Source organism: Triticum urartu, chromosome 1, assembly GCF_003073215.2.
Source record: "Triticum urartu cultivar G1812 chromosome 1, Tu2.1, whole genome shotgun sequence".
NCBI lineage: Eukaryota > Viridiplantae > Streptophyta > Magnoliopsida > Poales > Poaceae > Triticum > Triticum urartu.
The window spans coordinates 366,229,049-366,298,654 of record NC_053022.1 but is presented as its reverse complement, the minus strand read 5'-3'; the positions used below and the strand labels follow the sequence as shown (position 1 = coordinate 366,298,654).

General features: G+C 48.2%; 5 protein-coding genes, 1 long non-coding RNA gene and 1 other non-coding gene across 9 annotated transcripts; 3 read left to right on the top strand and 4 right to left on the bottom strand.

The window, feature by feature from the left end:
- Positions 1-29,121: 29,121 nt before the first annotated feature.
- Positions 29,122-31,372, bottom strand: LOC125512697 (arsenate reductase 2.1). Its single transcript, XM_048677798.1, has 3 exons — positions 31,140-31,372; positions 30,921-31,059; positions 29,122-29,505 (listed from the first exon to the last, which is right to left on the bottom strand). The coding sequence occupies exons 1-3, from the start codon at positions 31,220-31,222 to the stop codon at positions 29,335-29,337; spliced, it is 393 nt and encodes a 130-aa protein (XP_048533755.1). The 5' UTR covers positions 31,223-31,372; the 3' UTR covers positions 29,122-29,334.
- Positions 31,373-31,550: 178 nt separating this feature from the next.
- On the bottom strand, positions 31,551-31,710 carry LOC125533414. Its single transcript, XR_007294290.1, has one exon. It is a non-coding gene; the product is annotated as a U1 spliceosomal RNA (small nuclear RNA).
- Positions 31,711-31,752: 42 nt separating this feature from the next.
- LOC125512684 (E3 ubiquitin-protein ligase RFWD3-like) lies at positions 31,753-42,837 on the top strand. 2 transcript variants are annotated; one of them, XM_048677778.1, is made up of 13 exons: positions 31,757-32,225; positions 33,084-33,162; positions 33,272-33,361; positions 33,435-33,479; positions 39,555-39,590; positions 39,893-39,946; positions 40,026-40,127; positions 40,434-40,544; positions 40,985-41,115; positions 41,209-41,248; positions 41,643-41,705; positions 41,792-41,973; positions 42,064-42,837. In XM_048677778.1, the coding sequence occupies exons 1-13, from the start codon at positions 31,945-31,947 to the stop codon at positions 42,560-42,562; spliced, it is 1,713 nt and encodes a 570-aa protein (XP_048533735.1). In that variant the 5' UTR covers positions 31,757-31,944; the 3' UTR covers positions 42,563-42,837. The 2 variants fall into 2 exon arrangements, with proteins under 2 accessions (XP_048533741.1, XP_048533735.1); XM_048677784.1 differs by lacking the exon at positions 33,435-33,479 and having other exon boundaries at positions 31,753-32,225.
- A 1,551-nt stretch (positions 42,838-44,388) lies between these two features.
- Positions 44,389-45,146, bottom strand: LOC125512666. The gene has a single exon (XM_048677764.1). It carries the CDS (start codon positions 45,041-45,043, stop codon positions 44,549-44,551), a length of 495 nt encoding a protein of 164 aa, XP_048533721.1. The 5' UTR covers positions 45,044-45,146; the 3' UTR covers positions 44,389-44,548.
- An 80-nt stretch (positions 45,147-45,226) lies between these two features.
- On the top strand, positions 45,227-48,333 carry LOC125512651 (zinc finger protein GIS2). Of its 2 annotated transcripts, XM_048677752.1 has the most exons (4): positions 45,227-45,414; positions 45,970-46,197; positions 46,386-46,481; positions 47,406-48,333. In XM_048677752.1, exons 2-4 carry the CDS (start codon positions 46,088-46,090, stop codon positions 48,055-48,057), a joined length of 858 nt encoding a protein of 285 aa, XP_048533709.1. In that variant the 5' UTR covers positions 45,227-45,414; positions 45,970-46,087; the 3' UTR covers positions 48,058-48,333. The 2 variants fall into 2 exon arrangements, with proteins under 2 accessions (XP_048533709.1, XP_048533714.1); XM_048677757.1 differs by lacking the exon at positions 45,970-46,197 and having other exon boundaries at positions 45,238-45,414.
- Positions 48,334-48,592: 259 nt separating this feature from the next.
- LOC125512642 (very-long-chain aldehyde decarbonylase GL1-10) lies at positions 48,593-51,072 on the bottom strand. The gene is made up of 5 exons (XM_048677741.1): positions 50,620-51,072; positions 49,946-50,268; positions 49,200-49,347; positions 49,081-49,113; positions 48,593-48,920 (listed from the first exon to the last, which is right to left on the bottom strand). The coding sequence occupies exons 1-5, from the start codon at positions 50,947-50,949 to the stop codon at positions 48,849-48,851; spliced, it is 906 nt and encodes a 301-aa protein (XP_048533698.1). The 5' UTR covers positions 50,950-51,072; the 3' UTR covers positions 48,593-48,848.
- A 131-nt stretch (positions 51,073-51,203) lies between these two features.
- LOC125512677 lies at positions 51,204-52,965 on the top strand. Its single transcript, XR_007285486.1, has 2 exons — positions 51,204-52,375; positions 52,504-52,965. It is a non-coding gene; the product is annotated as an uncharacterized LOC125512677 (long non-coding RNA).
- The last annotated feature ends 16,641 nt before the right edge of the window (positions 52,966-69,606 follow it).

Below are 69,606 nucleotides of genomic sequence, written 5' to 3'. Positions count from 1 at the left end.
TTCGGCCGCCTTGTGGAGCTCGACCAGCTGCTTCAGCTGGTCGCTCAAGGGCACAGGGTGTCCGGCCTCAGCGTACTGAGACCAGAACACCTTCTCCGTCGAGTTGCCTTCCTCGGCTCGGTAGAATGCGGCGGCATCAGATACGCTGCGGGGAAGATCTGCAAATGCCCCTGGAGAGCTCCGGATTTGGGTAAGTAACAAGTAGTTTACTTTTATATGTCTGCTTTGCATAGAGAATGCCTTACTCGCCGCTATCTTTTTCACCGCATCCAATTCCTGGAGGGCCTTCTGGGCTTCGGCCTTGGCAGATTTGGCAGTTTTAAGGGCCGCAGCAAGCTCGGACGCTCGCGTCTTCGAGTCGATCTCCAAACTCTCATGTTTTTTCATGAGAGCCTGAAGCTCTTGCTGCACCTCGCCGACCTGCGCCTCATATTTCTCCCGCTCGGTACGCTCCGTGGCCGCTTTCTTCTCGGCCTCGGACAACGCCTGCTTGAGGGTCGCCACCTCAGTTGTGGCCCCTACAATAAGCAGTATACTCCTGTCATTTTTTGCAATTGCGTCTTCTTATAGGCATTTTTTCTATAAGGTATCTCTTACCTTCTTTCTCCTCGAGCTGCCGTTTGGCAAGGCCGAGCTCTTGCTCGGTCCGCTCAAGGCCCTGCTTTAGGGCACCCACCTCCGCAGTCAGTGCGGCAGTGGCCAGCAGCGAAGCCTGCATACGTATATTGACTCCTTTTTAGTTAGACTCCTGTGATATTTAATAGATCCTCTATTCGGCTTTTCTTTCCGAACGCCAAACAGAGCATCAGGGGCTACTGTCTATGCGGTAATATTTTTACATATTTTTTACTTACCTCGAAGCCTGTTAGAAGGCTAGCACAAGCTTCAGTCAATCCGCTTTTGGCGGACCGAACCTTCTAGACCACCGTACTCATGATGGTACGGTGCTCCTCGTCGATGGAGGCGCCCTCAAGCACCTCCAGCAGATTGTCCGGCGCCTCCGGTTGGACGGAGGACGCCGGCTCAATAGGCTTGCTCCTCTTGGCAGGAGTTCGCCTGCCGCGGTCCAGAACCGATGATTCCAGCGCGGTGTCCGGCTTAAAGCCGGACTTGGAGCCCTGGGGGTCTTGTCCCCTTTACTCATGGAGTCCGGGAGGTCGCCTCGCGGCTCCTCCTGGACCGCCTCCTCTTGCCCCGGAGCTTGTCGCGACGCCACTTCGGCGTCATCCGCAACACAGGGGGAGGCAGCGCGCGGAACTGAATTCACGTCCGATGAATCCAGGGAGCCGCTCGACGACTCATCGAGCCCGTCCTTGGGCGGGCTGCATGATCACATTCGACATTAGGGAAAGCTGTGCAACAAAAGGAATATCATGAGTTACTCTGGTATCCGAACACTTACGATTTCGCCGGACGCTTGGCTCTGTCCGACCACTCCTCTTCGTCCTCGTTGGCGTCGAGGGCGTAGTCCGGCGGAGGGATTTTCCTCTTCTTGGACCCTTCGGCCTCCCCTAATGGGGGGGGACTTCCTCTTCTTTCCTCCCCCCACTGGAGGGGGAGAGGTTTCTTCTTCCTCCTTCTCGTCTTCACGGGAGGAGTGCGTCTCGGACTCGTCGGACGACGAGTCCGACACCACCATATGCCGGGAACTCTTTCGAGTCCCCGTGGCCTTCTTCTTCTTGGCCTTCTTCTCCGGCACCACATAAGGTGCCGAAACCAGCAGCTTCACTAGGAGAGCAGGGGTTGGGTCTTCAGGCAAGGGAGCCGGACAGTTAATCAGTCCGGACTTCGCCTGCCAAGCCTGTCAAAGGTGAGGGAGTTTAGATCCCGCATAGAGTCAAACTATGAAAAAACTTAACATCCTGTAAAAGATGAAAATATCTTACCTCGCCAGCAGGACGCTGCGAGCTGAATCCGCGGTCTTCAGAGGCGGATGTGGGAGCCTCGGCGCCTTTGGTTAGCCCCTTCCAGGCATCTTTGTACATCGTGTCGAAGAGCCTGCTCAGAGTTCGGTGCTGCGCTGGGTTGAACTCCCACAAATTGAAGTGCCGTTCTTGACATGGAAGGATCCGACGGATGAGCATGACCTGGACTACGTTGACAAGCTTGAGCTGCTTGTTCACCAGGGACTAGATGCATTTTTGCAGTCTAGTCACCTCTTCTTCGTTGCCCCACGACAAGCCCGTCTCCTTCCAGGACGTGAGCCGCGTAGGGGGTCCGGATCGGAATTCAGGGGCCGCGATCCACTTCGGATCGCGTGGCTCGGTGATGTAAAACCACCCTGATTGCCACCCCTTCAAGTTCTCCACAAAGGAGCCCTCGAGCCATAGGACGTTGGCTATTTTGCCCGCCATGGCACCTCCGCACTCCGCCTGGTTGCCGCGCACCACCTTTGGCTTGACATTGAAGGTCTTGAGCCAGAGGCCGAAATGGGGGCGGACGCAGAGGAAAGCCTCGCACATGACGATAAACGCCGAGATATTGAGGATGAAGTTCGGGGCCAGATCGTGGAAATCTAGGCCATAGTAGAACATGAGCCCGCGGACAAATGGATGGAGAGGAAAACCCAGTCCGCGGAGGAAGTGGGGAAGAAATACTACCCTCTCATGGGGCCTTGGGGTGGGGAGAAGCTGCCCCTCCTCAGGAAGCCGGTGCGCGATGTCTTTGGACAAGTATCCGGCCTTCCTTAGCCTTTTGACATGGCCCTCCGTGACGGAGGAGACCATCCACTTGCCTCCTGCTCCGGACATTTTTGGAGAAGGTTGAGGCAGGAAGTGCGGGCTTGAGCGCTAGAGCTCGGATGCGCAGAAGATGGATAGGCAAAGGAGGAAGAAGGCGTAGGTGAAAAGGTGGATCCTTATCCCCTTATATGGGCGGATGCGACCATGCGTCCCCACCAGTCTAGTAAAACTCGCTTGCCTCCCAAGCGCCGTGATAAATGGCGCGGTTGGGTTACCCACGTCCGTATTGATGGGAATCCCGTAAATGGGGGACACGATCTTTGCTTTGACAAGACGTGCCAAGAAAACCGCCTCGCAAAACACGCTGAGGTGGAAAAGTGAAAACGATTCGAATAAAGGCTTGGCCATAGTGTGATGTCATGCTGCGGAATACGTCAGCAGATTAGATTTGTGTTAATGTTATTCTCTCTGTGGCAATACGTGGAAACTTATTTTGCAGAGCCGGACACTACTCTTGGTGTTTACAAACTTTTATGAAGAATTTGGAGGAGGAACCCGCCTTGCAATGCCGAAGACAATGTGTGTGCTGGACTCGTCATCATTGAAGCCTGGTTCAGGGGCTACCGAGGGAGTCCTGGATTAGGGGGTGTTCGGGTAGCCGGACTATACCTTCAGCAGGACTCCAGGACTATGAAGATACAAGATTGAAGACTTCGTCCCGTGTCCGGATGGGACTTTCCTTGGCGTGGAAGGCAAGCTTGGCGATGCAGATATTCAAGATCTCCTACCATTGTAACCGACTCTGTGTAACCCTAACCCTCTTCGGTGTCTATATAAACCGGAGGGTTTTAGTCCGTAGGACAACTTCATCATACAACAGTCATACCATAGGCTAGCTTTTAGGGTTTAGCCTCCTTGATCTCGTGGTAGATCTACTCTTGTACTACCCATATCATCAATATTAATCAAGCAGGACGTAGGGTTTTACCTCCATCAAGAGGGCCCGGACCTGCGTAAAACATCGTGTACCTTGCCTCCTGTTACCATCCGGCCTAGACGCACAGTTCGGGACCCCCTACCCGAGATCCGCCGGTTTTGACACCGACAGTCTCCTCCGTCACGGAGGGACATATCAAAAAGCTGAGGAAGGCTGGATACCTGTCTAACGACATCGTGTACCGGCTCCCCGAAAAGGGGCAGCTCATCCCTACCCCTAGGCACCATGAGAGGGTGGTGTTCCTCCCCCATTTCCTCCGCGGACTGGGCTTCCCTCTCCACCCATTTGTCCGGGGGCTCATGTTCTACTACGGCCTGGATTTCCATGATCTGGCCCCGAACTTCATCCTCAACATCTTGGCGTTTATCGTCGTGTGCGAGGCCTTCCTCCGCATCTGCCCCCATTTCGGCCTATGGCTCAAGACTTTCAACGTCAAGCCGAAGGTGGTGCGCGGCAGCCAGGAGGAGTGCGGAGGCGCCATGGTGGGCAAGATGGCCAACGTCCTCTACCTCGAGGGCTCCTTTGTGGAGACCCTGAAGGGGTGGCAATCGGGGTGGTTTTACATCACCGAGCCGCGCGACGCCGAATGGGTCGCGCCCCCCGAGTTCCGGTCCGGACCCCCAACGCGGCTCACGTCCTGAAAAGAGACGGGCCTGTCGTGGGGTAAAAAAGGAGAGCTGACCAGACTCCAAACATGCGTCAAAACCCTGGTGAACAAGAAGCTCAAACTTGTCAACGTAGTCCAGGTTATGCTCATCCGCTTGATCCTCCCGTGCCAACAACGGGCTTTCAACCTATGGGAGTTCGACCCGGCGCGGCACTAGACTCTAAGCAGGCTCTTCGACACGATGTACGAAGATGCTTGGAAGGTGCTTTTCAAGGGCGCCGAGGCTCCCGCATCCGCTACTGAGGATCGCGGATTCAGCGCGCAGCGTCACGCTCTCGCGGTAAGCTGTTTTTTCCTTTTACAAGGTATCAGTTTTTCATAGTTTGACTCCATGCGGGATCTAAACTCCCTTACCTTTGACAGGATTGGCAGGTGACATCCGGACAGATTAACTGTCCGGCTCCTTTGCCCAAAGGCCCAGCGGACGCTCGCTTGGCGAAGCTGCTAGTTCCGGCACCCTATGTGGTGCCGGAGAAGAAGGTCAAGAAGAAGGCCACGGGGACTCGAAAGAGTGCCCGACGCCCGAAGGTGTCGGATTCATCATCCGACGAATCCAAGACGCACTCCTCCCGTGAAGACGAGGCGGAGGAAGAAGAGACCCCTCCCCCTCCAGCGGGGGAAGGGAATAAAACGAAGGCCACCCCAACTGGGGAGGCCGAAGGGTCCAAGAAGGGGAAAACCCTTCCTCCGGACTGCTCCACCGACGCCGACGGCGGCGGAGAGGAGTGGGCGCCTAGGGCCAAGACCCTGGCAAAATCGTAAGTATCCAGATACCAGAGTAATTCATAGTATTCGTTTATTGCACAACTTTCCCTTACGTCGAATGTGTTTATGCAGCCTACCCAAAGACCGGCTCGACGCGTCGTCGAGCGGCTCACTGGACTCGTCGGATGTGAACTCGCTTTCGACGGCTTCCTCCCCCTGCCCTATGGACGACACCGAAGTGTTGTCCCGACAGGTTCCAAGCCGGGAGGAGCTGGTCCTGGAGGCGCCGCAAGGCGACCTCCCGGACTCCAGGAGTAAAGGGGATGAAACCCCCGGGGCTCCAAGTCCGGCTCTAGGCCGGACACCGCTCCGGAACCCTCAGAGGTTCCAGAGTCTGGCGGGGGACCTCCTTCCAAGAGGAGCAAGTCCGCCGTGCCGGTGGCCCCCGTCCAACCGGAGGCGCCGGACAATATGTTGGAGGCGCTCCAAGGCGCCTCCATCGACGAGGAGCACCGCGCTATTATGAGTGCGGTGGTCCAGAAGGTTCAGTCCGCCAAGAGCGGACTGATTGAAGCTTGTACTAGCCTTTTGACAGGCTTTGAGGTAAGTAAAGAATGTGTAAATAATAGTACCGCATAGAAAGTAGCCCCTGATGCTCTGTTTCGCGTTCGGGAAGAAAAGCCGAATAGAGGATCAAATAGAATTCACAGGAGTCTAACAAAGATAAGTCAATATGCATATGCAGGCTTCCCTGCTTGCATCTGCCGCACTGACTGTAGAAGTGGACACGCTAAAGCAGAACCTCGAGCGGTCCGAGCAAGAGCTCGAGCGTGCCAAGAAGCAGCTCGAGGACAATGAAGGTTAGAAATACCCTGTTTTTAAATATATATATATAAAGGTGCAATTGCAAAGAATGACAGGATTATCGTGGCTATTTTAGGGGCCATGTCTGAAGTGGCGACCCTTAAGCAGGCGTTGGTCGAGGCCGAGAAGAGGGCGGCCTCAGAGCGCACCGAACGCGAGAAGTATGAGTCCGAGGTTGGCAAGGTGCAGCAAGAGCTCCAGGCTCTCATGGAAAAACATGAGAGTTTGGAGCTTGACTCAAAGACGCGAGCGTCCGAGCTCGCAGTGGCTATTGAAAACGCCAAGTCTGCCAAGGCCGAATCCCAGAAGACCCTCCAGGAGTTTGATGAGGTGAAGAAGATAGCGGCGGGTAAGGCATTCTTTATGCAAAGCAAACACATAAACGTGAGTTACTTGTAACTTACCCGAATCCGGAGCTCTCCAGGAGCGTTCGCAGATCTTCCCCGGAGTGTATCCGATGCCGCCGCATTCTACCGAGCCGAGGAGGTCAGCTCGACAGAGAAGGTGTTCTGGTCTCAGTATATTGAGGCCGGACACCCCCTGCCCCTGAGCGACCAGCTGAAGCAACTAGTCGAGCTCCACAAGGCGGCCTAAAAGGCCATGAAGGGCCTCATTGTTCGGCTGTGGCCTGGAGGGGCGCTGCCTGGGAGCTATTTCGGGCTGGTGCAGCAGTTGGTGGAGGCCTGTCCAAGGCTCGAAGTCATCAAGCACTTCGTCTGCATTGAAGGTGCCCGTAGGGCCCTTGCCCGTGCGAAGGTGCACTGGGGCAAGCTGGATGCTGAGAAGCTGGTGAAGGACGGGCCACTGCCGGGGAAAGAGCATCGCAAGCCCGAGAATTACTGTAAGGATGTTCTGAAGGGTGCCCGCCTTGTGGCGGATGAATGTTCTAGGGATGTAATTTTTGAGTGAAACTTGCTCGTTTTATCCTGTGCGCTGAAAACTTGTTTATATGCGCTAAGCAATGTTGTTGGAATTTAAAATATTACCTTATGTGCGGCTGTTTATCAATTCTGAGAGATGGCGAGTCGTGGGCTTTTGCCCCCGTGCCGCTAGTGCTGGGGTGTTCGGGGATAAATCTGAGCGCTCTTTTTCCCATGTTTGGGTCCTTCGAGGGAGGCGTTCAGCCCAATGAACAAGGCAATCGGACTATAATGCGTGAACACTCTCACTTAGCCATAGAATTCTATAATTTTAAATTTCGGCGAAGCCCCTGGTATTCGAAAGACCGAGTTCGGGGCGCTATCCACGCCTTGGCCGGACAGAGCCGGCTCCTCGCCCTAAGCGGCATAAGTCTTTAGGGACTCGAAAAACCTCTCAAACAGCGACCAGCTCTCGCTTCATCATGATAGTCAGTTTTAGCTTTCTCCACTGAGGTGCTCGACCCAGCTCAACTGGGGCACAATCGCAGTGGTTATCCTAGTGCTACCTTAGCCGATAGAGCGGAACATAAGGCACCAAAACATAGGAGCCGGGCAAACCCAACTATTGACCCAAGACATGATTCGGAGCTGATGCACATAATGCTATAAGTTCGGGGTGCCGCACTTGTGAAAGTGTTCGGACTTCTCACACCACATTGAGGGGTACTAAAGCCCCTGGCGTATTTTGGCTGTACCAACGTGTACGGGTGCAACATGTCGTTAAGAAACATATATAAAGAAAAAAGGTAATGCGAAAATAGACGAAAACTATGCATTGTTTATTAAAAAGGGCTGCGATCAAAGCAGAACGATACAAATAATGCGGTAAGTGGAAGGTTGGACTAGTTAACATGTCCGTTCCAGGGGCAAGCTACAGAATAGTATGCGGAACGGGTATACTGCTCGTGATAGAGACCACCTGGGAGTTCCGTAGTGCGGCGTGGCTTATCTGCTTCCCTGGTTCTTGCATCGTTTGTGCGGCAATTGAACTGCCGAACAGGCCTTCCGAAGGATGAAGTCCTGAAAGTAAGAGAAATTTAAAAGATCGGCAGCCCCTGGTACGGTTTAAGCCGTGTTTTGGGTGTGCCGTGATGGTGCCCCTCCCCCTGTGCCCATGGTATCTCTAGAGCGTAGTTATGTACGCGAAGTACTGGCGTCGCCTTTTTGCGAGGGTTGGGGTTGGGGCCGCATTGCTACGCCTGCTCGGATCGTGCCAGGCGGTCTTGCTGTAGGTTACTCCGGGCGCGCTTGACGGTGTCCGGTCGTTTAGTGGCCGGACTGGAGAACTGCCTGGAGAGGCTGCTTTGAACTTCTGCTGCAAGGGCCGCCGTGTTCTCCTCCGTTCGGAGGGAGCGTTCGGTGTTTCCATTGACCGTAATTACTCCTCGAGGGCCTGGCATCTTGAGCTTAAGGTATGCGTAATGCGGTACCGCATTGAACTTAGCGAATGCGGTTCGCCCGAGCAGTGCGTGATAGCCACTGCAAAACGGGACTATGTCGAAGATTAACTCCTCGCTTCGGAAATTATCCGGAGATCCGAAGACCACTTCAAGTGTGACTGAGCCTGTACAGTTGGCCTCTACACCTGGTATTACGCCCTTAAAGGTCATTTTGTTGGGCTTAATCCTCGAGGGATCTATGCCCATTTTCCGCACTGTATCCTGGTAAAGCAGGTTCAGGCTGCTGCCGCCGTCCATAAGGACTCTAGTGAGATGAAATCTGTCAATAATTGGGTCTAGAACCAATGCGGCGAATCCTCCATGACGGATGCTAGTGGGATGGTCCCTTCGATCAAAGGTGATCGGGCAGGAGGACCATGGGTTGAACTTTGGGGCGACTGGCTCTACCGCGTATACGTCCCTTAATGCGCGCTTCCGCTCCCTTTTGGGGATGTGGGTTGCGTATATCATGTTCACCGTCCGCACTTGTGGGGGAAAACCCTTTTGTCCACTGTTGTTCGGCAGCCGGGGCTCCTCGTCGTCATCGCTATGCAGCCCCTTGTCTTTGTTTTCGGCGTTTAACTTGCCTGCCTGCTTGAACACCCAACAATCCCTGTTGGTGTGATTGGACGGCTTTTCGAGGGTGCCATGTATCTGGCACAAGCGGTCGAGGATTCGGTCCAAACTGGACGGGCCCCTAGGATTCCTTTTGAATGGCTTTTTCCGCTGACCGGATTTAGAGCCTCTGAATCCAGCATTAACTGCCGTATCCTCAGCATTGTCGTCGTTAATGCGGCGCTTCTGCTTGTTGCGACGCGACCTGCCACTACTGTCCCTGGTGTCCGAATTACCAGGGTTCTTGGTCATATTGTTGCTACGAGCAAGCCAGCTGTCTTCTCCCGCGCAAAAGCGGGTCATGAGTGTCGTGAGTGCTGCCATAGATTTCGGCTTTTCCTGTCCAAGGTGCCGGGCCCGCCACTCATCACGGATATTGTGCTTGAAGGCTGCCAGGGCCTCGGCGTCCGGACAGTCGACTATTTGATTTTTCTTTGTTAGGAACCGTGTCCAGAATTGCCTGGCCGATTCCTCTGGCTGCTGAATTACGTGACTTAGGTCATCAGCGTCTGGGGGTCGCACATAAGTGCCCTGGAAATTGTCGAGGAATGCGGCTTCCAGGTCCTCCCAACAACTGATTGATCCTGTTGGCAAGCTGTTAAGCCAATGCCGAGCTGGTCCTTTAAGCTTGAGTGGGAGGTATTTGATGGCGTGGAAATCATCACCGCGGGCCATGTGGATGTGAAGGAGATAATCCTCAATCCATACCGCAGGATCTGTTGTGCCATCATATGATTCGATGTTTACGGGTTTGAAACCCTCGGGGATTTGATGATCCATTATTTCGTCTGTAAAGCAGAGTGGGTGTGTGGCGCCTCTGTACTGGGCTATATCATGACGTAGCTCCAATGAGCCTTGTCTACTGTGTTCAGCCCCGCCGAATTTGTGGCCGGCGTGACGGTTACCGTCTTGAGCCATGGGGTGCCCACGCGATCCGTAGATCGATCTTGTTTGCCTTGCCTTGTCCTCCAACATGTCTCGTAAGTCCGGCGCATATTCCCGTGCCTTGGTACGGGGTGTGGCTTGAGTGGAGGGCCGAGAGGCCTCTCTGTCGCGACCACGAGGTGGCCGGTCAGCCGCATCCAGTGCTTCCTCCTCTAGTCGGGGTAGCGACCTGCGCTTTCGGTAGCTCTTGGAGGGGCGTCCGAGTTTATGCTCTTCGGCGGCAAGGACTTCAGTCCATCTGTCGACTAGCAAATCTTGATCAGCTCTAAGCTGTTGCTGTTTTTTCTTGAGGCTTCTTGTCGTGGCCATAAGCCTGCGTTGAAAACGCTTTTGCTCGACGGGATCCTCTGGCACGACGAATTCGTTGTCGTCGAGGCTTGCCTCGTCTTCGGAGGGAGGCATATAATTATCGTCCTCGACCTCTCTGTCTGCCGCTCTCTCGTGAGGGCTGGTTTCTCCATCCTCCTGTGCTAAATCTTGCTGGAGGGGGTTCTCTTCGGCGCTTTTCGGAGTATTATTATCTCCCGTGCTGGAATCACCTTGTTTGTTTTGGCGGGATTTTGAGCGGCGCCGCTGACGCCGGCGCTTAGGCTGTTTCTTGGAGGGGTCATCCTCCGCTGTTCCATCGCCATCTCCCTCTTTTGGGGTGTCCACCATGTATATGTCATATGATGAGGTGGCTTTCCAGGGCCTAGTAGGCGCTGGTTCTTCATCATCTCCTTCATCGGCGTCCATACCGTCGATGTCTTCGGAGTCGAAGTCGAGCATGTCGGTTAAGTCATCGACAGTGGCTACAAAGTGTGTTGTGGGTGGGCTTTGAATTTCTTCATCGTCCGTACCCCAACCTTGCTGACCGGAGTTCGGCCAGGGCTCTCCTGATAAAGAGAGAGACTTCAATGACTTCAGGGTATCGCCGAAAGGCGAGTGCTAAAAGATGTCCGCGGCGGTGAACTCCATGATCGTCGCCCAATCGGATTCGATTAGCAGGGGCGCGGAGGGTTCGGAGTCCGGAGAGGAGCCCGGCTCCTTGGAGTCACGAGTCTCGCAGAGTACGGGGCTGGTGCTTGGCTCAATCGCCGTTGGGGTCGCAGCCCCCGAGGTGACGTCCAACCGCCCATCCTCGATCGGCGCAGTTGGCTCCGAATTAAGGGTCAGAGCCGATGCGGGTGCGGCCTCCAGGGCACTGTTCGGCGGCAGAGCTAGATCATGCTCGTCGTGACAATGCGGCGCACTCGGCAGTGGCTCGAATCCGTCGAAGATCAAGTCCCCGCGGATGTCAGCCGTGTAGTTTAAACTTCCAAATCTGACCTGACGGCCAGGGGCGTAGCTTTCGATCTGCTCCAGACGGCCAAGCGAATTGGCCCGCAGTGCGAAGCCGCCGAAGACGAAGATCTGTCCGGGGAGGAAGGCCTCACCCTGGACTGCATCGCTATCGATGATTGTAGGAGCCATCGAGCCTGACGGCGACGACGCAGAGGAACTCTCAATGAAAGCACCAATGTCGGTGTCAAAACCGGCGGATCTCGGGTAGGGGGTCCCGAACTGTGCGTCTAGGCCGGATGGTAACAGGAGACAAGGGACACGAAGTTTTACCCAGGTTCGGGCCCTCTCGATGGAGGTAAAACCCTACGTCCTGCTTGATTAATATTGATGATATGGGTAGTACAAGAGTAGATCTACCACGAGATCGAGGAGGCTAAACCCTAGAAGCTAGCCTATGGTATGATTGTTGATGTGTATGTTGTCCTACAGACTAAAACCCTCCGGTTTATATAGACACCGGATAGGGTTAGGGTTACATAGAGTCAGTTACAATGGTAGGAGATCTGTATATCCGTATCGCCAAGCTTGCCTTCCACGCCAAGGAAAGTCCCTCCCGGACACGGGACGAAGTCTTCAATCTTGTATCTTCATAGTCCAGGAGTCCGGCTGAAGGTATAGTCCGGCTATCCGAACACCCCCTAATCCAGGACTCCCTCAGGGGGTCTCTGGACAGCCGGACTATATCCTTTGGCCGGACTGTTGGACTATGAAGATACAAGATTGAAGACTTCGTCCCGCGTCCGGATTGGACTCTCCTTGGCGTGGAAAGCAAGCTTGGCAATTCGGATATGTAGATCTCCTCCCTTGTAACCGACTCTATGTAACCCTAGCCCCCTCCGGTGTCTATATAAACCGGAGGGTTTAGTCCGTAGGACAATATATATACAATCATACCATAGGCTAGCTTCTAGGGTTTAGCCTCTACGATCTCGTGGTAGATCAACTCTTGTAATACTCATATCATCAAGATCAATCAAGCAGGACGTAGGGTATTACCTCCCTCGAGAGGGCCCGAACCTGGGTAAACATCGTGTCCCCCACCTCCTGTTACCATCCGCCTTAGATGCACAGTTCGGGACCCCCTACCCGAGATCCGCCGGTTTTGACACCGACACCCGTTGTTTCGGGCCAGCTGTGGAGTGTGCTTGTTGGTGGTAGGGGAGTATAAACTTTACCATTATGTTTGGGAACCGCCTATAATGTATGTAGCATGGAAGATACTGAGATATCTTGGTTGTTATGTTGACAATGAAAGCATGCCGCTCAAAATATTATTTATCTCTGTTTTCAAAACTCGAGCTCTAGCACCTCTGCAAATTCCTGCTTCCCTCTGTGAAGGGCCTATCTATTTACTTTTATTGCTGAGTCATCATCCTCTTATAGAAAGCACCAGTTAGAGAGCACCACTTTCATTTGTATGCATTGTTATTACTTTATATTGAGTATGACTGTGACTGGATCTCTTTTACCATGAATTACAATGTCTAGTCAGTCCTTGATCTTCAGGGGTGCTCTGCATTTATGTTTTGCGGTCTTAGAAAGGGCTAGCGAGATACCATCTTGTTATATCATATCATGATTGTTTTGAAAAAGTGTTGTCATCCAAGATTTATTATTATAGCTCGCTAGTTGATTATGCCATTGATGTGAGTAAATGTGAGACCTAAATGTTATTGTGAATATGGTTAGTTCATAATCTATCCTGAAAACTTGAATGATGGCTTTACATATTTGCAACAACAAGATCAAACAGAGTTTGTAAAAGTTTTTCTTTATCACTTTCAGTTTGTCAACTGAATTGCTTGAGGACAAGGAATGGGTTAAGCTTGGGGGAGTTGATACGTCTCCTTCGTATCTACTTTTCCAAACTCTTTTGCCCTTGTTTTGAACTCTAACTTGCATGATTTGAATAGGAACTAACCCGGACTAACGCTGTTTTCAGCAGAATTGCCATGATGCTATTTTGTGCAGAAACAAAAGTTCTCGGAATGACCTGAAACTTCACGGAGATGATTTTTGGAATTAATAAAAAATATTGGCGAAAGAATCAACTGAAGGGGGCCCACACCCTGGCCACAAGGGTGGGGGCCGCGCCCACCCCCTGGGGCACGCCCTCTGTCCTTTGCCCCCTGGACATCCACCGACCTCAACTCCAACTCCATATATTCACGTTCGGGGAGAAAAAAATCAAAGAGAAGGATTCATTGCGTTTTATGATACGGAGCCGCCGCCAAGCCGTGTTCTTCCTCGTGAGGGTAGATCTGGAGTCCGTTCGGGGCTCCGGAGAGGGGAAATCATCACCATCATCATCAACCATCCTCCATCACCAATTTCATGATGCTCACCGCCGTGCGTGAGTAATCCCATTGTAGGCTTGCTGGACCGTGATGGGTTGGATGAGATTTACCATGTAATCGAGTTAGTTTTGTCAGGGTTTGATCCCTAGTATCCACTATGTTCTAAGATTGATGTTGCTATGACTTTGCTATGCTTAATGCTTGTCACTAGGGCCCGAGTGCCATGATTTCAGATCTGAACCTATTATGTTTTCATGAATGTATTTGTGTTCTTGATCCTATCTTGAAAGTTATAGTCACCTACTACGTGTCATGATCCGGCAACCCCGGAGTGCCAATAGCCGGGACACTTCCCGATGATGACCGTAGTTTGAGGAGTTCATGTATTCACTAAGTTCTAATGCTTTGGTCCGATACTCTATTAAAAGGAGGACTTAATATCCCTTAGTTTCCAATAGGACCCCGCTGCCACGGGAGGGTAGGACAAAAGATGTCATGCAAGTTCTTTTCCATAAGCATGTATGACTATATACGGAATACATGCCTACATTATATTGATGAATTGGAGCTAGTTCTGTGTCACCCTATGTTATAATTGTTGCATGATGAATGTTATCCGACATAATTATCCATCATTGATCCATTGCCTACGAGCTCGTTTCATATTGATCTTTGCTCAATTACTTTTCCGTTGCCACTGTTACGATTGCTACAAAACTGCTACTGTTACTTTTGCCACTGTTATCGTTATTGCCATACTACTTGGCTACTAAATACTTTGCTTCATATATTAAGTCTTTCAGGTGTGGTTGAATTGACAACTCAGCTGCTAATACTTGAGAATATTCTTTGGCTCCCCTTGTGTCGAATCAATAAATTTGGGTTGAATACTCTACCCTCGAAAACTGTTGCGATCCCCTATACTTGTGGGTTATCAATGCCCTTAGTTTCTATTTAGTTTGATGGAAATATTTAACATGTCGATTATTGACATGTCTAATTTTTCTTTCTTCCCATAAAAGAAATGCGATCTCAGCTCGGCAAGTGCGACAAGCCTTCTGGCGTTGTTCTTCGATGGCTCCCCTCTTCTTACAACCTCATGGCCCCCTGTGGTGTGGGGATCGCTGAATCTCAAGTGTGCGAACCTTTGTAGCTATAGGTTTATGACACTACTTGATTAGGTTTTGGTCGTTCTGTGTCTTAGCTTCCAGCGATAACTATGCTTGAAAAAAGAAGCTCTAAATCCTTCTTAAGCGAGGCATTCTACTTTAGGTTCAATGTTGAATTTGGGAACTAGTTTGTTTAATTAGTGATGGTGTAGTGGCTACGCATCCTTGTTGTGGACATGTGTCCTCGGGCTCCATGTTGTGACGGTGTTTGCTCTGGCGACAACACGAAGCACATGAGGTTGTCCACAAGCAGGTGGCGACGATGATCCGTGTCGGCAGTAACTAGAAGATAGTGGATTCATGGTTGAAGCCTGGCAAGCCAACTTGCCTCCTCCGATGCCTCGCATGGGAATACCAGATCCGGAGTTTGATGGCGTGTCTGGGGTATTGTCATGTCCTGATTCTTTCAATGGCAATCTGAAAGCACACTTGCTCCCTTGGTGGTTTTGGTAATTCATGTCAACATACATATTGTTGGACTAACACCTTTACCTAGTATATTTCAGATAAGTTCAACAATGGCATGGCAAGGACATGAGGATGTGGACCCATTCAAAATACTAAGGACATGAAATTGGCAAAGCTCCAAGACTCTTCATTTTTGGTTAAGTGATCCAAGATCACACTGAGTCTTATAGGAAAGTCAATACTATTAAAAGGGGATGAGGTACTGATGATGAGTTTATTGCTCAAGTGCTTAGTGATAATGCTCCAAAACCCTCAACCACATTCTCCACATCACACCTGTCCAAACCCTAAAGTGTCATCTCGGTCCCACCGAAAATCTCTATCCCGGACTCACCAAGTTGATCACATACACTCCCAAAGCCAAATCCTAACATTTCGATTCTAACGATATGGATCTCGATCACATCGAGAGGGCATGACCAAGTTTCTATAGTGAAGTTGCTTCATTTCGGAATTACCGAGCTGAAACGATTGGAACTACCAAAATGAGGTCTAGCCCTAGTCATTGCACTTTCGTCGCTTCGAGATGTTCTGCTTCGGTCTCATCGATACCTCCAACGTTTAAATCTTTTGCACATGTCAGTCTCACCGAGATTTTTCTCCTGTGTCACCGAGTTGGGTCAAAATATTGTAACAGTTGGATTTTGGGTGAATCCTATATATACCCCTCCACCCCCACCCCCACTTACTCTATAAGAGAGCTATCAACACGAAACTTCACTTCCACTATTCATTTTTTGAGAGAGCACCACCTACTCATTTGTTGAGATCAAGAGATTCCAGCGACAGAAAGGTTTAGTACGGTAACACAGACTGTATATATGGGGATTCAAGAGGTGTAGTCATTAAGCACCCAATGCTTTTGTCTGATTATTGCAATCTTAATTATCGAGGCAACCATGCGAGACGGATAGGGCCTTCGGTTGAACAACTAACTCTTGATGCATGACGTGTGCTGGTCAAGACATAATTTGGGCACATCCCTCACTTTGGTTCATAACAAGCACATCTCGATGGGTGACTTCCAGCGCATAAATTAAGATCATATCTGGTATCTCCAGAAATATATGGCTCTAAGCATTAAGACCTCATACCCAAGCCTATTTTTATTATAACGGTTCTCCTTTAGTTGTGATTTGATCCGGTCAAAAGCTGGAATTGTTTCTTTAACATAAGCTTATATGAGACCCTACCTTAAAGGGCATCATCCTCCCGTGGGTTTGATAACTCAGGGGCACCTCCAGGGAAAAAAGTGAGAATCCTTTCTGCTCCATTTCGGGATCACCAAAGGAAGTAATTAGTACCTCCATGGATTGATACCCGAGTTTCTCACCGAGGGAAAACTTGTTGCGTGCTACAAAATCCCACACCATAGAGCCCAACAAGGCTAGGAGACATCTTCTTCTCAACCTGCCATCAACAAATTTTCTCACATGTTGCCGGGGAGGCATATTTGTGATAGGTTTTGTATCGCCTTTATTATTATTTTTGTTTTATCTCATGTCTAGTTGTACTTTTTAATCCTTGTTAGTGTTTTCTTTTTGCGAAGTTGTTAGAAACTGCAGAAATATTTATAATTTCAGCAAATAGCCACTTTTTGTCTAGTAGTTGTAATGGGTACCTTTGGTGAAAATGCAAAGTTGAAAGACTTCTCTACCACCAACAATAATGACATCACGAGTACACCTATCACACCACCCACTATTATTGTCGAATCTTATGTTATTAGCCTCGTTTGCTAACTTGGTTATGAAAGAACAATTTATAAAAAAATAGTAAACATGCTACTTCTCGTTTGCACAACTTTGTTAAATTGTTTCCTTTTTCACTAAGAGCTAGGGCTAATGAATGATTACAATCTTTACCTAGAGTTAACATTGAATCTTGGGACAAATGGAAATAACTTTTTGTTGGAAAGTATTATTCTCTGATACATCTCCAATGTATCTATAATTTTTGATCGTTCCATGCTATTATAGTATCAAACTTGGATGCTTTATATGTCATTATATGCAATCATATATCATTTTTTGGGACTAACCTATTAACTTAGTGCCCAGTGCCAGTTGCTATTTTTTGCATGTTTGTCACTTTTCAGAAAATCAATATCAAACGAAGTCCAAACGGAGAAAAAACTTTGGATTAATTTTTATGGATGTGATGACCCGAGACCGACGCTCAAGACGGCTTCCATGTTTTTCGTTGTCGTCATGTGTTTTATTTGCTTGCCCTATTTTATTTGTGCATTATGTCATCATTTGCGTTGCATCGGCACTCTGTTGCCGTCATTTTTCAAACTTGCATCTGCTCGTAGTTATCGCTTCTTCCTTGTCTCTGTTGACCTTCTCTCAGATCAACCGGACCACTCTCGTCTCTCTCCTCTCTGAGCCCATCAAACCCCCTTGCCTCCATGGCCTTTTGTCAACCCCTCGCACGCGTCCGAAAGTTGTCCCGAACCCGACCCGAGCAGTCGCGACCAATGGGTCCGTATCATCCCCAAACATCCCCAAAACATTTTCGTTTTATTTATTGGACTTCCTAACCTATTTATTCTCGACCGCCTGATTGCGATCGGACGGACCAAATTTAGCCCCTAACAAAAACCCACATGATATATAATCAGTGTAAACCTACCTAACCCTAGAACCTAGCCGTCCCATCCATCCATTCCCGCAGCCGCCGCCGCCACTCTCTCGCATCTCCTCATGATCTCCCGATCCAATCTCCCCGGCCACCTTCCTTGTTTTCCATCGACGCCCAATCCTCAACCTGCACTGCCCACCGCCCAAGCCGACTAGAGTCCAGCCCCAGCCTCCACCTCTCCAGTAGCGCCCGAACTCCCCTCATCCCCAAGCTCTGCTTGATTCCTCTCCTGCCTGAGCCCTAAAGGAGAGCTATTGTTGCCACGCACCTCCTCCCGTCCCTCGTCCCCAACGCCCGTGCTGCCTCCTGAACCTCGCCGGACCCCATCAGCTGGCGAACCGGCAACGAGCGCGCCGCCCCTCCGGGTCGACCTTCTGTCACGACCGTAGGTCGGACCGAGTCGCCGGTGGTGAGGTAGCTACAGAGAGAGGCAAGGGAGCGCGGCCATGGCGATGAGAGGAGAAAGGTAGCTTGGGAGAGGATAAGAGCAGAGAGGACGAGAGAGACAAGCGAGAGGCTGAGAATGATTTCAATTCAAACTTGATGATCTACAGCGTCCCTCGCTTGCTTATAAACCGCAAGCCCACACACACACCGACCCAAGTCCAAGGCCCATGACTTACAACATGACCCAATAACATGAACACACTTGACCCTTTCAAATCTTCCCGCTTACTTCAGGGCTCCTGCGCCACTTCTCGCGCCAGCCACCTCTTCGTGAACCTGATGCCATCACCTCCGCACTTACAGTACCCGCCCCTGAAGAACCAGCGTGTCCCCATGCTGGTGCATCTGGAAACCGTTGCTTCAGCACCTCCTAATCCTCCCAGGTGGCCGAGGCCGCAGGTATCCTGGTCCACTTAATCAGCACTTGCAAATGAGAGGTGTTGCCCTTCTTGACCAGACGGCGATCGATAATTTCTTCAGGAAAAACTCCAGGAGTAGAAAGATCTGTCGGTACAGGCAACGATGCAAACACTGGTGTATGATCAGGCACATGATTCTTCAGTTGTGACACATGGAAAACTGGATGGATCTGGCTGTCTCGGGGTAATTCCAAACGATAAGCTGTTGCTCCAATTCTCTCTAGTATTTTGTAAGGTCCAAAATACTTCAGTGCCAGCTTGCGACAAGGACGATTCACCACTGTGGACTGAGCGTATGGCTGTAACCTTAAGTACACCATTTTGCCAATGGTAAATTCCCTTTCAGAGTGTTTCTTGTCAGCATAATGTTTATATTTGCACTGAGCTCTGGCCAAGTGTTCTTTGAGTGCTGCTGTATGTTGAGTGTGAGCGGCCAACCATGTATTGACATCAGGGTTGAGGGAAGTTGGGTGTCCCCTCAACTGTCCCATGTTAGGAGCATAACCATATAGAGCTTTGTAAGGTGTACAACCCAGCGAAGAGTGATATGAGGTATTGTACCAAAATTCGGCCTGAGGTATCCAGACTGCCCATTTTGCTGGAAATTCATGCACTGCACATCTCAAATACATCTCCAGACATTGATTAACTCGCTTTGTTTGCCCATCTGTCTGGGGGTGACATGTTGTGCTCATTTGCAGCTCAGTACCCCACACCCTAAAGAGCTCCTTCCAGAAGGCACTAATGAATATTTTGTCTCTATCAAACATAATTGTCAAAGGCAGACCATGCAGTTTAACTATATTGTTCAGAAACACCTTTGCAACAGAGGTTGCAGTAAACAGATGCTTCAAAGGAATAAAGTGCCCCACTTTTGTGAAACGATCCACCACCACAAGAATAGCAGAGAAGCCATCCGATTTTGGCAGTCCTTCAACGAAATCCATACTTATAGACTACCAAGGACTGTCAGGCACTGGCAAAGGTTGCAATAGCCCTAGCACTTTGCATAACTCATGCTTTGCTTGCTGACAGATGCCACACTGTTTGACAAAATTTTCCACATCAGACTTCATGTTTGTCCAACTCAATAGCTGCTTTACTCTGTGATATGTGGGAAAAATTCCAGAGTGGCCACCCACAGGAGTTGAATGGAAAGTTTGAATGAGTTTAGTTTGTAACCCAGTGTTAGCTCCCACCCAGATCTTATGGTCTTGTTTCAACAATCCTTCCTGCAAGGTGAACCCAGGACAAGCATTGGGATCCACTGCAAGTTTCTATAACATGGAGATGGCCACTGGATCTACAGAATAGGAGTTAAGAACCTCTTGCACCCACACATGTTTGCTTGTTGTCACATTTTGAGTAGCAAACAGATGTGCCACACTTGACAATGCATCAGCAGCAGTGTTTTCCACCTCGTTTCTGTACTGGATAGAGAATTGTAAACCCACCAGTTTAGTCATTTCCTTTCTCTGAAGATCAGATGTCAGGTTTTGATCTCCCAAATGACATAAACTTTGGTGGTTTGTTTTTATTACGAAAGGAGCTCTAACCAAGTAAGATCTCCACCTGTCTATGGCCATCATAATTGCCAAGAATTCCTTCTCATAAATGGATTTCTTCTGACTGGTCACCCCCAAAGCCTTGCTATAATATGCCACAGGATGTCCTTCCTGAGATAACACTGCTCCCACACCTGTGTTACATGCATCTGTCTCAATAATGTTTTCTCAAAGTTGGGCAGAGCTAGCACTGGTGTGTCACTCATAGCTTGTTTGAGAAGTTGAAAGGCTTGCTGAGCTGCATCAGACCATGCAAAGGCATGTTTCTTCAGAAGGGTTGTGAGTGGTTTTGCCAACAAACCATAATTCCTGACAAATTTCCTGTAATACCCAGTGAGACCCAAAAATCCTCTGAGCTTGGTCACATTTGCAGGTACATGCCACTGTAACATTGCCTGAGTTTTAGCAGGATCTGTAGCCAGTCCTTTGTCAGAGATTATGTGGCCCAAGTATTCCAGTGACTGCTGGGCAAAAGCACATTTGCTTTCTTTGACAAACAACTGTTGTTCCTTGAGTATATCAAACACTGACTGTAGATGTTCTAAGTGTTCCTCCAGTGTAAAGTTGAACACTAGAATATCATCCATAAACACCAACACAAATTTCCTGTTTGCCCCAACAAATATGAAGTTCATGACACACTGAAAAGTGCCAGGAGCTATAGCTAAACCAAATGGCATCACTCTAAACTGAAACTTTCCATGGTGTGTTTTAAATATTGTTTTAAATTCGTCCTCCTCTTTCATTCTGATTTGATGATACCCAGCTCTCAGGTCTAGCTTAGAAAACCACTTAGCACCCCCTAACTCATTCAGAATTTCATCAATGACTGGCATAGGAAATTTGTTCTTTACTGTTACAGCATTCAGTCTCCCATAATCAACACAAAATCTCCAAGTGTCATCCTTTTTCTTGACCAATAGTACAGGAGCAGCAAAGGGACTCATACTAGGTGTGATCAGACCACTGTCCAACATCTCTTTCACCTGCCTCTCAATATCATCCTTCTGTAAAGGAGAGTATCTGTAGGGCATGCAGTTTACAGGCACAGTGTTTGGTAGTAAGTTGATAGTGTGGTCAAATACTCTGTGAGGTGGCAAACTGGTAGGTTCTTGGAATACTTCTTTGTTTCTATCCAAAACTTGTTGTATTTCAGTTGGAATCTCAGTTGTAGGTGCCATTACTATTCTGTTAAGTAAAGTAGTGGCCCACACCTCATTCCCTCTTTCCCACTTCAGCAGTTGATCAGTAGACACCTCTGTAATTTCCTCTTGTTTGACAGGAAGTACTCCTTGTAATCTCACTGTCTGCCCTTCATATTGGAACTGGATCCATTTGTTAGCCCAGTGACACTGCATGACACCCCACTGTTCCAACCAATCCATACCCAGTATAATGTCATGACCTCCTAAAGGTAGCACTTGCATAGCATTAGTGCAGCTATGACCCTGCATCCACCAAGTTACTTTAGGTGCCACTTTAGTGCACTGAATAGTATGTCCATTAGCCACTCTAACTTGCATTGGATGCTGTAATTTCTCAGTTGGAACAACAATCTTTCTCAATAAAGCCTGGTCGACAAACGTGTGGGTGCTGCCTGAGTCCACTAAAATTAACACCACTTTGTTTCCCACCAAAGCTCTCAACTGTATTGTTTTTGGATGAGCAGCACCTGACAATGCTGTAGCTGATATTGTTGCACACTCCTGATGGTCACCCTGTACTAAAGCATCAAGAACAACATCTGAGATTATCTCATGGGGATCCACCAGTTCAGCTGCTTTGAGTTGAGCTCCAGGAGCCGGAGCCTGATTGCACATATGGCCAGGGGCAAATTTCTCACCACATTTATAACACATCCCATTTACTCTGCGATATTCCTTGAGTTGCTTGGCTTTCCAAAATTCTCCAGTAGCCAGACTCAATTTGTTTTTGGATTTTGCATATGATGTCTTGACAAAACTTGATTTGGTGGATTTCTGTTGCAGTAGTAAACCCTCCTGTACAGATGCATATAGAGCTGCCAGTTGTACACTTGATGGGATCTGCAACTCCATTGCTGACCTGAGCTCCTCCTTGAGGCCCATGATAAACCTAGTAATAAAGAATGTATCACTAATAGTGGGCTCATACAACTTGACTGTGTACACCAACTGTAAGAAATGTTGCTTGTATTCCTCCACAGTACTAGTCTGTTTGAGCATCATCAGGTCTTTCATCTTTTGCCGATACACATTCGCATCAAACTCTTGCAAAATCGCTGCACAGAATTGGTCCCAAGTGTGTAGAGCACCTGTTTGCTTAAATGCTTGGTACCAGTGGGCGACATTGTTTGTTAGATACAGCGAGGCCGACGTAACCTTAAAACTGTTGGGTATATTGTAGATCCTAAAGAACGCCTCACACTTATCAAGCCAAATCCTCACATCAGACTTGTCAAACCTAGGGAAGTCCATCTTAGGCATCCATGGGCACTTTGTTGTATGTTCCTCTTCTACAGGTAGCACAGGAGTAGGAAATCCGACGGGTTTGATTGGTACCTAAACTGGATGCGGCGGAGCACGATTGGCAGAACCAGGGCCAGCCCCCAGTATGCCATCCGACACCTCCGATGCCGTTGGCGACGAACTCTCGCCCATCGCGTGCTGCTTCCCCATCTGAATCGCATGGAACTGTGTCTGCTATACCTGCCCCAGTGTGTTGTAGGAGAGGTCAACCTTGACCTGAACTTGATCCAACCGCACTGACTGCTCAGAGATCTTCGTGTCGAGAGCGTCAAGTTGCGCACAGATGCCGTCCACCGCTTCCCACTTGCTCTGGGCCGCACGTAGCTCGGCGAACTCCTTGAGCATCCACTCCTGGAATGCCTCCATCTCGTCCGCGATGAAGCGCGTCTGTTGGTTGGGCTTGAAGGTCGTCATTGTCGCGGATTTCCCCGAATCAACCCACCTCAGGTCAGGATTTACGCAGATCGAACCCTAGGGTGATCCGCCACCGTCGCCTCGGATTTGCTGGGTACGAGACGGGGAAAAAATTCGCAGCGCGGCGCGGCGGAGAGGACCGACGGCTCTGATACTAGACTATCACGACCGTGGGTCGGACCGAGTCGCCGGCGGTGAGGTAGCTACAGAGAGAGGCAAGGGAGCGCGGCCATGGTGAGGAGAGGAGAAAGGTAGCACGGGAGAGGATAAGAGCAGAGAGGACGAGAGAGACAAGCGAGAGGCTGAGAATGATTTCAATTCAAACTTGACGATCTACAGCGTCCCTCGCTTGCTTATAAACTGCGAGCCCACACACACACCGACCCAGGACCAAGGCCCATGACTTGCAACACGACCCAATAAGACGAACACACTTGACCCATTCAAATCTTCCCGCTTACTTCAGGGCTCCTGCGTCACTTCTCGCGCCAGCCAGCTCTTCCTGAACCTGATGCCATCACCTCCGCACTTACACCTTCGCTCCCTGCCATCTCCTTCCTCCCGTGCTCTCTCTCCCTTCATCCGGTTTCTCTCTCTCTTACCTTCTCCCTCTCCAGGACCTCCAAGATGCCATGTTCATGCATTTAATATCTCACAGACTATGCATCATATGTAAAAACTTCATATATGTAAAATGCTTGGAATTTCACTTACTTTCATATTCTACAACTTTTATCCATGTTAAAAATGTTTAAAATTGTTGTTTGCATTAATTTGCTCATATGCCATGCTAAGACGATTATTTCATTACTAAATAATCGTAGCTCTGAATTAAATAAACTTTATATGTAAATGGGGTGGAAAAATGCATAGATTAACATGGTGGCATTACTTTGCATGGTTAAGAACTCTAAAATTGTGTTTAGGGCAGAACAGTACCAAATTCGAATCTTGCATATGAGGATTTTCCGGAATTGTTGTTTGTTGTTTCCGTCCTCATTTAAACTTGCCTAGATAGGTAGTTCATGTATGTTCACCCTCTTGCCATGTTAACCAACATTTAACATTGTCTTGTTCATAAACGAGAGTGAACTAAATATTTGAATGTGGTGTTTAGTCAATATGCAACTCGTTGCATACTGAGCTCCACTTAATTTGTAGTATTGTTTGTTGCACTTTACCATGTCATGCCTCATTAAACCAGACATGCATCATACTTGATTGTGCATCATGCCATGTTTATGTGATGGTTGTTTACTATGTTGTTTGCTTCTTTCCGGTGTTGCTTCTTCTTGATAGTTCCGGTAACATTGCAATTGTGAGGATCCGTTCGACTACATTGGTTCATCTACTTCATGGACTCGTTCTTCTTCCTAGCAGGATTTCAGGCAAGATGACCGTCACCTTGGACCTCACTACTATCTTTGCTATGTTAGTTGTCTCGATGCTATCGCTATGTCGCGCTACCCACCACTTGTTTATCAAGCCTCCCAAATTGCTGTGATAGCCTCTAACCTTTTTCGCCGTCCTAGCAAATAGTTGTTTGGCTATGTTACCGCCCTGTTTAGCCCCTCTTATAGCATTGCTAGTTGCAGGTGCAGTTGCAGGTTGTTCCGTGTTGGGACATGGATATCATGGATATCTTGGGATATCACAATATCTCTTATTTAATTAATGCACATATATACTTGGTAATGGGTGGAAGGCTCGGCCTTTTGCCTAGTGTTTTGTTCCACTCATGTCGCCCTAGTTTCCGTCATACCGATGTTATGTTCCTTGATTTTTCGTCCCTAACACGATGAGGGTTTATGGGACCCTCTCGACAGTTCGCTTTGAATAAAACTCTTCCAGCAAGGCCCAACATTGGTTTTACCATTTGCCTAATAACAACTAAAAACTTGCATAGGGACCTGCCGGCCCCTGAGATCTCTTAATCAACCCCTCGGGCCAGTGCTCCTCATGAGTGTTGGCCCAACCTGTCAACCGACGGTGGCCGCTAGGGGTAACTCTGTGATTGGCCTACCAGAAGTTTGGACAATCCGGTCGTGGCCTAAGACGAGATACGCGTAGCTACTATTAGGGTGTCGGCACGCCAGGAGGTCTTGCTGGATTTGTTTTACCATTGTCGAAATGTCTTGTGCACCAGGATTCCGAGTCTGATCGGAGGGTCCCGCGATGGAGGATTGTCTCCGCGGATCGTGAGCTTGTCATGGGCTAAGTTGGGACACCCCTGCAAGGTTTAAACTTTCGAGAGTCATGCCCGTGGTTATGTGGTAGATGGGAATTTGTTAATATCCTGTTGTAGTGGACTTGAACTAAACTCAATTAAAATACACCAACCGCGTGTGTAATCGTGACTGTCACTTTTCGGGTGCGTTCGAGAAGAGAACACGGTTGGTTTATGTTTGAACATAAGTAGTTCAGGATCACTTCTTGATCATTACTAGTTTGCGACCGTTGCGTAGTTTATCATCTTACTCTTGTACTCGTAAGTTAGCCACCATACAATGCTTAGTGTTTGTTGCAACCTCACCACTTATCCATTCCATACCCATTAAGCTTTGCTAGTCTTGATACCCATGGTAATGGGATTACCGAGTCCTCGTGGCTCATAGATTACTACAACAACAGTTGCAGGTACATGTAATGCGATGATCTGATGCGAGTGCGATGCTTGATTGTTTGGAGTTCTTCTTCCGCTTCTTCTTCGATCAAGGGATAGGTTCCGGGTCGGGAGCCTGGGATTAGCAGGGTGGATGCCGTTCTTCTTTTTCATTTGATTCCATCCGTAGTCGGATCCTGCTCTTCTGTATGATGGTTGCTATGTATTGTTGCATCAATGTTGTAACTTGTGGCGAGTGTAAGCCTTTATCTTGTATTATCATCTATTCAGTACATGGTATGTTGTAATGATATCCACCTTGCCACGCGCTCGAAATGCGATTGTGCCCCGATCATGAATTCATCACGTGATTGGGATAGAATCGCATCTTGGGCGCTACAATGGACCAGAAGAGACCCTAGAAGGTTCAGGAGAAGGCCAAAAGAGCCATGAGGGAGCGACAAGCCCTAGGGGCGCGCCCCTAGGCTGGTGTGCCCCTCGTGGCACATCCAACCCTAAATCCACCTCTATAAATACTCAAATATTCCCCTGACATCAGATAGACACCGAAATACTTTTTCCGCCACCGCAAGTTCCAGAACCACGAGATCCCATCTAGAGGCCTTCTCCGGTACTCTGTCGAAGAGGGAATCGATCACAGAGGGGCTCTATATCAACCTTGTTGCCCTTTTGATGATGCTCGAGTAGTTTACCACAGACCTACGGGTCCATAGTTAGTAGCTAGATGACCTCTTCTCTCTTTTTGGAGATCTATTCGATGTAATGACTTTTTGTGGTGTGTTTGTTGCGATATGATGAATTGTCAGTTTATGATCAAATCTATTCATGAATATTATTTGAGTTATTTCTGAACTCTTTTATGCATGATTACTATAGTTTCGTATTTCTCTCCGATCTATTGATTTGGTTTGGCTAGCAAGATTGATTTTTCTTGCAATGAGAGAGGTGTTTTGTAATGGGTTCGATCTTATGGTGTTCAATCCCAGTGACAGAAGGGACATGACACGTATGTATCGTTTCTATTAAGGGTAAAAGGATGGGGTTTATTCATACTTAAGTTTATCTTGTCTACATCATGTCATCTTGCTTAAGGCGTTACTCCATTTTTTCATGAACTTAATACACTAGATGCATGCTGGATAGCAGCCGATATGTGGAGTAATAGTAGTAGATGCAGAATCGTTTTGGTCTACTTGTCTCGGACGTGATGCCATAATTTTTTGATTTTCTTTCAGTTGCCCAACAGTAATTTGTTTACCCACCGCATTGCTATTTTCAAGAGAGAAGCCTCTAGTGAAAACTATTGCCCATGGGTCTATCTTTTATTATATATTAAAATCAAAAATACCTTGTCGCGTTTTTCTTTTATTTATTTTATTTTCTATTTTTCCCGATCTATCTATCAAATACCATACAATTTAATCTTGCTCGTTACTGTCAAGGTATTGACAACCCCGTTGGGTTGCAAGGATTTGTTGTTTCTGTGCAGGTGCTGCTAACGAGTTGTTGCTTGGTTCTTCTACTGGATTGATAACCTTGGTTCTTAACTAAGGGAAATACTTATCTCTGCATCATCATCTCCTCTTCGGGGAAATCCCAACGTAGTTCACAAGTAGCATCCTCCTGCTAAGATAATACAATTTAGAAATGCTATCAACACTTAGCACAATCATGGGAAAGAATGAAAAGCATGCTTAGAAATTGCCCAAGTCATGGACTAGATGATTGGCTAATGCTTCATACTTTTATGCTGGACTTGATGTTATGACAAAGAATCTTTTAAATTCAGCTACAAATGGAACTTTTATGAACATGACTCAAGCAAATGCTAAAGCCCTATTGGACAACATGATGATAAACTATGCCCGATGGCATACTGAGAGAGCTCCAACATCAAAGAAGATAAACTCCATAGAGGAAGTTGGTAGCTTGTACGAGAAAATTGATATGATTATGTCTATGTTGTCCATGAAAAGTAATGGTTCTAGTTCCAATGATGTTTCTGTTTGTGATATGGTTGAGTAAAATAAAGACAATGTTGATGTCAATTTCATTGCTAGAAATAATTTCAACAACGATCCTTATAGAAACCTTTATGGGAACAACTATCCTAAGCCATACCCTTCAAGTAACAGTATGGTGAGAATCAAACTAAACCGAATGGGACGAGCTTGCAAGCTTCAGAAACGTATATAAAGGGGTTATTTTAGGAAAAGAAGTAGATGAGCACACTAATGTATTAAAAAAATTGGAACAAGTTGGTGCAATGAATGACAGTATAAAAAGGCTAGAGTAACAATCAACTCTTATTGGATCTTCTCTGTCAAATTTTTTTGGCACCCAAGCTATGCTTTTAGGTAGAATTGCAACAAAACTTATAAATGATGAGTTGACTTACCATCATGTTGATGAAGAATTGATCAAATGATTTTCAAATTCTTATGCTTCAGATTTGTTTTGTCTAGATGAATTAGTTAAGTTTAACAATATTCAAATGCCCGTCTCAGCTTTGAGGTCCTCTTATCTAGAAATGGAAAACATCTATGTATCAAATGATGAACAAGGTAATCAGACGTTATGCATGGTACGAGAGAGAGAGAGAGAGAGAGAGAGAGGGGAGGGAGGGAGGAGGGAGGGAGGGAGAGAGAGAGAGAGAGAGAGAGAGAGAGAGAGAGAGAGAGAGGAGAACCATGAATATGAAATTCTTGAGAAAAGCAGATTTGAAGAGGTTAAAACTTTATGCATTGATGACCCCACTGATTCAGAGGTTGTTGGATTTAATTATAACACCAGTAAATATATGTGTGAAGTTGTCTTATTTGATTGGGAGGAGAAATATAATAAAGAAGCTTTGATCCCTAGGAAGTTGGAAGATGGTTGGGAACCATCCATAAATATTAGCATTAATAACTTTACCTATGATGCTCGATTAGGTGCAAGTGTATCCATAATTTCTAAAAAGCCATATGATGCACTTGGATTAAAACCCCTTACTAAATGTGAACTTAATGTCCACTTGGCAGATAGCACCATAAAGAAACCAATTGGAAGGTTGAAGATATTCTTGTGCTTGCCAATATTAATTATCTCCATGTAGATTTTATTGTTACAGATATGAAACCTAACCCTCTATGTCCAATTATATTGGGAAGACATTTTCTAAGAACTGCAGGGGCAATAATTGATACGAAAGAATATAAAATTTCAATTCCCAACAAGGAAAAGCCTAGAACACTTTTCAAGAAAGAGAAATAAAAGTGATTATGAAATCATGTTGGGATTGCATAGCTCCATGTGAATGAAGAGGATAAAACTTGAACATTCTTCAAAAACTAACATGCCTAGTTCAAACGGTACAAGCATCTTCAGACTTCCCGGTACATTTTAAGGAGATTTTTCACGCAAGGTACGTATGCATGTAACAGTTTAGGTATACCGTATACATATATCATCTGAAAAAAGATGTCATGTATTTGTAAATGAAATGTTTCAAGACATGCCATTGCGGAATTCAATGGATTGTTATGCATCAACATATCAATGAGAAAGGACTAGCTCAGCAGCGATGCTGAATCGCAGATCATTCAAAAGCTGAGTAGAAATGGACCAGATGGTAGCCCAGAAGATCAAGAGCATGTGCCTTTGCAAGGAGCATCTTTGCAGTGGCACACGGGTTGGCCAGAAATCTCCCATCCATTGAACCCACGTTCAAGCACCATGATGTTCTTTATCCCCGAATCTTCCTTGGACTCTGATAGATAGTCTGAAAACATCCGAGCACAGGACGGACCTCGCACCTGGGGCGTGGTGACAGAACATGTAAGATGATAAACAAAAGATATGGTACAAAATAAAGAACATGGGATACCAAGATTTTATTTAATTCTTATCCTACCTATGTAAACAACCATATACTGAAATGCTATCACAGAATCAACATGATCGAAGATATGACTGACATACTAAGAAATGAACATCACTGGACAGTGGAAAAGAGTAAGTTCTAGAAGCATAAACTTAGATGGTACATTGGAACTAACTAAATGTAAACAAATGTCACACTAAAGCTAGTGTATGAAATCAGATGAATTAACGATGCCAACTACCTTTTATGTTAGAAGAGAACAATACAATTATAAAGCAAGAAACAGAACATGAACTTTTGCTCAAGACATGTTTTGCATCCAAGAACTCAGGTGTCTCAGGCTTGTCCATGCTCAGCTGATTGTACTTCTACTTTGCTCACTGTTACCCCCTTCGTGGTTAAGTCTGCGAGCTCACGTTAGATTTACCCCTCTGTTTCACATTTTGTACGTGTGGTTCTGAATCTCATCTTTTAGTTTCTGTACATTTGTGGTTACTACTGGCAAGGTGGGGACAAATGAAATATCCTAGGCTTGAACCACTAATATATATGGATGCACGCAGGCAACCCGCGAACCTGCATACAATTATGCAGAGAGTCAACTTAGTGTAATTTCTGATTTGACATTAGCATAAAGCTGACTTTTGATACATATCTGCAGGCTTTCGCTGGTTTGCACTTTATCCAACACGGAAAATATCCACAAAAAGAATATCCAGACACCCCTTCAATAAGCACAAAATGTTTTATCGGAGGTATGTTCCAGGTAGAAGAGGTGGGTGAAATTTCTTCCAGGGAATTCATTAACATGAACTTTCACAAAGCAGAAACAATTGAAGGGAATTCATTAACAGGAACATAACTAACTAGAGTTTTGAAACAAACTACGACAGACATTAACCGTATAGAAAGGCGCCTTAACGACAACCGAAAATGGCCTGATTGTTGATTCAAATCCTCAAGTGTCTAAAACTGAACCTAGGGTTCGAGCAAGCAGCATTTTAACACACAAAGCAGCACATGCGCATCCCTTAATTCCAACAAAGTCACAGGGCTTCAAAGTTAACCAACGCGCTAATTAACTAGGAGAGAAGAAGACCGGATGAAAATTTGGCCAAGGTTAACCAACGAGCTAGTAACCACGATTGCATAATCTCAATTGTCACCCGACCACATGCCCGTAGAAATCTGTAGTGAATCAAGAACGCGCGATAGGAGACCCGGTCGATTGCGCAGTGCTGTGTGTGTGTGTGTTGAGAATCTGATTTCCTTGTATTTCGACAAGGCAAGTAAACTGTCGACAAAGGGGAACTGGTTCTAGAGACGAGAGGAGGCGGGGATCTTCACCTGGCTGAGCGCGCAGTGGAAGACGAGGGTGTCCTTGCCGCTGGTGGCCTGCACGAGCTCCGGCAGCCGCGCCGCGAAGCTGCCGCTGGCGAAGTGGTGCGACCCCGCGATGTGCGCCTGATAGCTCCTCTCCTCATCCCTTCCGAAAAAGCAATCATCAGTTCCCAAATCGGCGCGGTGGCGGAGGGCGCGCGCGGCCCCGGCGAGGTCTCCTGTTACCTGACGTCGATGACGGCCACCCGGTTCCCCCGCGCCATGGACACCAGCTTCGCCGCCGACACGTACGACACGCTTCGCGCCATCCCCGAATGAATCCTCCAAATCAAATCCTCCTCCCTCCGTACGCTTTTGGATTGAGATCCAAGAAGACCTAAATATTTCTGCAGAATTTCGCTTTCTTTCTCTTCAAGAAATTCGCACTTTATTCTACTTTCTGTATGCAATGAAAAGAAAGAGAAAACAACAGCAAATACAGGAATAATACCTCTTGGACTATAAAGAAATTTGTGAATCTTAGGAACGAGGTCTAAAGGACGAAAAGATAATTTTACAGGGACATTTGAAAACCCAAAATATAACCACGTACAAAGCAGCAGGTCTCAAGGACCAAAATTTAATTTTAAAGAATTGGCAGGGGCCGCGCGAACGCGTACCCTCTCTACCATAAATTACGACGTTTACTCTCCCACTGAGGGAGATGATAGGCCAACGCGCCCACCAAGTACAATGTGGGCCATTGACCTAGGCCACGGGCCTTCTTGATCGCAACCAGCTCCGCCAAGCGAGGTGGTACTAAACATCTCGACCCCCGCTGCCACCGCTGCCGCAGCGCGTAGGGCGCCGGTGCGTTGCTTCCTGGGCTGCTGGATGTTTCACGAGGCCTGTAACTGCGAGAGCCCACGGGCCCCGAAAACCTCCTCGCGCGCAACCTTTTCCGTCGCCGGCGCCACCGCTTCCGAAAATTTCCCTCCTCTCTCTCTCTTTCCGTGCCACTCCCCAATCCGTTCTCCAATCCCACTCCCCTATGCCGGCGTCCGGGACGCGCTCCCGGGGCCGGCCGCCGCAGCCGGTGGAGGAGGGGGCGCGCGACGAAGAAGCGCCGGTGGAGGAGGCGGGCGAGCTCGGCACCGACGGCGATGCGGCGGTTCGTGCGTTACCGGCTCACCCGGTGAGCTCTACCAGCTCGGGTGATGAGGATGGGGAGGAGGCGGGGGATGGGGATGATGAGGACGCGGAGGGGCCGCTCCTCCCCAGCTGCCCCGTGTGTATGAATCCGTGGACCGCCGATGGCGAGCATCGCGTAAGGTGAGAGGGAATTGTGCCGTGATCTGGTGGATTTACTAGGTAGACCCGTGTGCTGTGTGGTTCTAGTTCTAGATTGCTTGGTACTGCTGCCGCGGTTCCTTAGTTTCGTTGCTCTGCGGATTAGCAGAGACCACATGGTAATTGTGCTGTGTTTCCCCCTTAAAACTTGGAGCTGATGTGATTTCAGTGTAGTGGATGGACTGGAGGTTCATTCTTTAGGCGATGCCGCAGGTTTACTGTGGCACATGTTTGACTCATAAGCTACAGTGTTGTCATATTGGACTGAATGTCCATTAATGTAGGATTGTTATGTGGTGTTGTAACTTGATTATTCATGAAACATGTGAAGGGTCATGAAATTATTCATCTTTGTTTTGTTTTTGCTTGTTGTTTAGGATGTAATGTCTAGTGATCCGATCAAAATTTGTGAACCAGCTCCTCCCTGTCACACTGTGTTTTGCTTGGTGAGTAGCAGACGAAGATAATCTTGCCGAGTTAAGATTGTCTCTGATTGTAAGTGGGTCACCTAAGTTCTAGGTTTTCAATAGTTTAAAGCTGGGCCATGGCCTTTGATCTAAAATGGGCCATCGAATTTGCTAACGACGCAGAAACTGCAATATTGCACTTACTATGCATCTTTGAGCCTTTTGATTATTTGAATTTTGTATCCAGGGGGTACCCCTCAAAAAAAATCCAGGGGGGGGATGAACCTCATTTATTCTTTGAACCTGTTTCTAGTTTTTTATTTGCTGGTTTTGTGGCATAGACCTATGTTTTGAACTCATTATTTGTAGCCCCCAAAATAACTCATCTTGACAGAAATCTTGAATTGCTAACTATATGATACTCTACTTGTAGTTGCATTCCTTGTGGGCATGTCTATGGCAGATCTTGCTTAGAAAAATGGTTAGCACAGTGTGGGAAGAAAAGTGCCACGGTATGCTGTCAAGAACTCCTAGTTTAGAATCACATCTTTAAGTGAATTGCACACTCTTATTGGGAGAAATACGTCTCAGTGACCATGGTTGTTGTTATTATTTAATCAGTGTCCTCAGTGCGGCAAGATGTTTAGACAAAAGAACATTATCAACCTCTATGCACCAGAGATTGTTGTTCCAAATAATGATCTTGAAAAGGTTAGTTTTTCTTTTTTTACTTTTCCATGGATATATTTCTGACCATGTACTGAAGCTTGTTTGGTTTATACAGCAAGTATTGTCACTGAGAGATAAAAATGAATTTCTTGAGAATCAAGTAAGCTACTTCCTTTTCAGAATCCACTTTTTTTTGCTTCAAACTGATATTAGGACTTATGAACACTCTTTCCCATTGACATGTTCACTGAATGTAAGATATTATGAGTCACATTACTAAGAAGGATATTTGTACTTCTGTTATTCTGTATGAACACTAATTACACCTATGAATCAAGAAATCCTGGTGATAAGACTACAAGTACACTTTGTCGCTTAAGGCAGCAAAGAATAATAAAAGGATTAAAAGACAAAATGGATAACAAACTATTACCAAAATCTTCAAGTGCAAATAAAAGTCAAACGGATTATGGATACAAAAAGGGAAACTCAGATGGAACCTGAGTGAATCATCGGCGGTTGCCCCTCTTTGCTAAACTGTTACTCCCTGCCTGGTTCAGCAAGTGCCTGATTACTCGCTTTTTAGTTGATTCTGTAGCTTGTGTGGTAGGACTAGGGTTCCTACCAGGCCTCCAGCGCAGATTGTATGGGCAAGGAGGAGGGGGACGAGGGCTGGAGCGGGCGCGCCGGCGGACAGGCGCCGTCGCGGCTAGGGTTCCGGCTCCTCAGGGAGCCGGGCAACAGAAGATTATAATATCTTTATTGCTTGATCTCAACGGTGTCTTACAACTAGTATTTATAACTTTAGCCTAAGATAACTTGCCTAAGATAACGTGCCTAAGATAACTTGTGGGCCAAGCCCCTAATACTAATGCCCGGTGGGCCTCTTCCTAGTATAGACCAAGCCGGTCATAACATCTCTCCCCGCCTGCGCAAACAGCTTGTCCTCGAGCTGAAAGTCTGGATAGTGTTGGCGAAAATCCTCACGCTGCTCCCAAGTAGCCTCCTCCTCCGGAAGGCCCGCCCACTGAACGAGGACGAACCAGATGCCACAACGGAGCTGTGCCTGCAACACCTTTGCCGGCTCTGGAAGAATGCGACCATCGGCGGTTGGCGGAAGCGCCGGAGGAGCCGCCGGTGGCTCGCCACGAAAAGGCTTGAGCAGCCCCACATGGAAGACGTCCTGGATGCGAGCGCGGGCTGGAAGCTGAAGACGATAGGCCACCTTCCCAATGCGCTCCAAGATAGGGAAGGGCCTGGCGTAGCGAGGCCCGAGCTTGCGCTTGGCGCGCGGGTCAAGCGACTGCGTAGAGCGGTGGAGAAGACGCAGCCACACCCAGTCACCCACCGCGAACTCCGCCTCGCGGTGATGGTCGTCGTAGTAATGCTTGGCCAGCTGCTGGGCCTGAAGGAGGCGCTGACGGACCTCAGCAAGCATCTCGTCGCGGGTGCGGATAAGGTCACCCGCAACCGCTGTCCGAGCCGTCGCCGGGTCCACCGGTAGTATAGGCGGGGGTGGTCGACCATAGACCACCTCAAACGGCGTAGCGCGCAGGGCGGAGTGATAGGAGGTGTTGTAGCAGTACTCCGCCCAAGAGAGCCAGTCCACCCAAGCGCGAGGCCGATCACCTGTCACACAACGCAAATACATGGCAATGACCTTGTTAACCACCTCGGACTGACCGTCTGTCTGAGGATGGAACGCCGTACTCAGGCGGAGCTGGACACCCGCCATCCTGAAGAGGTCGCGCCAGACATGGCCCGTGAACACTGGGTCCCGATCACTGACGATCGAAGCAGGGAACCCGTGTAGACGGACAATGCCGTCGAAGAAGGCCCGGGCCACGGACGCCGCCGTGTACGGATGGCCGAGCGCGATGAAGTGGGCGTACTTGGAGAAGCGGTCGACCACCGTGAGGATGACCGACTTGCCGCCCACCTTGGGGAGGCCCTCGATGAAGTCCATGGAGATATCCGCCCAGACCTGAGACGGCACCTCCAAGGGCTGAAGTAACCCAGCCGGCCGCAGGGTCTCCGTCTTGTTGCGCTGGCATGTCTGACAAGACCGAACCCAGTCGCGGACCAGGGCGCGATCGCCAGGGATGTAGAAGTCGGCGCGAAGACAATGGAGGGTTTTCTGCACACCCTCATGACCTGCCGAGTGGGCGAGCTGTAACACCTGGTGACGGAGATCATCATGCGCCGGAACAAAGATCCGACGCCATGGAGAAGCAGTCCGTCAGAGAAGCGCCACGGTACAGCGCGATGTCGGAGTCGATGACGGGACAGCGCGTCGGCCACGGTGTTAAGGCGGCCCGTCCGATACTCGACGGAGAAGTCGAAGCCGAAGAGCTTGCTGATCCACTGGTGTTGTGGCACGGTCGACAGCCGTTGGTCCAGCAAGAACTTCAGGCTGTAGTGGTCCGTGTGAATGTGGAAGGACCGTCCCCACAAGTACGGCCGCCAATGACGAACGGCCTGCACAAGGCCAATGAGCTCCCGCTCGTATGCCGCCAGCTTGAGATGGCGAGGAGCGAAAGGCCGGCTGAAGAAGGCGAGGGGTCCATCGCCCTGATGAAGCATGGCGCGAAACCAGCGCCCGAGGCGTCACGGTCTACCATGAACGGGCGGTCGAAGTCGGGCATATGGAGGACGGGGCCCGTCGTGAGGGCCCCCTTGAGGGCCTCGAACGCCGTCGTCGCCTCGTCGTCCCAAGCGAAAGCGTCGCGGCGAAGCAACCGCATGAGGGGCGCCGCGATGAGCCCGAACTCCCGGATAAATTTCCGGTAGTAGCCGGCGAGGCCGAGGAACCCGCGGAGAGCCTGCGGCGAGCGAGGTGTCGGCCATGCGGAGACGGCCGCCACCTTGTCGGCGTCCATAGCCACCCCGTCGGCAGAGATGACATGGCCGAGGTAGGCGACGGTAGGTGTCCCGAACGAGCACTTCGAGCGCTTAAGGTGGAGGTGGTGCGCCCGAAGCTCGTTGAAGACGATGGCGACGTGCTGGAGGTGCTCAGCCCAGGTGGCGCTGTAGATAAGAATGTCATCAAAGAAAACAAGCACAAACCGCCGTAAGTAGGGCCGGAGGACGTCGTTCATCAGGGCCTGGAAAGTCGCTGGGGCGTTGGCGAGGCCGAAGGGCATCACCAAGAACTCGAAGTGGCCATGGTGGGTGCGAAACGCCGTCTTGGCGATGTCGTCTGGATGCATACGCACCTGATGATAGCCTGACCGGAGATCGAGCTTGGTGAAGAAGCGCGCCCCATGGAGCTCATCCAAGAGCTCGTCGACCATCGGTATAGGGAACTTGTCCTTGAGCGTGAGCTCGTTCAGGGCGCGGTAGTCGATGCAGAAACGCCAAGTGCCGTCCGACTTGCGGACGAGCAACACCGGGGCGGTGAAGGGTGACGTGGAGATCCGGATGATGCCCGCGGCGAGCATCAGGGCACACTAGCGCTCCAACTCATCCTTTTGCAGCTGAGGGTAGCGGTAGGGCCGAACCGCCACAGGAGGGGTACCCGGCATGAGGTGGATATGATGGCCGTACACCCGGGCGGGCGGAAGACCCCGTGGCTCGTCGAAGAGGTTGCTGTGCTGCTGCAGAAGGGAATCCAGCAGGGGTTGCTCGGCCTCCGAGGACGCGGCGACCAGCTGGAGATGGGGCACGGCCGGCGCAGCGCCCCCAAGGCCGTCCCATCGGACGCGGCGGCCCAGCCGCCAGAACGTCATCGTGAGCGCGTCGAAGTCCCATAGGATGGGACCGAGGGTCCGTAGAAAATCCACCCCGAGGATGAAGTCGAAGCAGCCGAGGTCGATCCCTGCACATGTAATGGAGAAGTGTTCGCCACCAATGGAGATGGGAACGTCATGGACGAGCCCATGACACCGGAGGCGATCGCCGTTCGCCACCGTGATCCGCAGGCGCTCCCCGCCCGTCGTCGGAAGGGCTAGCCGACGCATGGTCGCCTCGGGCAAGAAGTTATGGGTGGAGCCAGTATCCAGCAGGGCCACCAGCCGCTCGCCATGGATCGTCACCGGCAGCAGCATGGTCCGCCCGCCACGGATGCCGGCGAGGGCGTGGAGGGAGACGACGCACGCCGTCGCCGTGGGATCCGCAGGCGTGTCCGCGGCCGCCTCAGGTGGTGGTGTCGCGTCGGTCGAGTCGTCCGCCTCGGTGTAGTCGACCGTCTCCAAGTAAAAGAGGCGGGGGCAGACATGGGTCGGCGTGTAGGGCTCATCGCAGTTGAAGCAGAGTCCCTGACGGCGACGCTCCTGCTGCTCGGCCGGTGACAACCGGCGGAAAGTCCGTGTGGTGGCCGGGGGCGTGGTTGTCGCGGCTGGAGGAGGCCGGCCCGGTGCTGGAGGAGTTGGCGCTGGTTGACTGGGCTGGCGGCCGCCCCGTCCGGGCTGTTGCTGCAGTGCCTGGGCCCGCTGCTCGAAAGCTCGGGCGTAGTACATGGCCGTCTGGAGGTCGGGGGGATCCCGGAGCTCGACGTCCACGCCAAGATGGCCCGGCAGACCGCCCACAAATAACTCGGCACGCTGAATCCCAGAGACGCTCGGTGCGTGGCACGCCAGGGCCTGGAAGCGGTCGGCGTAGTCCTGAACCGTGGAGGTGAACTGTAAATGGCCGAGGTGCCGCCAGGCGGCTCCCGCGGATAGGAGGCCCGAACCGGAGAAGACAGAGCTCCCGGAAGCGCTCCCACGGTGGCATGCCGCCCTCGTCCTGCTCGAGGGCGTAGTACCAGGTCTGCGCCGCGCCGCGGAGATGATAGGACGCGAGCCAGGTACGATCCGAAGCGAGCGTCCGCTGCCCGCGAAAGAACTGCTCGCACTGGTTGAGCCAGTTGAGAGGGTCCTCCGTGCCCTCGTAGGTGGCGAAGTCCAGTTTGAAGCGAGGGGGTGTCGGACCGCCGTGCCCGGGGGTGGCTGCAGTCGGCGGTAGCGAGTGTGCTGGGTCGGGGATCTCCGGGGCGTAGGTCGCCGAGCCGGAGGGACGGTCAAACCGGAGGGAGGGCGTCGGGTGCTCCGGTGCCGTGGTATACACCGGGGCTGGCGACGAGCCGGCCGCCCACGCGGGAATTGGCGATGGCGATGGCGATGGCGGAAACTGCACCTGGTGCAGGGGCCGACCTGTGGGCCTGGGCACGGGTGGTTATGTAGTCGACGGTGGCGGCGCCTGGAGGAGCTGCGGCGCCGCAGCCAGCGTCGAAGTAGCCGGCGGGGGCGCCTGGAGAAGCTGCTGGGAGGGGTCCCCCAGCGGTGCGGTGGCGGTCGGCCACACGGGCCAAGGGTTCCCCGTGGTCGGGTAGTGCTGCAGCAGCAGCGGCGGCAGGGGCGGCCCTCCGTAGGATGACTGGAAGGCCGGGGCGGCCCACGGAAGCGGTGGCGGCGCTCGGCGAGGTAGAGGCTGATGCCTTTGACCGCCTGGACGAGCTCCCGAAGGGTGCCCGAGACCTCCTCGGGCGAGAGGATGGGGGGCGGCTCTGCCGCGGTGGCGGTCGGCGCTGTCGGGGTGGCCGTCCCGGATGTGAGCGCCGGCATGGACGCGGACGGGGCTAGCGGCAGCGTAGGTGAGGCGGTGGTGTTTGGCAGCGGCGGCGGTGATGGAGGAAGCGACATGATCGAGCTGGTATCTCTGAATACCAAATGATAGGACTAGGGTTCCTACCAGGCCTCCGGCGCAGATTGTATGGGCAAGGAGGAGGGGGACGAGGGCTGGAGCGGGCGCGCCGGCGGACAGGCGCCGTCGCGGCTAGGGTTAGAGGCGGCGGCGGCTAGGGTTCCGGCTCCTCAGGGAGCCGGGCAACAGAAGATTATAATATCTTTATTGCTTGATCTCAACGGTGTCTTACAACTAGTATTTATAACTTTAGCCTAAGATAACTTGCCTAAGATAACTTGTGGGCCAAGCCCCTAAAACTAATGCCCGGTGGGCCTCTTCCTAGTATAGACCAAGCCGGTCATAACATTGTGCGTGCCTGGTCTTGAATGTTCACTTCTGCTATTGAATTCATCTCTTCCTGCCATTTCAGTTCAGTGTAAATGTGTTATGATTATTAATAAGCTTTGACATTTTTGTGAGAAATATGTTAATGTTCTGTTGTTGGGCACTTGGGCTATAGGCAACTGGCATATTCTCTTATCGTAACACTCCTATAAATATATTAAGTCACCACAAGGCATACGTTGCATATAGTTGTTATATAACCTAATACTTTTATGTTTTCATGCAGCAACAAAAATTAATTGAGGAGATAAAAGAATATAAGGTACATGCATAACTTCTCCGCTTTGGTAATGCTATTTAAAGTACGATCAATAGTTTCATTGTGTTACCATGCATACTATTTAAACTGAAAATCTAGTACGGCGATTGTTCTTAGTATTGCTGTGCAGATAAAAGCTTAACTCTCAGTTTATTCATCTTAACAAAGCCCTCCTGTGTATGTTTCCTTATTATAGTATATACTAAATTGCTAGTTTCTGACTGACCTCTCATGTGTCAGGAAATAAACCTTTTTGTTTAGCAGAGCCTCGTATTTGTTCACTTATGTTTTTATATGTCTTGCAGAGGCAGATTTTGCATCAGCAACGTCTAATAAATGAATCAAGCTCAAAGCGACAGGTAACATTACTCAAAAAAATAATTTTATTATCATTTATACAGTAGAGGATGCTAACGTTCTTTACAAACAATTATGAAGAAAATGGCTGAACAATCATCAGATGGAGCAATGATTGCAGAGTCACTTCCCTTACATAGAGCACACGGTGGCAGTAGCGATCTTTGCAAGTTTGTTCTCCAGGTTTATTTTATTTCGAGTGTTGCTTGATTGCCTCTTTCTGTTGTACATTAAACTTTATGGAGCAATCTTGAGAGTTATTTTCTAGTGACATTTGGTTGTGCTTTATAAAGGATCATGCAATATGATTAAATCTACCATTTGCATGCCTTTGTAACTTGTTTGTCATGCCAAGTTTGGGCCCGAAAGGGTCATATAATCTTTTGATCCAATTTGTTTTTCTGTTCCTGACTTCGTTCTCACATAAAAAACATAACCACTCATTCGCGTAAGGCACCATGTTCTGAAGTTGCTTACTATATGTTGTAGAATGAGTTTGTCCTGGATGGAGCTCGAGTCATGGGCATAGATGCATCCAGCCAGATTATAGTAGCTTCTGGAAGGGCTCCTGGAGTTAGTGCTGAACATGTCCTTACCAAGGTACAGATTACAAACTACTCCCTCCGTTCCTAAATACTCCCTCCGTTCCTAAATATTTGTCTTTCTAGACATTTCAAATGACTACTACATACGGATGTATGTAGACATATTTTAGAGTGTAGATTCACTCATTTTGCTTCGTATGTAGTCACTTGTTGAAATGCCTAGAAAGACAAGTATTTAGGAACGGAGGGAGTATAAGCCTTTTTAGAGATTCCTCTATGGACTACATACGGAGTAAAATGAGTGAATCTACAGTCTAAAATAGTCTATATACATCCGTATGTAGTCCGTATTGAAATCTCTAAAAAGACTTATATTTAGGAATGGAGGGAGTAGATGTGTTGCTTAATGATTGAAGACTGAGTTATGCTTCTTGGTTCACATTTTGGTTGTTTATTCGTAGTCACCTTATGTATCTGCACTCATAATTTCGACAGATCTGCATGTTCTCTAGACAGGAAACGAAAGTACGCCTTCCGCCTAACACTAAAGCTGTCAGGGATATTTGTATAACTCCTGGGGGCCTTGCTATTTTTGCATCTCTTGGCAGGAAATTGTCACTTCTCAGGTCTGCCTGCAACATATGTCAGTTCAATCTCTCACTGTTTTATTTTAACATATTTTAACTAACTTTTACTTTTGTGCGATATGCATATCACAGCATGACAACCAACAATGTTGTCCTTCATTATGATCTACCGGTGATTCTTTGAACTTGAAGTTCACAAATTTTGCAAGTACATTTATGTTCTCCATACATTGACTAAAACAATGCTCCCCAACATTTTGTTCACCTGATTCCATTTGTGATTAACTTCATTATAAGTATATATATTTTTTAAATTACACTCCCTCCGTCCGAAAAAGCTTGTCCTGAGGGAGTAGATGGTGTGTTTGCTTGAGGGTGTGGGTTTCCAGAAGGCTTTCCGTTTATTTTTGGTTCTTATAGCTCTTTATGTCGTGTATGTTAAAATGCAGCAGGTGTTCACTACAACATACGTACTGAATATATGCTTTCCAGTTACAACTTTGTTTTGTGAACTACTTGAATGGTCTATCCTGGCCTGCTAATTTTTGTATTTTAATACAATGCAGGCTCCAGGCTGGTCCTGTTCAGGGGATCAAACTGGCCCCAACCACGTATATGCTGGATTACAGGTGGCTACTCAAAATCTCTTATGATTCCTTCTGAACCTTTTGTGCTATTTGAAAGGGTGACAAGAAACTTCTGTTGAATTTTACAGAATGGCATGCTTTTGGTCTTTGATACCCGCCAAACTAAAGGACCACTGCACTCCTTGAGTGGTCTATCTACAAACCCAGTTCATACAATCCACTCTGTCGTAGATGATAACGGTTCCACGAATATCATCTCTGCTTCTTCCATAGGACCCTGCATTTGGGATGTAGATGGCAATGAAAACAGGTACTTTGCAGTTCTTAAAAGCTCTTACTGATTCTGCCGGTGCCTATGGTATGTGCAAATGTACATATTAAACGTTGGTCATTTTTCCAGGCCAAATTTGCTTACCGGGATGGAAAACCAAGGGGTCTGCATATCCCTTGCATGTGCCGCTCCATCAAGTGATCTGATTGTGGCTTCCTTCCGTCCAAGGGTCGAGTTTTCGGGCGACGGCAGTGCATCTCAAATGGGTATATCACAATCACCAACGCTCTCCGGTTCTGGAAAGCTCGGGTGCCACGCTCTCCTAAGGAGGACGAGCAGCACATCCTTCGTGAAAGAGCAGATCTGCAATGGCAACGTGAGTGAGCTGCGGATGTCGAAGTCTGCAATCATACCCTGCAGCGGAACCGGCCAACACCTCTTTGCCTATGGCGATGAGTCACTGCGCGGAGTCCGCACATGGCGGCTGCCTTCGTTTCAGCTGTTCGCTGATCTCAGGCCGCACCACCAACCGATCCTCGACCTGAGGTTTGCGGAGAGCACCACCGGGGAGAAGTACCTTGGGTGCTTGAGCGAGGAGAAGCTGCAGGTCTTCAGAATTAGGTCGTAGCAGACGAGACCCAGTCACTGATCACTGATCCTTCATTCGTTGTAACGCTTCACTAGTTTTGTTGTACTGGCATGAACAGGTCTTCCTCTGTACAGTATTCTCTAGACCACACATCTTAGCGCACAAATCAACGTTTTTAGGAGATGAAACATTGACATGTATGATTTGCTAGTCTTGTGATAAATGAGATTCAAATGGGATGATGCCTTGTATGCATATTACGCTGACATTTTTCCAACTTCTTTTCATCATAATCAATACTACCAATTACTACACTTTTTTTTTTGAAGTCACCGGGGGGGGGGGGGGGGGGGGGGGGGGGGGGGGGGGGGGGGCGGAAGGATCCCCACCTGAATATATTCAATCGAATTTGCCTAGAAGCCTCGTGGCTCCATACAAAATAGATTCAAATGAACCAGAGTACACGGGAAAAACATGAGAAGAGATGCAACCGAAAACACACACACCTCCAGCAGAACCACCGGAAGACCCGCCAAGGAAAGGGCACACAGGGAGAAGGCCTTTCGACAATCCGAAGCTGGACGCACCAACACCACCGACCGCCATCACAAATCTCATCAGCACAACCCGCCAGGAGGAGGACCTCAACTTACATCTTCATCTGACCAAGCAAGGAGAGCCTTGAACGTTGGCCGTATGGTCGCCACCCAACAACACCCAGCAGAGGTAGAGGTGTCATATGGGAACGAGGTGATCCATTGAGTAGGATAACGACCCCTAACCCGGCTTCGGATGAAAATCAGAACCAATCCAGAGCAAGGCTGAGCCATGATCTCGCATACAGAGCACCACCTCCTCGCCAACAAAGCACAAACCACCATCAGCGCCAAGCCGGCCGCACCACCAAAATCGTCAAACCCGCAGCGAGCAGCCACCACAGAGACCAACCGAGCCTCCCCCCCAGATGATGCCTTCAAGAAGGGATGCGACACAATGTGCGCTGCCATCGTCCGTTCCAAACGGACTTGGAACATGGGTTTCCCTTGGGATGTGAAGGGGTAGTCACCATGACAGCACCGCCTCCAAGGAGGTTAGCGGCACCCACAAGCGTCGTCGACGCCGGCTCCGGCAGGAGCGGGGCTTTCGCCCAAATGAGTATACCACCTCCAATAAGCATCGAATTGATCTCATAGCACCGCTCACTGCACCACCACAGAGAAGGGCCACTGCAGCCCCATCGCCACACATGACCAAATCCGGGTCGCCGCAGGCCAGATCCGACAGGATCCAACTTGCCCACCGCCGCTCCCCACCGGATCGGGCCAAGCCGAAGCCGACAGGCGCGCCGTCCACGCCAGCGCCGCCAGAAGGCAGAACCACAAGCCAGAGCGGACGACGGCGCCTCAGGGAAGGGTGAGCACCGCCACCCCACGCCTCACAGCGACCTCCGCTGGACACATCTGAGCCGAAACCAGCAGCCATCCCCGACGCCCACCGGTCGCCAAACAGGGAGCCGCTGATTCGGGGAAGGCCAGCGGAAGGGAGCCGCGAACGCATCCGCCCCACTGTCTCCGACCACCACCAGCAGAAGCGACGCACGCCGGAGTCACGCCACGCCGCCCGCCGCCCCACGGAGCTCCCCCGGCCCCCGAGCGGTCTGCACGAGGAACAACGGCCTGCCGCCAGATCCGCGCGGGCTTCGCCTGGCAGAAGCATTTGGCGGAGGCGGGAGGAAGGGGGTGGCTGGAGGGGAGGTTCGGCCGGAGGGGGGGGGGGGGGGGGGGGGGGGGGGGGGGGGGGGGGGGGGGGGGGGGGGGGGGGGGGGGGGGGGGGGTCGCTGCCCGAGCCGCCCTGGGGAGGACGGCGCGGGGGCAAAACAAGCCTCTCCGGAAGTCTTTGGGTCAATTACTACACTGTAATAACATCACAGTTAGAGATCATCGATCGAGACAGTTCGCAACACTACAGAGCAGGACGCATACAAGCGTTTCATCGAACACATACACTCCATCTTAAGCATGGCGGTCAGCCGCCGGCGCGCGAGTAGAGCGTCCTGAGGGTGTCGACGACCGGGCGGAACCCGTCACGGAGCGGCACGACGGAGACGGCGCGGAGGTGCTCGGCACCGTCCTTGGTGGGCTCGCGCAGCGCCAGGCGACACATTTCCCCCTGCAGGGCGTCCGCCGCGGCGCGCGCGGCGCCCCGGTGCGCGGCGAAGAGGCGCGCGAGCTCGTCAGCGGAGCAGCCGAGCAGGGCGCGCGCGGCGCGGTCGAAGAGGACGACGGGGAAGACGCGGTCGTGGGTGGCCACGGAGAGGAGCAGCCGGTAGGCGCGCGCCGGGGCGGGTCCGCCGCACGCGCCGCAGGGGGAGCCCTCGGGGTGGCCCGGGAGCGCGCGGCGGCCGCAGGTCGGGCAGGAGAGGTACGAGAAGTCGGACGTGTCGGCCGCCACGATGGTGCAGTACGGTGGCGTCCACGTCGCCGCCGCGCCGCCGCCACTGCCGCAGCCGGCGAGAGACATCCTGGCCCAAGCCCAAGAGTCGCCGTTCGATTCCGGCCCACAAGGGCCACAGCCTTTTTAAAACTTTGCGTTACGACTTCTAGTCTTCTACGGGTTGCTCGCTTTCTGTGAGCCGTCCACTGGAGATCGGACGGCTAGGGTGATCACGTGTTCCCTCTTATAGCCTGGATCTGCCTGCGTCGTCTTCCCGACCGACCGACCGGGTGCGTTCGGTGTCCGGACCTACCCAATCCCAATCCAACATCGCGAGTCGGGGTCGCTGTCCCTCACCGTCGCCGCCGCGGCTTCCACCCGCTGACCTCCGCCGGAGCTCGCCGGACTCGTAGGGTTTCTTCAGTCGTCCTCTTCCCTGCTGGAGATCCGCACCCTAGGTAAGCCTCGGTTTCGTCAACTTCACCTGCACCTAATTTGCGCCGTGTAGGCAGAAATCGGCTATCTTCCTCGAGATTTCGTGCCTTTAGCTGTATATACGCGTATCGGCGTATGTTGCCCGAGTAGATGCGAACCCGCTTGCTGTTGCCCGATGTGGTCGCCGCCCCTAGGGTTTCTTTCGCTGAAGCTTTGGGCTTTGTACGATAGGACTTATGAGCATGGCCCGGTGGAACTGTTGAGGCCCTCGTATGTTGATAATCCATCGTGCTGAGGTGGTTGTAGGACGGTTCATGGCTGTAGCCTGTAGGGTCAGGTGGTAAAACAAAATTTATTGTTAGGGCGCGAATTGTGTGGTGGTGTTGTCTGGGAAGGAAACCCTTGCGTCGCGAGAAATCAAGATGCGGGGGCGGTGCTTGAATGTCGTGAATGGTCATGGCGGAAAGTAGGGGAAGTTCGTGCGGCCTACGGTTGGAATTCAGCGTGCTTAGTAGAGGATGATGATGGTTGTTGGCCTCATGGGGTTGGATTTCAGCCTGTGGTTTTGTTGTCGACAGGAAGGAAGGAAGGGAGGAAGGAAGCAGGGTGAGTTGTGGTGATTTTGTGGTTTGGACGTGTGGTGTTCACAGTTTGGTGGGAGCTTGGAGGCAGGAGATTTAGAAGGAAGGGTTGACGATGAGCAGCCGAAGCCCGCCGCCGAGGGACCGGAGGATGCGTACTGAACGCACCTCGTACCGTGACGCGCCATACCGGAGAGACAGGGACGGCCGCCGTGGTCCAAGCAGGTTTGAGCCGCCTTATTTAATGAAACACGATAAACATTTGCCATTGTATATCAAGCGTTGTTGCTTTCTCTCTTAACTGTATATGTTGGCCATAATGCTACCTGAAGAGGCCTTACACTAGCCCTGGTTTCTATGATGGTAGCAGGGGGCTGTGTATCCTTTAATTATTTCCTTTACTTGTACTGCAGGTCTGCTAGTGATTTGTGCAACAACTGTAAGCGTCCAGGGCATTTTGCTAGAGATTGTCCAAATGTGTCTGTCTGCCATGCCTGTGGCCTTCCAGGGTAAGGACTATTACTTGTTTGGTCATGCGGATCTGAGATTTTGCAGTCTTGTATGTTAGCTCATGTTAAGATCTTCCATTGTGTAGCAACTTTTTATTGTATTCTTGACTTCTTATTCATAATGATTCCAATGCTTTCAATATTCTCAATAGCCCTGCTATTTTCTAGTGCATATTTTACACCAGATTACCATAATTGTTGGTTGCAGTTATTTGCTTTTGTATGCTGTATTGTATCTAGAACTCTGTCCATCATCATGTAACTATTGCATTTCTTTTCCTGTGGAGTTTTCATGCTTTTAATATTCTCGGTAGACCTAATTGTTCTCCAGTGCATATTTTACATTGGGTTACCATGATTAATGGTTGCAATTATTTGTTCGTGCTTAACCATTTTGAGGCACCTTATGTTCTTGTCATGTTTAATGAGAAATCTAGTATCAGCGTGAATTGATAGTTATTTGAGATCCCCCCACCCCCCTCAAAACAATACATGTGTCACCTGTCTTAAGTCATTTGTAATCATCTTATGTTAGTACCTTTTTAGTGCAAGTGCCTTGTACAAGGATTTGGTTCATTTTTCATAATTTATTCTGGATGCAAATATATTATCAGAAAGCGGTGGTTAACAGATAATGATACTTGAAGCTTGAACCGTACATAGATCATAACCATCATAAAAATGACCAGTACATGATAAATTGTGAAGCTTAAGTTGTACTCCCTCCATCCTAAAATAAGTGTCTCAACTCTAGTACAACTTTGTACTAAAGTTAGTATAAAGTTAAGACGCTTATTTTGAGACGGAGGGAGTACATAGGTCATACGTTATTCCTCCATGTGACCAGGAAAGCCTTGCATAGTACATCCTCTACCTTCCTTCTGAGGCAAAAACAGTGCCCACTCAATCTTTAAATTTCTGCAGGCACATTGCAGCTGAGTGTTCTTCCAAAGATCTCTGCTGGAACTGCAAAGAGCCTGGGCACATGGCTAATGCCTGCCCGAATGAAGGGATATGCCGCAACTGTGGCAAATCAGGTCACATTGCAAAAGACTGCACTGCTCCGCCAATGCTGCCTGGAGAAGTGAAGCTCTGCAACAACTGCTACAAACCAGGGCACATTGCCGTGGAGTGCACCAATGAGAAGGCCTGCAACAACTGTAGGAAGAGTGGCCATCTTGCCCGTAACTGCACCAATGAGCCTGTTTGCAATCTCTGCCATGTTGCAGGGCATTTGGCCCGTCAATGCCCCAAATCCGACGAGATCAACGAGAGGGGTGGGCCTCCTCCCTTCCGTGGCAGCGATGCTCTGTTCCGTGGCGGCGATGCTCTGTTCCGTGGTGGCGATGCTCCCTTCCGCGGTGGTGATGCTCCCTTCCGTGGTGGCGGTGGTGCTCTCTTCCATGGTGGCTACAGTGACGTGGTCTGCCGGGCCTGCAACCAGGTTGGCCATATGAGCCGTGACTGCATGGGTGGTGCTTTCATGATCTGCAACAACTGCGGTGGCCGTGGTCATATGGCTTATGAGTGTCCATCTGGGAGGCTCCTGGACCGGTTCCCTCCACGCCGATACTGAACGACTACCATGAGCTCTTTCAGTCCTTTTGATCGATGGTGTTGTGAATCATCATTTTGACGTGCGTCGTGTTTTTGAATGTCTAAGGGATTAAGTATTCCAGTTGTTTCTGCAACTTGTTAGTCTTGTGGTTATTGAATGGCTTCTAGGGTATTTTCAGATCAGACTCCCTTGCTCCCTGTGTTTTGAATAATAATTATTTTCATGGATTAGTGAATACCAAGTGTTTATCTGTAAATTGTGATTTCAGCTATTTTAACTGGATCATTCTGTTGAGAGTGGATCTATATGAATGGAGCGCCTTATATTAATGCTTACAAGTTTCATGGTCTAAACTGTGTTTTCAGTATTATTTCACATTTTCTTGAGGCAATTGTCAAATTTGGTAGTATGTCCTATTTTGCTATCCTCCCAAAGTTTAAAACGTTGCAATTGATACTGTACAATCTTATAACTGGAGCTTGCGTGTGAACTGAAATGGATGTACATTTTTTTCCTCATAGACAGATGATAAATATTCAGTATGACCATCAAGTGCACAAGCTTAATCATACTTTTCTTATTGAAAGCCAATCCACGAACATATAGCAGATAGCAAGCTTGCTTAAAGGTTATCTGGTAAATATTATTGGTCAGCATAACAAGTTCAGGGACGTTCACCACACTTGCAAGAAACACAAAAAATCACATAACAAGAACTACACATGTCCAGCTCAACACAACTATTTTCACAATGCCATAACTGAACAAGATCATCAGGGAGGCGCTGAGGATGCACTCTATAAGACCATCTAATCCAACTTTGCATAAGCGAATCCGTCAGCACCTTCTTTCTTGCCGTCGCTTGGCGCCAGATCCTTCAACTATTTCATGCAGGGACAAGAAAAGTCAATAAAATTAGCTCCATATATATAGTCACCTTAACAGCCAATTCACAGATGGCAAAAAAAAATGCACGATACTATTTCTTAGGTAAAGTATATGTAACGACAGAAGAAGATATAAACAGTTAAAACAAACTACCTTTGCTAAGTAAGCCTTGTGGAATCTGTAACCCTGAAAGAACAATATACTCAAATTAGAAATCTTGCGCTTCCTGAGATTTTGAATAGTGCCTTTGTGCAATGAAGGGGAAAACTTACTCTGTCGGTCCCATATAGGTAATCACAGTACGTGAAAACGGAAGCAAAATTGCTCTGGCTTTGGCCTCCAACGTAGTGATGATAATCATGGTATTCTGCTCCTCCATAGAATGGAATATACTTTGTCAGGCTGAATGGGAAATCAAAACTGCAAAATGAATAGATAAAGTTCAGTGGAGTAGTCATGGACAGTGTCACTGGTCATAGCAACAACTGTTCCTAAAAAATGGATTAGATGTGGCATCTTGTAACTTAGCTGTTCACACATTACTATTTCTTCAAGACTTGTAGGTTGTATCTTTTTCACAATAGAGTGAAATTATAATTAAGAAACATAAGATACTTTGGCCAAAATAATAAAGTCACATGAATTGAAACACAGCTGGGGAAAAACCGAATAAATGTAGAGTTTGCTTGTTAATTTTGTCCTACAAAAGAGATCATAGCTTTAGCTTCTTCATTACCAGGTTCTTCCATTCATATAGATGTTGATGAACAAAGAAATGTATTCCTAAGAAAACCTTCAAGTAAGCAGCCAGCTACGACTTTTTTTAAGAAATAACTCAATTAATTCAGACATAGACCCATGCAGCTCCCCCACTAATATTCATTGGTACCGATTTTAGTCATATTTGGTGTCATGCAGCTAACATCGCAATCATCCAGCAACTCCATTTATTATAAATCCATCCATCACTAGCAGCAAAACATAATCTCTCAAGAGAGAAACTACGGAAATTCCTTACCCGCTGTGTGTATCAATGGCTTCCATCTGACGAAGTATAATCCAGAGCCAGAATGTTATCATGTGGCCTGGTGCAATGGCCGGCCCAGCGAAGGAGGGGATGCCAAGTATGAGCACCTCTGCCCAATGTGCGTATGGCGCGGCAAAGCCAATGGGCGCGGTGTACTCATGGTGGATCCGGTGGATCTTCTCATAGCCCCACTCACCGTGCAGCAGCCGGTGGATCCAGTAGTTGAGGTAGTCCTCAACCAGGAAGTAGACCAGCAGCTGTGCCGCCATCTCCCCCAGAGACGGCAGAGGCAGTCCGGTGTGGATTCCCACCATCTGCAGTGATCAATCAAATAGGATAAATTTACTACTGTATTGTTTGGTCTTAGATACAACAACAGTCTTTTGTTTTTGCCAAGACTGCGTGGAGAAAACTGGGGGAAACTTTGAAGTGTGGATCACTTGTACAGGGTTTTGGAGCAGAACCCAGGCCATAAATTCCTCAAATCTAGTACTCCTCCGAACATACAGATCAAAATGACAACCGCATGCGAATCTGAATTCCATGCCTGTCAGCGCTGTGACATTCGATCTTTTTCCATGGAACCCCAAATCTCCGGCCGCATTGCGCAGATTCATCATCCGCCAAGAGAAAAGGAAAAACGAGGGTCGGGGGGAGAAGCGGACCTTGACGGCGGGGTAGGAGACGAGCTGGAGCGGGCCGATGACGAGGAAGAAGATGCGCATGACGTCGCCGTAGCACTTGATGAACTCGGCCCGCGAGAGCCGCACCCGGGGCTGCAGCTTGTACGGCCCGACGGCCCGCGGCGCGCGGAGCTCGAGGAGCGCGACGGGGAGCGGCGCGAGCGTGAAGACGACGAGGAGGAAGAGGATGTTGAGGCAGTAGAGGTAGTAGTCGGACGCCTCCGCGGTCCACCGGAACCAGAGCGCCTCCGCGGCCGTCATGGCGCGCCCCAGCGCCGCCTCGGCCTCCGCCGCCGTCGCCCACGGGAGCATCTCGTCCGGGCCGGACAGAGAGACAGACACAAGGACCCGCCCGCAAAAACAGAGAGATAGACCACTGGCCAGTCTCGCTCCTCGGACCCTCCGCCACTACTCCTCCCACTCGCCCGGGGACGCGTCCGTAATTTCTGTGGGATTGCGGGGGTGCTGCGGCGTATGTTTTGCCGCTCCTCCCCCGGGTTTCCAGAGCGGTTCGGTCACACTGGCGCTGGCCGGCGAGTGGCCGTGAGCCCGAGACGTCGTGCTCGCCTTCTGCGACGGGCTGGACGGTTCACTGACGTGTGGGGCCGGCGTGGGCTTTCGGCTTTCAGCGCGATGGGCCGGCAGGCCTTTGTCCGGCACTGGTGATTTTCTAAGTTGGATCTCACGTGCCACATGGAGCTCCTGTGGCTGTCCTTTTGGACCCATATGACATGCATGATCTGGACTTTGATATTATGATCCCCAGATTTAGACGTGAGCTGAGCTTCCCCTAATGAGGTTATCCCTTTACTTGTAAACGATACTATTTTACTTATGAATGAATACAGGAGAAGAAGTTTATCAAAAAAAAACCTAAAATCTAAAAAGTGCACGCGCGCTATCTGGGCGAACTGAGCGGCCGCGCGGTGACCGCTCGGTACATGTGTATCGTACGTCCCGCAGTGCCAGGCGTTATCTGGTCGGGAGAGTTTTGCGGATCGCTCACCCGGGGTAGACACGTCGTGTTCCTTATCCACTCAACCACCCTCCCACTGCCGCCTTGCCTCCTCCTGCGACGCCGGCCGCCACGCCGTTCCTCTTTCGGGCAACGCCCCTCCGCCGCGCTCCTCCTCCCGGCAACGCAGCCGCCGCTCCGCTCCTGCTGCCGGCTACGCGCCCGCTGCCGCGCCCCTCCGGCCGCCTTCCGATGACGTACGCCGGTCCCGTCCTCCTGGCGACGCGAGCCGCGCCCGGCGGGCCTGCTCCCCTGCTTCCGTATGCCCCGTATGTTGCTGGCCGCCTCCTCCTCTTTTGCTTGCACAAGCGCCGTTGTGCCATCCATCTGCAGGTCACAGCCTCCTTCAGCAACAGGCCGATGCTGCCGTGACCATCCATGGCGGCGAGTAAACCCGGCCGCGGCGGTCTCAGCCAAGTGCCCGTCCGCCGCACCCAGCGTCCCGAAGTAGCCGCCCTTCCGCTGTTCCACACCACGCGCGATGGCCGCATCAATTCGATTTGATGTGCATGCATTCCGGTACCTGATTTGACAGCCTCTCTGTCGATTTTTGGTGCTTCTCTGTCAGCACGGCATAGTGTTGCCTGCATTTTTTTACGATGCATCAGCGTGTGTGGTCGCGTTGTACCCCTAGGCAACACTGGATGCACGCAGGGAGCTTAGATTAGGGGGCTGGGAGTTCTTGTGCAGTTCGCCGCAGGGGATGAGGTTGCGCTTTTTGTGGTGAGTGCTTGTTGGGAATTTTTCACGAGATTGGGTGTTGTTCATGTGGTCTAACGACTTGATTCTGTTGTTTTTACACAAAACACTATGCGCATTGGTCTACTTGACTAAACTAGTTGGCTAGTCAGGTTTGTGCGGTTGCACGAGATCTTGTACTTAGTTGGCTTCTGGAGCTGGCGATGAAGCATGGAGGAGCAAAGGAGCACGGAACACCGGCGTTGACGCACTGCTCCGTCATCTCGCCGGGGCCGTCGTATTCCCTATTGCCTCCCTAACTCACCGTTCGCGAGCACCCCGCGGCCTCCGGCGTGCTTAAGCCGTCATCGGAGCCTGCAAGCTGTGGCAACCTCCCAACGCATGGATGCATCGACCTTGAGTAGTGGCCGTCGCTACCATCCCGTTCATGGCAGACACTTTTTCCTCTCTTGTGTGTGTTTCTTTCTCTCGTGTGTGTGGATTGTTACGTTTACTAGTTGGCTCATGTCAGGTGGATGGATCTGTGTGTGGATTGTTACGTTTACTAGTTGCCAATAGTTCTTCTGTCAACTAAACATCAATATGTGTGCAACTATACTATATTGCCGCGCCAACTAAGCTTATGTGTGTGTTAATAGTCCAGCCAACTAAACATCAACGTGTGTGCAACTAGACTATATTGCCGCGTCAATTGCGCATATGTGTGCAACTAGCGTCCTGCCAACTAAACATCATTATGTGTGTAACTGACTAAATTACAAGCCAACTGAGCATATGTGTGTGCAACTAGTCCTTCTGCCAACTAAACATCAATGTGTGTGGAAGTAGATTACATTACAAGCCAACTAAATATCAATGTGTGTTCAACTAGACTACATTACAAGCCAACTCAGCATATGTGTGTGCAAATAGTCTTCCTGCCAACTAAACTGTTGGGGAACGTAGTAATTTCAAAAAAATTCCTACGCACACGCAAGATCATGGTGATGCATAGCAACGAGAGGGAGAGTGTTGTCTACGTACCCTCGTAGACCGTTCGCGGAAGCGTTATATCAACGCGGTTGATGTAGTCGTACGTCTTCACGTCCGACCGATCCAAGTATCGAAAGCACGGCACCTCCGAGTTCTGCACACGTTCGGCTCGGGGACGTCCTCGCCTTCTCGATCTAGCAAGAGGGGCGAAGTAGTAGATGAGTTCCGGCAGCACGACAGCGTGGTGACGGTGTTGGTGAAGAACAATCTCCGCAGGGCTTCGCCTAAGCACTACGAAAATTATGACGGAGGATAAACTAGAGGGGACGGGGTTGCCGGCACATGGCTTGGTGTTTCTTAATGTGTCTTTGATGCTAGCCCTACCCCTCTATTTATATGTTGAGCCCTGGGGTCGAAACTTGGAGTAAAAGCCTCCTCAAAGTCGGTTTCACCCGAAAGACAAGAGTCCTTCTCGGACTCCAGGGCTAGACGCCAGGGTTCCCGGCGTCTACCCCCTAGACGCCAGGGTTCCTGGCATCTAGCCTCTGGTCTCCGCAAAACTTCCTTTTGCACTTTCCAAAAGCCTCGTGGGCTTTCCCCTTTGGCCTAGATAAAGTGTTCTCATGCCCAAACATTTCGGGAAACATCTGAAACCCCTTCCGGTGAATTCTGAAACCCTTCCGGAGATCAAACACTACTATCCCATATATCAAACTTTATCTCCGGAACATTCCGGAGTTCCTCGTCATGTCCGTGATCTCATCCCGGACTCCGAACAACATTCGGTCATCAACATACATAACTCATATAGTACTATATCGTCAACGAACGTTAAGCGTGCGGACCCTACGGGTTCGAGAACTACGTAGACATGACCGAGACACCTCTCTGGTCAATAACCAATAGCGGGACCTGGATGCCCATATTGGCTCCTACATATTCTATGAAGATCTTTATCGGTCAGACCGCATAACAACATACGTTGTTCCCTTTGTCATCGGTATGTTACTTGCCCGAGATTCGATCGTCGGTATCTCAATACCTAGTTCAATCTCGTTACCGGCAAGTCTCTTTACTCATTCCATAACACATCATCCCGCAACTAACTCATTAGTTGCAATGCTTGCAAGGCTTATAGTGATGTGCATTACCAAGTGGGCCCAAAGATACCTCTCCGACAATCGGAGTGACAAATCCTAATCTCGAAATACGCCAACCCAACAAGTACCTTCAGAGACACCTGTAGAGCACCTTTATAATCACCCAGTTACGTTGTGACGTTTGGTAGCACACAAAGTGTTCCTCCGATAAACGGGAGTTGCATAATCTCATAGTCATAGGAACATGTATAAGTCATGAAGAAAGCAATAGCAACAAACTAAATGATCAAGTGCTATGCTAACGGAATGGGTCAAGTCAATCACATCATTCTCCTAATAATGTGATCCCATTAATCAAATGGCAACTCATGTCTATGGTTAGGAAACATAACCATCTTGATCAACGAGCTAGTCAAGTAGACGCATACTAGTGACACTCTGTTTGTCTATGTATTCACACATGTATTATGTTTTCGGTTAATACAATTCTAGCATGAATAATAAACATTTATCATGATATAAGGAAATAAATAATAACTTTATTATTGCCTCTAGGGCATATTTCCTTCAGTCTCCCAACTTGCACTAGAGTCAATAATCTAGTTCACATCGCCATGTGATTTAACATCAATAGTTCACATCGCCATGTGATTTAACATCAATAGTTCACATCACCATGTGATTAACACCCATAGTTCACATCGTCATGTGACCAACACCCAAAGGGTTTACTAGAGTCAATAATCTAGTTCACATCGCTATGTGATTAATACCCAAAGAGTACTAAGGTGTGATCATGTTTTGCTTGTGAGGAAAGTTTAGTCAACGGGTCTGCCACATTCAGATCCATATGTATTTTGCAAATTTCTATGTCAACAATGCTCTGCACGGAGCTACTCTAGCTAATTGCTCCCACTTTCAATATGTATCTAGATTGAGACTTTGAGTCATCTGGATCAGTGCCAAAACTTGCATCGACGTAACCCTTTACGACGAACCTTTTGTCACCTCCATAATCGAGAAACATATCCTTATTCCATTAAGGATAATTTTGACCAATGTCTAGTAATCTACTCCTAGATCACTATTGTACTCCCTTGCCAAACACAGGGCAGGGTATACAATAGGTCTGGTACACAGCATGGCATACTTTATAGAACCTATGGCTGAGGCATAGGGAATGACTTTCATTCTCTCTCTATCTTCTGCCGTGGTCGGGTTTTGAGTCTTACTCAACTTCACACCTTGTAACACAGGCAAGAACTCCTTATTTGACTGTTCCATTTTGAACTACTTCAAAATCTTGTCAAGGTATGTACTCATTGAAAAACTTATCAAGCGTCTTGTATATCTCTATAGATCTTGATGCTCAATATGTAAGCAGCTTCACCGAGGTCTTTATTTGAAAAAAAACCCTTTCAAACATTCCTTTATGCTTTGCAGAATAATTCTACATTATCTCCGATCAACAATATGTCATTCACATATACTTATCAGAAATGCTGTAGTGCTCCCACTCACTTTCTTGTAAATACAGGCTTCACCGCAAGTCTGTATAAAACCATATGCTTTGATCAACTTATCAAAGCGTATATTCCAACTCCGAGATGCTTGCACCAGTCCATAGATGGATCGCTGGAGTTTGCATATTTTGTTAGTACCTTTAGGATCGACAAAACCTTCTGGTTGCATCATATACAACTTTTCTTTAATAAATCCTATTAAGGAATGCAATTTTGTTTATCCATTTGTCAGATTCATAAAATGCGGCAAGAGCTAACATGATTCGGACAGACTTCAGCATAGATACGAGTGAGAAATTCTCATCGTGGTCAACACCTTGAACTTGTCGAAAACCTTTTGCGACAATTCTAGCTTTGTAGATAGTAACACTACTATCAGCGTCCGTCTTCCTCTTGAAGATCTATTTAATCTCAATGGCTCGCCGATCTTTGGGCAAGTCAATCAAAGTCCATACTTTGTTCTTATACATGGATCTCATCTCAGATTTCATGGTCTCAAGCCATTTCGCGGAATCTGGGCTCATCATTGCTTCCTCATAGTTCGTAGGTTCGTCATGGTCAAGTAACATGACCTCCAGAACATGATTACCGTACCACTCTGGTGCGGATCTCACTCTGGTTTACCTACGAGGTTCGGTAGTAACTTGATCTGAAGTTATATGATCATCATCATTAGCTTCCTCACTAATTGTTGTAGGAGTCACAGAAACAGATTTCTGTGATGAACTACTTTCCAATAAGGGAGCAGGTACAGTTACCTCATCAAGTTTTGCTTTCCTCCCACTCACTTCTTTCGAGAGAAACTCCTTCTCTACAAAGGATTCATTCTCAGCAATGAATATCTTACCTTCGTATCTGTGATAGAAGGTGTACCCAACATTTTCTTTTGGGTATCCTATGAAGACGCACTTCTCTGATTTGGGTTTGAGCTTATCAGGTTGAAACTTTTTCACATAAGCATTGCAACCTCAGACTTTAAGAAACAACAACTTTGGTTTCTTGCCAAACCACAGTTCATACGGTGTCGCCTCAACGGATTTAGATGGTGCCATTTTTAACGTGAATGCAGCTGTCTCTAATGCATAACCCCAAAACTATAGTGATTAATCAGTAAGAAACATCATAGATTGCACTATATCCAATAATAGTACGGTTATGACGTTCGGACACACCATTATGTTGTGGTGTTCCAGGTGGCATGATTTTGTTGAAACTATTCCACATTGTTTTAATTGAAGACCAAACTCGTAACTCAAATATTTGTCTCTGTGATCAGATCGTAGAAACTTTATTTTCTTGTCACGATGATTTTCCACTTCACTCTGAAGTTCTTTGAACTTTTCAAATGTTTCAGACTTATGTTTCATCAAGTAGATATACCCATATCTGCTCAAATCATTTGTGAAGGTCAGAAAATAACGATACCCGCCGCGAGCCTCAACACTCATCGGACTGCATACATCAGTATGTATTATTTCCAATATGTCAGTTGCTCGCTCCATTGTTCCGGAGAACGGAGTCTTAGTCATCTTGCCCATGAGGCATGGTTCGCAAGCATCAAGTGATTCCAAAAGTCCATCAGCATGGAGTTTCTTCATGCGCTTTACACCAATATGACCTAAACGACAGTGCCACAAATAAGTTGCACTATCATTTATTAATTTTGCATCTTTTGGTTTCAATATTATGAATATGTGTATCACTACGATCAAGATCCAACGAACCATTTTCATTGGGTGTGTAACCATATAAGGTTTTATTCATGTAAACAGAACAACAATTTATTCTCTTACTTAAATGAATAACCGTATTGCAATAAACATGATCAAATCATATTCATGCTCAACGCAAACACCAAATAACACTTATTTAGCTTTAACACTAATCCCAAAAGTATAGGGAGTGTGCGATGATGATCATATCAATCTTGGAACCACTTCCAACACACATCGTCACTTCACCCTTAACTAGTCTCTGTTCATTCTGCAACTCCTGTTTCAAGTTACTACTCTTAGCAATTGAACCAGTACAAAATACCGAGGGGTTGCTACCAACACTAGTAAAATACACATCAATAATCTGTATATCAAATATACCTTTGTTCACTTTGCCATCCTTCTTATCCGCCAAATACTTGGGGCAGTTCCGCTTCCAGTGACCAGTCCCTTTGCAGTAGAAGCACTTAGTCTCAGGCTTAGGACCAGACTTGGGCTTCTTCACTTGAGCAACAACTTACTTGCCGTTCTTCTTGAAGTTCCCCTTCTTCCCTTTGCCCTTTTCTTGAAACTAGTGGTCTTGTCTACCATCAACACTTGATGTTTTTCTTGATTTCTACCTTCGTTGATTTCAGCATTACGAAGAGCTTGGTAATCGTTTCCGTTATCCCTTGCATACTATAGTTCATCACGAAGTTCTACTAACTTGGTGATGGTGACTAGAGAATTCTGTCAATCACTATTTTATCTGGAAGATTAACTCCCACTTGATTCAAGCGATTGTAGTACCCAGACAATCTGAGCACATGCTCACTGCTTGAGCTATTCTCCTCCATCTTTTAACTATAGAACTTGTTGGAGACTTCATATCCCTCAACTCGGGTATTTGCTTGAAATATTAACTTCAACTCCTGGAACATCTCATATGTTCCATGATGTTCAAAAACGTCTTTGAAGTCCCGATTCTAAGCCGTTAAGCATGGTGCACTAAACTATCAAGTAGTCATCATATTGTGCTAGCCAAACATTCATAACGTCTACCTCTACTCCTGCAATAGGTCTGTCACCTAGCGGTGCATCAAAGACATAATTCTTCTATGCAGCAATGAGGATAATCCTTAGATCACAGATCCAATCTGCATCATTGCTACTAACATTTTTCAACATAATTTTTCTCTAGGAACACAATAAACTGGGAGCAACATCGCGAGCTATTGATCTACAACATAGATATGCTAATACTACCATGACTAAGTTCATGATAAATTAAAGTTCAATTAATCATATTACTTAAGAACTCCCACTTAGATAGACATCCCTCTAATCCTCTAAGTGATCACGTGATCCAAATCAACTAAACCATAACCGATCATCACGTGAAATGGAGTAGCTTTCAATGGTGAACATCATTATGTTGATCATATCTACTATATGATTCACGCTCGACCTTTCGGTCTCAGTGTTCCGAGGCCATATCTGCATATGCTAGGCTCGTCAAGTTTAACCTGAGTATTCTGCGTGTGCAAAACTGGCTTGCACCCGTTGTAGATGGACGTAGAGCTTATCACACCCGATCATCATGTGGTGTCTGTGCACGACGAACTTTGGCAACGGTGCATACTCAGGGAGAACACTTTTATCTTGAAATTTAGTGAGAGATCATCTTATAATGCTACCGTCAATCAAAGCAAGATAAGATGCATAAAATACAAACATCACATGCAATCAATATAAGTGATATGATATGGCCATCATCATCTTGTGCTTGTGATCTCCATCTCCAAAGCACCGTCATGATCACCATTGTCACCGGCGTGACACCTTGATCACCATCGTAGCATCGTTGTCGTCTCGCCAATCTTATGCTTCCATGACTATCGCTACCACTTAGTGATAAAGTAAAGCATTACAGCGCAATTGCATTGCATATAATAAAGCGACAACCATATGGCTCCTGCCAGTTGCCGATAACTCGGTTACAAAACATGATCATCTCATACAATAAAATTTAGCATCATGTCTTGACCATATCACATCACAACATGCCCTGCAAAAACAAGTTAGACGTCCTCTACTTTGTTGTTGCAAGTTTTACGTGGCTGCTACGGGCTTAGCAAGAACCGTTCTTACCTACGCATCAAAACCACAATGATAGGTTGTCAAGTTGGTGTTGTTTTAACCTTCTCAAGGACCGAGCGTAGCCACACTTGGTTCAACTAAAGTTGGAGAAACTGACACCCGCCGGCCACCTGTGTGCAAAGCACGTCGGTAGAACCAGTCTCGCGTAAGCGTACGCGTAATGTCGGTCCGGGCCGCTTCATCCAACAATACCGCCGAACCAAAGTATGACATGCTGGTAAGCAGTATGACTTATATCGCCCACAACTCACTTGTGTTCTACTCGTGCACAACATCAACGCATAAAACCTAGGCTCGGATGCCACTGTTGGGGAACGTAGTAATTTCAAAAAAATTCCTATGCACACGCAAGATCATGGTGATGCATAGCAACGAGAGGGGAGAGTGTTGTCTACGTACCCTCGTAGACCGTTCGCGGAAGTGTTATATCAACGCGGTTGATGTAGTTGTACGTCTTCACGTCCGACCGATCCAAGTACCTAAAGCACGACACCTCCGAGTTCTGCACACGTTCGGCTCGGTGACGTCCTCGCCTTCTCGATCCAGCAAGAGGGGCGAAGTAGTAGATGAGTTCCGGCAGCACGACAGCATGGTGACGGTGTTGGTGAAGAACAATCTCCGCAGGGCTTCGCCTAAGCACTACGAAAACTATGACGGAGGATAAACTAGAGGGGACGGGGTTGCCGGCACACGGCTTGGTGTTTCTTGATGTGTCTTTGGTGCTAGCCCTACCCCTCTATTTATATGTTGAGCCCTGGGGTCGAAACTTGGAGTAAAAGCCTCCTCAAAGTCGGTTTCACCCGAAAGGCAAGAGTCCTTCTCGGACTCCAGGGCTAGACGCCAGGGTTCCCGGCGTTTACCCCCTAGACGCCAGGGTTCCTGGCGTCTAGCCTCTGGTCTCCGCAAAACTTCCTTTTGCACTTTCCAAAAGCCTCGTGGGCTTTCCCCTTTGGCCCAGATAAAGTGTTCTCATGCCCAAACATTTCGGGAAACATCCGGAACCCCTTCCGGTGAATTCCGGAACCCTTCCGGAGATCAAACACTACTATCCCATATATCAAACTTTATCTCCGAACCATTCTGGAGTTCCTCGTCATGTCCGTGATCTCATCCCGGACTCCGAACAATATTCGGTCATCAACATACGTAACTCATATAGTACTATATCGTCAACGAACGTTAAGCGTGCGGACCCTACGGGTTCGAGAACTATGTAGACATGACCGAGACACCTCTCCGGTCAATAACCAATAGCGGGACCTGGATGCCCATATTGGCTCCTACATATTCTACGAAGATCTTTATCGGTCAGACCGCATAACAACATACGTTGTTCCCTTTGTCATCGGTATGTTACTTGCCCGAGATTCGATCGTCGGTATCTCAATACCTAGTTCAATCTCGTTACCGGCAAGTCTCTTTACTCGCTCCGTAACACATCATCCCGCAACTAACTCATTAGTTGCAATGCTTGCAAGGCTTATAGTGATGTGCATTACCGAGTGGGCCCAGAGATACCTCTCCGACAATCGGAGTGACAAATCCTAATCTCGAAATACGCCAACCCAACAAGTACCTTCGGAGACACCTGTAGAGCACCTTTATAATCACCCAGTTACGTTGTGACGTTTGGTAGCACACAAAGTGTTCCTCCGGTAAACGGGAGTTGCATAATCTCATAGTCATAGGAACATGTATAAGTCATGAAGAAAGCAAAAGCAACAAACTAAACGATCAAGTGCTATGCTAACGGAATGGGTCAAGTCAATCACATCATTCTCCTAATGATGTGATCCCGTTAATCAAATGATAACTCATGTCTATGTTTAGGAAACATAACCATCTTTGATCAACGAGCTAGTCAAGTAGAGGCATACTAGTGACACTCTGTTTGTCTATGTATTCACACATGTATTATGTTTCCGGTTAATACAATTTTAGCATGAATAATAAACATTTATCATGATATAAGGAAATAAATAATAACTTTATTATTGCCTCTAGGGCATATTTTCTTCATAAACATCAATGTGTGTGCAACTAGACATTACAAGCCAACTAAACATCAATGTGTGTGCAACTAGACTACATTAAAGCCAACTAAACATCAATGTGTGTGTAAGTAGACTACATTACAAGCCAACTAAACATCAATGTGTGTGCAACTAGACTACATTACAAGCCAATTAAACATCAATGTGTGTGCAACTAGACTATATTACAAGCCAACTAAACATCAATATGTGTGCAACTAGACTACATTACAAGCCAACTAAGTATCAATGTGTGTGCAACTAGACTACATTACTAGCCAACTAAGCACAAAGTGGCTGAATATAAGACACCCCTGATTACATCAAGTTCCGCCAGGTCTGCTGTGGTACTGTCAGACGCGTTGAGGAGGTTGGACTTGAGCGCGGTCAGGCTCTCGGGGAAGAGGAGGGGCCAGAGTCGGAGGATGTCGTCGGAGAGAGGAGTTTGCGAAGGAGGACAGCAGCCATGGTGCGGAGCTCGGTGATTGACGGGTCGAAGGAGGCCCAAAGTAGGGACAAGGCTTGCAATCCACTACTAGATAGTTTGTCAGGGTAGTAGACTAGTTGCACATCAAGTTGTTATGGTTGATAGGTTGCAACCACATATGAAGTTAGATCATATAGCTTCAAAGTTGGTTTTTTTAAAAAGTTGGACCATGTAGTACTAAACTTGCACAATGCAGTACTTTAGTTGCATCATATAGCACCAAAGTTGGCATAAAAAAATTCGTCGAAACATACCCATGCGGGATCTAGTTTCGAAGATCTCGTCGCGATGAATCCAAAGGTGAAAACGGATCTGAATTCCGACGTGTGGTTTAAAAGATATGACTTTTTAAAGATTTAAGAGCGAAAATAAATGTGTTTCACAGACTAGTCTGTACGCATTTGTTGTACGCATTTAATGCTAACAAAAACATCCACTATCTGACAAAAACACACACACTAGGTAATTGCTATTTATAAATTATTAGGGGACCAAAACTTGCAATTTTAGGCCGGCCGCTCGCAAAGTTTAGCGAGCAGCCGGCCGCTCGCTAGACCGGTCCAAAAAAAAAGTTCCTTTCTTCCGCAACCAGCAACAGTTCTACCCTTTCATTTTCATGAATAAGAGAATCCATGGGCTTTGCTAAACTAGATAGAGGCCACTACAAAATCCTTTGGCTGCAAAAGAAAATTAGGCAGAGGCGAATTTAGTGGGGTTCCAGGGGTGTCACGCTACTCTCTTCAAAAATGCAAAACAATTTATATTGAGTTTACACTAATTGTCTCAAAATAGTGTCAGTGTCAGTGTAAAAAAAACTACAACTATAAAACTAATGAAGACCACATGTTGTATGTGGTAAGCAACTTCATATTTGAAATTGACCTAAACCTACAAGTACGATGCTTTAGGTCGTTAGATAAAAAAACAAGTAAATACTATTAAAGTATTTTCTAAGATAAATCTACGCATACACCGGGGAAACAACACCTATGGGATCATGGGAATCCCTTCTACGGTTTGGCAGGGAAAGAAGTGTGCGCAATGAGCAGATCCAATGGTCAACACGAGGGATTTTTACCCAGGTTTGGGTCACTGAGAAGAGTAAAACCCTAGTCCTGCTTTAGTGTATTGAGTGTTCTTGAGCTCTGGCTAGTTGTACGCGTGCAAACTGGGCCAGAAAGTCCAAAAGTCCCTTCCTGTATCGCCTTGGGCCTCCTTTTATACCAAGGGGCTACCACAATGGCGTACAGGCATACAAGAGGTGTAAAGCTGCTACAGTGCTTATACTTATCCATGTCGTCTTAGGAAAAACGCATTTAATGCGCCGTTTACGTGTCCCTAACTTTATCGGGGACGGAAATAGAGCCCGTCCCGTCCGTCGCCGCCTCACCCCATCTCGACATGTGCTCAGGATAACAAGGCTTGGGAGGGCCAGGCTGGCAGGCTCGTCACTGCGCTGGAGCGGTGGCAGGGCGGTGGGATCCTTAAGCCTTGCCGTGGCCTCACAGACGCCCCCGACAAGAATCTTACTGGGGCCGCGCAAACGTTCCCGGCAAGAATCTTGCTGGGAACTTCGCCTTTTAGTCTTCACAAAGATTTGCATGCCACCACGCAGACGCCCTTGGATCTTGGTCTTGACATTGTCGATGGTGGCAGAGCTCTCAACCTCAAGGGTGATGGTCTTGCTGGGGCTTCGCAAACCATCCCAGCAAGAATCTTGCCGGGGGCTCAACTTGTCTTCTGTTCTCTGATTACTGGCTCAGATGTCGTCTTGGTCGTTTAGTATTTGCTTCCAGTTGTCCCTATCAGGCCTCGCCGTGGGCACGGGCTACAACTGCCCGTGCACAAGTAAGGGGTACTAAAGGGCCCAAACTTTAGTACACCGACAGGAGCCCCTGGGCCTGGGCCACACACGGGTGCAAGGCGTTGTTGGGCTAGGCCCAAAGAGTGCACGGGCACACGTGGCAGGGGTTAACCGCTGTAATCTATCTTGTCTGTTGTGCTTCCCCACGATCCGCATTGAGTGTGCGACGTGGGATGCCTGCGCGGAACGGCCGCAGCAGCAGCACGCCTGTGAAAACGCCTTCACATCGAACAGTAAAGAGGCAGCCTCGCGCCTTCCCCATAAAAAGAGGAATCCGCAGAGGCGCTGCTCATTTACCTCTCGCCCGTTCCAATCTAGGAACCGCAGTCGTCGTCCTCCTCGATCCCGAAACAGAACCCTCTCATCCATCCGCCGCCTCCACGCTCTCACCGCCTTCGGCCTCCTGCCCTCCCCTGGCTGCTATGGCGCCCAAAGCGAGCAAGGGTAAAGAAGTGCCCAAGGCGAGCAAGAGCAAAGATGTGTCGGAGAGTGAGTTGGTGAAGATGCAGAAGAGGAACGTCGTCTTCGCCCCGACGCTCGACGCGCACGTTGAAAGGATCAAGAAGAGGTGTCTAGAGTGGGGGTGATTAGACTCTCAACAAAGAAAAGTAGCAGTTTTTAGTTTCTTCAAGTTAAGGTAGAGTTTTAGCACAAGTTTAAACATTCACAATACATTTCAAGCAAGCATGGCAAGAGTATATGAGCAGCGGAAAGTAAAGCATGCAATTTGCGAGAATGTAAAGGGATGGGATTGGAGTATGCAAACGCAATTGGAGACATGGAGATTTTTGGCGTGGTTCTGATAGGTGGTGCTATCGTACATCCACGTTGATGGAGACTTCAACCCACGAAGGATAACGGTTGCGCGAGTCCACGGAGGGCTCCATGTAGGATCAAAAGTATGTCTAAAGGGGGGTGATTAGAATACTTGACCAAATAAAAATCTAGCATTTTCCCAATTTTAAGTCTTGGCAGATTTTAGCAACTTAGCACAAATCAAGTAATCAACCTACACATACAATTCTAAGAGTATAGCATCGGAATGTAAAACAATTGCATATGAAGGTAAAGGGAGGAGTTTGGAGGGAGAAAACACAATGTAGACACGGAGATTTTTGGCGTGGTTCCAATAGGTGGTGCTATCGTACATCCACGTTGATGGAGACTTCAACCCACGAAGGGTAACGGTTGTGCGAGTCCACGGAGGGCTTCACCCACGAAGGGGCCACGAAGAAGCAACCTTGTCTATCCCACCATGGCCATCACCCACGAAGGACTTGTCTCACTAGGGTAGATCTTCACGAAGTAGGCGATCTCCTTGCCCGTACAAACTCCTTGGTTCAACTCCACAATCTTGACGGAGGCTCCCAAGTGACACCTAACCAATCTAGGAGACACCACTCTCCAAAAGGTAATATATGGTGTGTTGATGATGATCTCCTTGCTCTTGTGCTTCAAATGGTAGGCTCCCCAACACTCAACTCTCTCTCATAGGATTGGATTTGGTATAAAGATGATCTGAGTGGAAAGCAACTTGGGGAAGGCTAGAGATCAAGATTTATGTGGTTGGAATGGAATATCTTGACCTCAACACAAGTGTAGGTGGTTCTCTCTCAGAAATTGTATGTTGGAAGTGTAGGCATATTCTGATGGCTCTCTCCATGAATGAAGAGTGAGTGGAGGGGTATATATAGCCTCCACATCTGTTACACACAAATCACCAAACTCGGTGGGACCGAATTATAAAACTCGGTCAGACCGATTAGTTCAAAATGTGAACGTTAGGATTTTTGGTGGGACCGACATGTCAAGTCGGTGGGACCAATTCCATTAGGGTTAAGGTATAACGTAATCTCGGTGAGACGGATTACAAAAACTCGGTGGGACCGATTTTGGTAATAGACAAACAGAGAGTTGGTCAGGCAAACTCGGTGGGACCGATTCGTTCATCTCGGTTAGACCGAAACGTTACGAAGGGGAAACAGAGAGTTTGCATTGCAATCTCGGTGGGACCGATCGCTCATCTCGGTTGGACCGAAACATGACGAAGGGAAACAGAGAGTTTGCAGCCCCATCTCGGTGAGACCGAGATCCCTATCGGTGAGACCGAAGTGACTAAGGTTTGTGGCAGTGGCTATGTCAAGTGAACTCGGTGGCGCCGGATAGAATATTTCGATGGGGCCAAGTTTGACTTTTGGTTTGGGACATATGTGGATATGCGAAAGTAGTTGAGGGTTTTTTGAGCATATCACTAAGCATTTTGAGCAAGTAACTCATTAAGAAGCACCTCACCCTCTTTTAATAGTATTGGCTTTTCCTATGGACTCAATGTGATCTTGGATCACTAAAAGTAAAATGTAGAGTCTTGTGCTTTGAGCTTGAGCCAATCTTTTGTCCTTAGCATTTTGAGGGGTCCACTTTCTAATCCATGCCATGCCAATCATTGAGGTTTCCTGAAATATTTATCTTAAAATAGCATTAGCTCAATGAGCTATATGTTGTTAGGAATTACCAAAACCATCCAGGGATAGTTGCACTTTCAATCTCCCCCCTTTTGGTAATTGATGACAACATATAGATCAAAGCTTCGACAAATGATCATAAGATTGAAAAACATCATCGCTTTGAGAAATATGTGATAAGCAAGAGCTCCCCCTAAATTTGTGCATTATTTAAGATTTTCTTTTGAATGCAAATGAAGAATCAATTAGGATCATGGGTTACTCTTTGATGTCACATACATCTTGGTGGAGCGCTCAAAATGATAGAATAAAAGCATGCACTCATCACCAAGCAAGTGAATGATCATATATAAGATATAAAAGATAGTATCATCCAAACAAGCATTAAGGTAGAAAATGATCAACCACATGATCAAATAAGTATCTCACAAGAACATAAGGTATCTCACACAATAAAAAGTCAACCAAAAGCAAGAGAGATAAAAACCAAGACACTCTCTCTCGAAGCCTATGATCTATACATATTTCTCCCCCTTTGGCAACAAGTTACCAAAAAGTTTGAAAATGCATAGTGCTATGCGTCTCTCAGGCTTGGTCTTTGGGAGGTGGCGTAGAGAGAACTCCAAGGACGAAGGCATCTGTCAATGTAGTTGGAGCTGGTGGAGTGGGTGCTGGAGGTGGCACTGGAGCTGTAGCTGCTGGTGCTGATGTTGTAGCTCTAGCATCTGAAACTGGCACTGCAGTAGACCTCGGACCTCGTGGCACACGTTGAAAAGCATTTGTAGTTGCCTTCCCTCTCCTCTCTTCCGCTTCCTCCTGAAGCTTCTCAACTGCAGTCTGAATCTCAGTTACCTTGAGGTCAAGATTATAGAATTTTGTCTCAACAATCCTCTCCAGGCTCTCCTGATTCTGAGTCGGAGTGGCCAAGCCCTTCTCAATCCTCAGTGTTTCTTCAATCAGATAGCCTAATTGATCTTGCTTGCTCTTTAGGAAAACTTGAGATGCCTCTTCTGCACTTGGCATCCTTGCAGCTTTCTCAGCCTTTTCTTTGACTCTCTTCTCGTGTGCTTGAGCTGATGATGGTTCCTCCTCATTCATCACACCAGTGTTGTCTTCAAATTCAGGATATAAGGGTAGATGCTCCTTGTCCAACAAATAAATTCCTGTGCCCATCTTAGAATTGATGAGCTCCTGAATATGTGGAGCATACCCACAACTTCTCTTTTGATCAACAACTGTCCTCTTGATAGTTTCTACAATCAAACTCATAACCTTGAACTTCTGAGGGACATCAAAGATTTGCAGCATGTTGATGGAGTGTCCTCTGATCATCTTGTGATCTCCTGACTTGGGTAGCAGGGTGTGCCTTAAGATCCAGTTGATAGTAGGCAGACCAGACAACAAGAAGTGTACAGATCCAAGCTTATGTGTCTCCAAAGCTTTATCTGGGATCTCTTTGTACATGTTTGCCATGGAGTTGTGATCTTTCTTCTTCTTGGCATACACATCCAAGTCATCCTCATGTTCCTTTGGGCCATTGATTATCTTGGCCCATTCTTCAACAGTGGACTGGTACCTTGTACCCTCAGACATATATACTATCCTTCCATCTGGATAGAAGTGGGCAGTGGAGTAAAACTTCATAATCAGCTCATCATTCCATTTGGTGAGCTTATATCCAACAAATTCATCTACTCCACATGCCTTGAAACTATCATATACTCCTGGGAAGTGATCTTCATTCTCCTTGATATATTCCCAATCAATCCATTTCATGTCACATACAATGGGCTTCTTGTCAAGCAAAATTGTCTCATAGAAGTCTTGTTGTTCCTTTGTATGAAACCTGTAGTCAACTGCAGTCCTCCTCCTAACAGCATAGGGATCAGACTGTCTCCACAATCTTAGTCTTGCATCCTTTCTGATGTGCATGTCCTCAGCGACTGGATGAGCATCATTATGGTCAGGAATTTTGGGCTTCAACTTCCTCAAAACAAGTGAATCATCTTCCTCTTCTTCAGCTTCAGGCACTGGGGCCTTGTTCTTCTCCTCGGCAGGTATGCTTCTGGTATTCCTCTTGGGTGCATAAGGCTTTTGAGCAGCAGCGTTGGGAGCAAATTTGGGCTTAGATGGAGCAGCCCCTGACTTAATTACATCTCCCATAAGCTTCTAAGCTTTGGGAGCTGGTGCATCATCCTCTTCCTCTTCCTCTTCTTATGAATCTCTCATAATGGAGGATCTTCCAAGCACTCTGGCAGTGGTATTCTTGAACCTTTCCTTTCTCTTCTTTCCTTCTCCAACAGCCTCTTCAGCTGGCTTGGAGGTTTCAGCAGTTGAGGCTCTAACCTTTAAGGTTGGCACCCTCTAGGCAGGGGCCTTCTTGTGCAAGCCAAGCTTAGTTGTGGCAGTTGACCCATATTCTTTCTTCAGCACCTTCTTCTTGGAGCTGACTTCCTCCTCAACAGCCACATATTCCTCATCTTCAGAATCTGAGATTTTCTTCTTCCTTGACCTGGTGGCTGCTGAAGGAAATATGCCCTAGAGGCAATAATAAAGTTATTATTTATTTCCTTATATCATGATAAATGTTTATATATTCATGCTAGAATTGTATTAACCGGAAACTTAGTACATGTGTGAATACATAGACGAAAGGGTGTCACTAGTATGCCTCTACTTGACTAGCTCATTGAATCAAAGATGGTTAAGTTTCCTAGCCATAGACATGAGTTGTCATTTGATTAACGGGATCACATCATTAGAGAGTGATGTGATTGATTTGACCCATCCATTAGCTTAGCAGGATGATCGTTTAGTTTGTTGCTATTGCTTTCTTCATGACTTATACATGTTCCTATGACTATGAGATTATGCAACTCCCGAGTATCGGAGGAACACTTTGTGTGCTACCAAATGTCACAACATAACTAGGTGATTATTGATACGTCTCCAACGTATCT

Excerpts from the sequence above, each read along its gene's own strand:
- LOC125512651 (XM_048677752.1), top strand. The coding sequence starts at position 46,088 with ATGAGCAGCCGAAGCCCGCCGCCGAGGGACCGGAGGATGCGTACTGAA. Across the intron at positions 46,198-46,385 it reads GGCCGCCGTGGTCCAAGCAG|GTCTGCTAGTGATTTGTGCA; the intron begins GTTTGAGCCGCC and ends CTTGTACTGCAG. Across the intron at positions 46,482-47,405 it reads CATGCCTGTGGCCTTCCAGG|GCACATTGCAGCTGAGTGTT; the intron begins GTAAGGACTATT and ends AAATTTCTGCAG.
- LOC125512697 (XM_048677798.1), bottom strand. The coding sequence starts at position 31,222 with ATGGCGCGAAGCGTGTCGTACGTGTCGGCGGCGAAGCTGGTGTCCATG. Across the intron at positions 31,060-31,139 it reads GTGGCCGTCATCGACGTCAG|GGATGAGGAGAGGAGCTATC; the intron begins GTAACAGGAGAC and ends CTTTTTCGGAAG. Across the intron at positions 29,506-30,920 it reads TCCACTGCGCGCTCAGCCAG|GTGCGAGGTCCGTCCTGTGC; the intron begins GTGAAGATCCCC and ends ACCACGCCCCAG.
- LOC125512666 (XM_048677764.1), bottom strand. The coding sequence starts at position 45,043 with ATGTCTCTCGCCGGCTGCGGCAGTGGCGGCGGCGCGGCGGCGACGTGG.
- LOC125512684 (XM_048677778.1), top strand. The coding sequence starts at position 31,945 with ATGCCGGCGTCCGGGACGCGCTCCCGGGGCCGGCCGCCGCAGCCGGTG. Across the intron at positions 33,480-39,554 it reads ATGAATTTCTTGAGAATCAA|CAACAAAAATTAATTGAGGA; the intron begins GTAAGCTACTTC and ends GTTTTCATGCAG. Across the intron at positions 40,128-40,433 it reads TTTGCAAGTTTGTTCTCCAG|AATGAGTTTGTCCTGGATGG; the intron begins GTTTATTTTATT and ends TATATGTTGTAG.
- LOC125512642 (XM_048677741.1), bottom strand. The coding sequence starts at position 50,949 with ATGCTCCCGTGGGCGACGGCGGCGGAGGCCGAGGCGGCGCTGGGGCGC. Across the intron at positions 49,348-49,945 it reads GCCATTGATACACACAGCGG|TTTTGATTTCCCATTCAGCC; the intron begins GTAAGGAATTTC and ends TTCATTTTGCAG. Across the intron at positions 49,114-49,199 it reads ACCTATATGGGACCGACAGA|GGTTACAGATTCCACAAGGC; the intron begins GTAAGTTTTCCC and ends TTGTTCTTTCAG.